This window comes from Apostichopus japonicus, chromosome 11 (genome assembly GCF_037975245.1).
Source record: "Apostichopus japonicus isolate 1M-3 chromosome 11, ASM3797524v1, whole genome shotgun sequence".
NCBI lineage: Eukaryota > Metazoa > Echinodermata > Holothuroidea > Aspidochirotida > Stichopodidae > Apostichopus > Apostichopus japonicus.
The window spans coordinates 14,304,046-14,376,134 of NC_092571.1; the positions used below are offsets into that span (position 1 = coordinate 14,304,046).

General features: G+C 39.2%; 2 long non-coding RNA genes and 1 pseudogene across 7 annotated transcripts; 1 reads left to right on the forward strand and 2 right to left on the reverse strand.

The window, feature by feature from the left end:
* Positions 1-4,927: 4,927 nt before the first annotated feature.
* On the reverse strand, positions 4,928-25,880 carry LOC139975708 (uncharacterized). Of its 2 annotated transcripts, XR_011795857.1 has the most exons (4): positions 25,344-25,880; positions 23,890-24,111; positions 9,622-9,660; positions 4,928-7,998 (listed from the first exon to the last, which is right to left on the reverse strand). It is a non-coding gene; the product is annotated as an uncharacterized lncRNA (long non-coding RNA). The 2 variants fall into 2 exon arrangements; XR_011795858.1 differs by lacking the exon at positions 4,928-7,998 and having other exon boundaries at positions 8,018-10,341; positions 25,344-25,877.
* Positions 25,881-36,639: 10,759 nt separating this feature from the next.
* LOC139976580 (U2 spliceosomal RNA) lies at positions 36,640-36,716 on the forward strand (annotated as a pseudogene).
* Positions 36,717-39,584: 2,868 nt separating this feature from the next.
* Positions 39,585-48,539, reverse strand: LOC139975706 (uncharacterized). 5 transcript variants are annotated; one of them, XR_011795849.1, is made up of 7 exons: positions 47,859-48,539; positions 47,352-47,458; positions 46,374-46,595; positions 42,860-45,119; positions 41,714-42,303; positions 40,612-40,827; positions 39,585-39,902 (listed from the first exon to the last, which is right to left on the reverse strand). It is a non-coding gene; the product is annotated as an uncharacterized lncRNA (long non-coding RNA). The 5 variants fall into 5 exon arrangements; XR_011795852.1 differs by having other exon boundaries at positions 42,860-42,974; positions 43,508-45,119; positions 47,352-48,537; XR_011795848.1 differs by having other exon boundaries at positions 47,352-48,539.
* Between the last annotated feature and the right edge of the window lie 23,550 nt (positions 48,540-72,089).

Sequence of the window (72,089 nt, forward strand, 5' to 3'; positions counted from 1 at the left end):
ATTTCAACAACTTTTTATCGTACCGATTATTACTCAATATAAGATAATTGTAAGTAATTAAAGTGAGACAACCCTCATAGACTTTAGCAAGCAATGTCCTATTTTTACAGTCGTTCATAGTAGGCAACGCAGGTAATTGAAGCCATCTATTGTAATATTTTAAAGAGAATTTTTCATATCTTTTTCTCTTTGTTTCCAAAGTTTCCACGATGGTTAAACAATATTAACGTGTATGTGAGACTTTTAAACCGACCATTTGGTTGCCTAGTTTTCTTCTACAATTCTCCGGCCGAATGATCCAACAACAATGTTGAGTGCATAACGTGCGCGAGCAAGGGCGGCGGAAGCACTTTTAATCTGGGGGGGGGGGGGCACCGACATCAAAGGGCACTTTGCAGAAATTCGATTGGACTGATGTAGCCTGATATTTAGTACCCTTTATAACTCTTAATGTATTATCTTATTTGCGTATACACATACTCCATCAACGCCCCCCCCCCCCCCCAAGGAAAATATGCATACTGGCACTGCAATATCCAATGTGCAAATTGGGAAACAAGGAACAAGTTTTCTATTGAGACAAATGAGGTGAAATCATGCTAGTTGCTAATGTATGAATTTTCCGAATGAGAGTTTATTTCTTGTTAATATCTTAACAAATTGTTTCCATTCGAAATAGCTTTGAGTTTCACCCACATAAATTCATTAAAACTCAGGGCGTAGCCAGGATTTGCAAAATTGGATGCACGACTATCTGAGCGGAGCGCCACCATCGGTTGGCGCGGAGCGTACAAGAAAAATTTTGGTTTTACAAACCCCTCAGATGGCCGGAAACGGCCCTTCCAGAGTGTTCATTCCGGTTCCCTGGCCTCTTGCTAACTTAAGACACCTCAATTTTTATGTAGAAAAAGGGCACATTTTTAACCCTGAGGAAAAGTGGGGGGCACGTGCCCCCTGTGCCCTCCCCCCGGTTCCGCCGCCCTTGTGCGCGAGAGAAGTGAAGTGCGCGAGCTCCACCTGCCCCATCCATGGGGGGGAGGGGGTGTCTCTCCCTACCCCGCCAACCCAGAACACTTATCAACGAATTTGATTATTATTAGTAATAATAGCCGTACAACCCTATGAATATCACGTGATTTGAAGTGGAGATATCGTTTCATGACGAATATCATACGATCATACGATTTCATGACAATAGTCCATTGTTAATCAATTACGATTTGTTAGGACATTTCATATGATAAAAGTTCTTGATTTGTGGTAAAAGAGTTTCATTTTGAAATCATATACAACGATTAATCCAGAGTATTATTATCAATTGTTAAATATTTTATAAAGGTTACATGTTCAGATTTGACTTACTAAATTATCTTTTTTCATTCAGGTGTGTAACAGGGGACCTGTGTATGACTCATTGTATACAATGTCCCTACCGCTTCTCATGGCTTTATCATGTAAAACTGGTAAAGGTGGGTACCCAATATTCAGTTAAAACTGAAGTGCTATATTTTCTTAGCATGTGTTAAATTTATAACTAGTTGCTAATGAGAAGGACTTACAAACAGAAAATACTAAACACACACAATCCTTTCCATATATAGATTGATTGGACTAACCACTCAGGTTTCGCCAATTAATTCGTCCTTTATATGAACGTGTGTTACGGTGTTATAACACACTTTAGTTTATACTGACGGCTGTCTCTTATTCAGAGTACAAACTGATGACGCCATGTATATTTGGGTGGATTTGCCCAAACCGACGCGTATTTAGTCCGCCTTAACGCTCAGAGAGCAACTGTTTCAATTCCACAAGTTTCTGTATATGGGTGTGACATACAATTACATGACTGTGCTACTGTCGTGTTAGGGGTCTTGGTCTTGATAAGAAAATGCAAAATATAACTATATACAATTAATGACAGACTTTATTGTTATCAGATAGTGAGAATCACTTAACGTAATCATTTCTGACCTTTAAGGTAACAACTTCAACCTAGGGTAGCTATCATTTCGCTCGATTACTTTCTTTCTCTTATGACAAGTGCCAAAAGCAACAATAATCCTTGTACATATGTTACTAAATAAGTTTTGTGTTTTTTCTTTATTCTCGTGTGTGTGTAGCTTGAAACGTAAAGAACATGATTAGTGCGACGGCTGACTCGGCTGAGTCAACTGAGGCTAATTTACACCACGTTACAATTTCAAAGGGTAGCGTAGAATATTTATTAACCTGTGAGTAAAGAGGCTTGTCTACAAATGACGAAAAGTTGCGGCTTTCTTGGCTAAATTACTTCACGAATAGCTACGTTTTTAAGCTCTCAAATGAAGGACTGCGTTTTTTTTACGTGACCCGCCCTTCGTGATCCAAAACGTTACGGCCAAACGGCACTACTCAACCATCCTATCCTGTCAAACAAAACTCAAAAGTCAAGCGAGCCAAAAAAGTAAATACGCCCACCGACCGAGTCAAACCCCCAACCACCCACTCAAACATTCAAACATTCAAAAAAAAACACAAAGGACGTTGCTTTATATGGGTGTAATTCAAGTTTTCATAAATAACAGTATCATTCTACCAAATCGTCTGACTGTTGCCATGGTCAGTCGAGGGCGCTGTAACAAATCTCTGTTGAAGTTAAACACCTTCCCACTCTCGGCCTGTATTGACATGGTGTATGCTATCGATCGTTGAGGATCCAATATTAAATAAGGCGCGGATGTCCCTAGCCTCTATGGGCTTATGAGTGGGGTGTTGGGCTACAAGCTTCGTTTGGTTCGTCTTCATCCTGTGGCACGGTCATCCTTCTGGCACCTTCTTCTGACACCCTCAGGCGGGTTGTGCCACTAAGGGCTTCTTCGTCTGCTGGTCCTGACGCTGGGATTGCAAAACTCGACAGATTCCCCTTGGAAAAACTTTTATAGCCGATGTTTGGAGGCATATGAGCGCCCGGAATACATTCCACGAAGTCATCATTGCATACTGTTATTACTCGTAGTATTCAACATATTAGATTTATGAGTAATATATTTTTTTTAATTTATTGTTGACTCATAGCACTTTTTGGTCTCTTTTATCCAAGATTGTGTCGTATATATTTGATTAATTCCGACCAAGTCATTCGTATAGAGTTAGTTAATTTATTATGTGAAAGGAAAAGGTAACATTTATTACATTATGATTTTTCCCCTCTTTGAATAAAAAATTATAATAATAAAAAACCATCTTGAAATAGTTTAGCGGTGATATTTAAGGTGTATTATCCAAAACGTTCTGCAGGTTGTCCAAGTTTATTGAATCGATATGATCGAGGTATATGGAACAAAAATTTGACCATGTTGGTTGCCTAGTGCAATTTTCTAATAATTCAATAACAAAGTGGAATGATCCAACAACTCCATGAAGTACATGCCGCGCTAAACAATGGGGGCAAGAAACAAACTCCTGCCTCTTCACAATCTCTCCCTCCCATGCACACATCCCCTCTTTAATATATTTTCCACTCTAAACGCCTGTAATGGCAATGTGATCCGAAACAGTTCTGTATATATTTTAAATGGCATGGTTTCATAAGTGAAAAATAATTCATTACGAAGCAGTAATGAATTAAATGCATGGCTGTGACAGGACACCATATGATGACTGCCAAAAAGCATCAAGAGAACGTCAAAGTTTATACCGTAATCCTATTAAATTGCAATAGCTGTCATTTATTCTTTGTAATTTTTTTTCTTCTAAATGAGAAACAACTCCATACCGTTGTCAAAGTATGATATGTCAGATCGAACGAAGTTTGTTTATATATGCTAATCAATAAAATACAATTAATTAATTAAAAATAAAACTAGTCTAGTAACCATGTTCATGGGCATTTAGTTTCAGATGAGGCTGTACCACTATATAACAGAGGAAGTCATAGAATTCTAACCGCATATTTCTTTAGGTGATAAGAGTAGATAGAGTATGTGTTATTAAATGTTCTTGTTCCTTTCAAGTAGGAGATCGATTGTTATGAGCATATATTACAGAGGACAATATCTCAGGTGGAATGTCTTTATCTGTCTCTCTTATATACATCATTCAGCAATTGGTATTAGAATGAACTTGAACACCTGAACACCTTTCATTGACAGTTATCTGTCGCAATATCCTGTAATTGCAAATCAAATAATAATGAAAACCAATACTATAGTTACGGTGGTCCTGATGGAAAAGACGAGTTGCAGACTTACTGCGTTAGTATAACCCGACAACTAGTGAAAAAAATATTTTGCGTGTTGTCCAGCCACGTGCAGCACAACAACTGATCACGTTGGGATTCTTCGTCAAAATGCTAATGCATAGAACCGTTTCTCGGCCTTTTGGCTAAGATCATGTGAAGTATCTTTTTCCTTCGAGGAGAATGGTGATACACACCCGACGATGATCACACAGTGACAATATCGATGCAAGGGGACTGGGGTTGAGAGCGGATCAGTCGTTCGGTAGTTTGGTTTTCGTGCCCAGGTTCTTTCCTGGGTGACTGTTCTTAAAAAGTAGGCATATAATAGCTTGTCAACTAGGCAAACATATAATAATTTATCGAGGTGTGTACAATTCGCCTGTATCGAGAAGAATATGGTTTGGTATCGATGATTGTTCAATTTAACAACCCATTGTAAGATTGTTTGGTGGTGAATGAGATGGCGTAGCCTGCAGTAAAATAACAACCAGCTATAATCAGTTTGTCGGCTTGTCGAAACCTGTTTCCAAGGGCCGTTGTTATTCTGGTGTGGGGTAATAGAGGGCCTACGGACGGTCCGACCGTTTTTACCTTTGTAGATGATTCGTGTTCAGTTCGGTGAGTGTGTGCAAAGGGGGGTTCAGTTGGATATGTGTGGTAATTCTTTATTGCTGATGGTTTAGTTAAAGTACGGGTAGGGTTTGGTGTTGAAAGCATTTAAGCCGTGACGTTTTGAATTCCTCCGGTCGGATCACGGTAACAGCACAGTAAAGTTACGACCAATAACAATCGGTTCCGAACCACTGGGAGTACCATATTACGTAAATACCCCCTAAATGAGAATATCAGGATATAGGCCGGGAGACCTGGCCTCATATGAGTTGAAATAATTCTGACAAGTCGTTCATGATGATTACATTTTGGATATCTTACGATGTTTCTAATATCTGAAAGCTATTAGTCTGGTCCCCTTATTATGTACATAAGATAGTATACTATAGTAGTTAATTTTTTTCTGGCTCGCTGTAGCGTGGTTTGCACTGCCGTGGGTGATATAGGTAGGGTGGACGGGCGAGGTCATTTTTGCATTCAAAGAATACTTTATTTCTTCTTCATTTTTTTATTCTCCTCTACATTTTTCCTTTAATCTTTCTCAGCAGCCCTAGTCACCTCAATCAATTACCATATAATTTGATGTACCCTGCATAATTTTATTAATTTATTTTTATCTATATTCATGTTCTCTCTTTTGAGTAAGCTTATGTCTTCGTTTTTATTGATTAAGTGATTGAAATTAAATTGAATTAGATTAAAAACTTGAATTGTACTGAGTTTTAACGGTCAATACCGCAGTACAAATTGACCAAAACTAGCGACTATCTTTTGTTTGTGTAACTGAAGTGATACCGGGTTGATTATCTGAATTAATCAGGTTGTTATTTTAAGTTACCGTCGATTCGTCTCATCCACTCCTTTCTACACAGTTCCGACGGTGGCAAGGGGAAGGTTAACGCTGCATATCCAATGCACTAATCCCCTAATGGTATTTCCATACTGTGTGTATGGAAATGACTTTCAGCAAACATGGATTACTTTAGTGAACAACCCCCAGCATCAAAAGGTTTAAGGAAATAATTGTTCTATTTAGGAGACATATGGGTTGAATTCAGTGTCGGAGGCTGCCATTTTGATGAGATATAGGAGTATAAGAGATGACAGTCATTACGGTTCATTCTTAGGGGCAAATATTCGCCGTCCAAATTTGTTTACTCTTTTTACCACCTTTACTTTTCTATTCATTTTACGCAACTAAGAACCTTGGCGGTTGAGGGACTAGTGTATTAATCCACCGCCCCAGACGGTATGTCTGAGACTCGAAAAACACATTCCATACTTGTCGTACGTTTTCGGGAGATTATCCCAGCACCAAGATGTTACCAGGCGATGGAAGCATTGCCAAAGACATTTATATTCGATTCTTATAGATAAAAATCATTGCAAGGGCTCTAGCTTTTTTTATTGTAAACTTTTTTAAATAAGGTCTATGAAACTGAAATGTCGCCCTCACATTCAAGAGAAAGTTATCTCTTGTTTCTAAATGACAATCTGTCTTTGAGCTCCTAAATGTGAAATGATGCTTGTATTTTGACATTAAAGTAAGGTCCGTTGTGCTATTCTTACAAAGTTAATTAAAGATAGTTTTCACGTACCCAAAACAAGTACCTAATATTTGTGAACGATAAGTAACATGCTCTCCTTACCATTGGCCAATCTTATTATAATATGTGTATTTAAAGACATTGATTATACACGTTGTTGATTTCTATTAGTATTTTAACATGTCTTTTTAATACCTCACAGTTACTTATAGGAAGATGTAATGAACAAATTCGACGGCATGTTTCACAGTATCTTTTAAATATCTTTGAATAAAAGGATCTATATTATTTCTTGCTTCATCGAGTTAAACGACTTATTGTATGTTGTGTGAAAAATGGAATGTTACCCCCTCCTATATTTCCTACTTTAACCAACCTTCTATCTTCCATTTCGTTTAATTGATCGTTTTATACCATCTTAAAAGAATATTAATAATGTTTTAACGTCGCTAACTTTAAGCAATATTGTTATTTTACAACAGTCACGTCTTCACAAATTCCTGCTTTTTTACAACGTTCTTATTTTCAAAGTTGGTCAGCCAGTTGAGTTGGCCCTCTCATGTATTATAATATCACTTTCTACCCCAACATAATCTCTCAAGAAAAGCTGCTGCCTCACAAAGATGGTTTCATTTCATGTTCCCGCGTGCCTCGTAAGCGATATCAAACTATTAATTGGGGCGAATCCATGTTTTTTTTTTAAAGGAAATGGATTGCCCTTCGGTCGATGCCTCCCATGTAGGCGGTGGGTATGTTGGCAGCATCCTTATGGAAAATTGTGCAATCTGAGGAATTTGTAAACTATAAATTAGGTTTAATATTAAGTCTAAGCGCAACTGTGCTACTTTTATATGTTGATGTTAGGTTAAAATGAGAGAACACTGAAAACTTAAATTGGTCCACCGACTAACATAACGTTAGTCCATCTGGTACCTCTACCGACTAACATAGCCTTAGTCAGTTGCTATACTGACTAATTTATTCCTTAGTCGGTTGGATTTCTTAGTCGGTCATCTTAGTCCGTCAGCTTAGTCGATCAACAATATCTTAGTCGGTAAATTTATATTAGTCAGTTACATTAGTTGGTGACATTAGTCGGTCTTTACCGACTAATTTATATGGGCCACCGACTAGTTTATAGCAGGTTTTACATTAGTAAGGATGGTGCCTCTCTCGACTAACCTTTCTTAGTCGGTATCGACTGACTAGTTGCACTGACTAGAATCACTGAAAGAATTAAACCCGACTAGTTTCACTGACTAGAATCACTGAAAGAAAAGAGAGCAGAAGAAACACAAATAATGTGTACCTTGGCAATATTTATTTCTGATAAAACTTCTGATGTCTACAAAAGCTGACTTTCGACAGATGAAGAAAAAATCACTGTAAACAAAAATTTGAAAATATCATTTTATTCCAACAAAGTTAAGACAAGTTAATGGATCAAACAGTGCTGCACAATAATGCAAAGTTGAATCTTGGGCAAGAGTTCCTCACGTCTTTCGTTTTAAAATGGTACCCCAAATCGACACCAGTTAAGTCTTCGCGAAAAAGAGTTTTCTCTTAACTAGAAATGGCTTCCCACTTGTCTTCAGAAAAATCTGCACCATTATTGACCTGTGAACAGAAAATATGATATACGTGTAAGCACAGATACAGATATAGCACATGATAACTCACATTATCATAAACATACATTTACATTAAAATGTTATAACATATTGGTAGGTATACATTTAAATCTAGGTTGTGTGAAACATGGAATGTTAACCCCCCTCCTACATTTACTACTTTAACCAACCTTCTATCTTCCATTTCGTTTATTTGATCGTTTTATACCATCTTAAAAGAATATTAATTATGTCTTAACGTCACTAACTTTTAAACATTATTGTTATTTAACAAAAGTCACGTCTTCCAACATTCCTACTCTTTTACAACAATCATATTCTCAAAGTTGGTGAGCCAGTTGAGTTGGCCCTCTCATTTATGAAAATGTCACTTTTTACCCCAACATCATCTCTCGAGAATAGCTGCTACCTCACAAAGATGGTTTCGTTTCATACGTTCCCGTGTTCCTCGTAAGCGATATCAAACTATTAACTTTTGCGAATCCGTGTTTTTTGTTAAGGAAATGGATTGCCCTTCGGTCGGTGCTTCCTATGTTGTTTGGTATGGGTATGTTAGGAGCATGGGCGGCGATCCGTACTTCCGAGTGGGGGGGGGGGGGGGGGATATGACCTTGTTTACTATCTAAGCGTAGCGCGACCAACCCTCTAGATGGCCGGAAACGGCACTTCCCGAGGTTTCCAAGCGGCATATACCCAACTTAAAAATAGGGATATCATGTCCGAAATATCTCATAATCAGGATCCAAAATACTTTTTTTTTTATTTCGGGTGTTATTTTGGGAAAATTGCCCCTGTCAATCTTGTTTCAGGCGCTACGTTAGAATGTTCGAGAGCTCTTTTACATTGTTCGATGAAGAAAATGGCCTCATGCAGGCTATTATAGGCCTATACACATGCAATACACAATTACACATAGTGACATTCCTAGGTACCGATTGCTAGGGCATCCAGGTGAGACGTGTATTAAGCATTACCCTGGTAACATGAGATTCTCAGCTGTTCGAGGGAACATGTACGTGTGTAGGCCTACTATAGGGCCTATATGAATACTATGAGGGTGCATATACTATATCAATACCGTGGGCGCAATAATACATTTTGTTGTTATAGGGCCAATGAAGCCTACAGTCAACTATTCTTGCTTTATGAAGACGGTTTATTTGAAAAGATCGCACTGCGTTTATGGTAGGCGAGAAATGAAGCTAAAAAAGAGCCGTACATTCACGATGATGCATAAATGTAGGCATGAATTTTTTTTTATCCCTGGCATTTGGTGGAGGGGGGGATATGGTGTATTACATCCCCTCCACCCATTTTCATGGGGGGATATATCCCCCTTCCCCCCCCCCCCCAGGATTGCCGCCCATGGTTAGGATCATCCTTATGGAAAATTGTACAATCTGAGGAATTTGTAAACTATAAATTAGGTTTAATATTAAGTCTAAGCGCAACTGTGCTTCTTTTAAATGTTGATGTTAGGTTAAAATGAGGAAAGTGGTGAACACCCCACTCGTGAATCAGCTGCTGTGATAGCAATATCCACTGAGATCGACATAAAACTTAAACTAGAGCAAGTCTTCTAAACTTCTTGACTCGTAAGTAAGCTCACCCCTGTCATATCGCCGATCCCGAAGTAAGATGATGAATGCTTCAACGAGAAAAAAGAAAGAAAGAAATATCACTAATAGTTCGATGAGCAGTAACGTGATTAAGTTAGATCGCTTATCTATCAGTACCAAGTACTTGTTCATCTCACCCGTTACATATCTTTGAATACAAAGTATGTGACACTGTAACGCCAACATGAATACATAAAAGCCTGTTCATTACGCATGTTCATGGGGTGTTTGCGTGTGAGTTGCCCTCGCTCTCTGCTTTGAAGAAAATGATATTTATTTAAATGATTAGATTATTTATTATTACGTATATTGTTTTGATATGGTGTAAATGTGTGAGACAAAATACAGTTAGTAGAACCTACGCCAGCATTGTCATGTATTCATTTCCAATGAATAACGTGTAATTCTCCCAATCCGCTGAATGTAAGTGTCATTAGACTTGGGAAAAGGGCAAACCACAAATCGTTTGAAGGTACAAAAGAAGCGCCCCATTATATTGAGCATTGCAGTTAGCATTTACCTGCAGAGACATAGAAAATAGATAAAGATGACGTAACGGAGACTGGCGCTTGAAGCATATAATATCAGCGTAGCCAGGGGATGGCGTTTGGGACGGAGGGGTTGGTGAACCTGTAGGCGAACCGGCCTTTGTTTTAGAAAATTAGTTGATTGGATAGTGTATGTGAACGTGGGAATGTATGTCGTCGTGGCTGTGCGTGTCATGTAAACAAAAGAACATATAATTCTCTAATTTGTATAACAACTGCTTCTCTTCATACACCCTCATATATATAGTATTACAGTCATTATATTTATAACTCTCTTCTACTATAGTTCAATGGACGAAATAAAGTTCGTAGAATTGTGAAGACACGGTCGTACTTTTTCTTTTCGCGATGACTTCACCAAAATTGCTGTGTATTTCAGTTCAATGAAATCATAAGTAACAAAACAAAAGCAAGCAGGATGCTTGATATTTGTGCTTTAAATCTGTCACGGTTTTGTAGTCTGACTTTTTTCTGAAGATCCTCTAACTGAATTTTGAAGTTTATCTTATCTGTCAACCACCATAAGTTAACTTCTATTTAAAGTAGATTCTTAAAACCGTAGCTATTCCAGGTAAAATGAGGCGTAAAACGAGGCGTTTTGGTTAGCACAGAGCGAAATGCTACGGTGGATAAGTGCTATACGGCAGATATTAGAGGACACTTACAGCGAGTAACCTGTACACCTTGCCAAGGAGAAGATTTTCTTTATTATAAATTCAATAAAATGAGTGTTGAAGGTACAACGAGGTTAGTTCATGAGAGGTCCGTGAAGGGCCCGATTAGATAAGAACCTAGAGTCAAGGGAACCGGTGATACGGAGAGTACCAAATTGAAACCGCAATAAGTACCATGTGAGCGCCAAATTGATATAAGATGAGTTCTACCGCTGGTAGTTGGGTCATGCTTTTGAAAGTTGATCCTGCTTTCTATAGCATATCTGTAAATAATGCGCCAACCGCATACTGATCAACTGTAAATGACAAACTAAATAGTAGTCCGTGACTGGAAAAATAATTAGACTTTTACACATCAAGATTGGTGCAAAAATGGTGGAAAGATGAAGTTTTCAAATTAATTTAACTAATTTAAACACCATTATGAAACAATGCATATAAATTGACAAATAATTGACAAACTGATTAAAACAAAACCCAAATAACTAATTATGAACGCAACAGCGCTAAAACATAAAACAGTGAAATTTACTTGGAAACAGCGTAAACTAGTCCTCTAAAACACGACATCACATTATCCCAAACACCAATAGGAAAAGATCCAAAACCTCTTGGACACCTACAATATATCTTGAATCAATAAAAAAAAACTAATATTACAAAATCAGACAGCACTCAAAAGGATATGTACAAAACCGAGGGAAGAACAAACGGCCCATCTGGAATCGTAAAGAATACTCATTCTGTCCTACGGAATAATCAATTATTTGAAATCTCTTTGACCTTAATGGCCAGACGATACCAAGAACGGTCTCTTAAAGAAAAATATGACCAGAAATGATGATAAAAGAAAACATTGAACACCAAACGATTGTCTATAGAGTCTAGCACAAACACTAAAGATATATTATATAATAAATGCTATCATTTTCTCTTCTCTGATTATCTTTTCAAATGATACACTTAATTTTGAAATGGTGGTTGCCATTCATTTTCATTTAACAATTTAAATATTTGTTCAGCATAGTTATAGTTTTGTCTTTTATACTCGATTCAATGAGTAAAACGTCAGGTAAATATTCATTGTTTCTTTTTCGAATATTGTTTGATCTTGTGTAGAATAAATGAAGGAAGTGATTTCATTTCTCGATCGAAACAGTTTGGGGTAACTTGTTTTCGTAGGAAAGGTAATATAGACACCTATTCTGCTTCCTGGTTTTACTTTCATAATTCAGAGCAAACTCATTTTAAATATATTGAAAGTCTTTTTTCTCATAACTGGCATTGGAAATGTTCACAATTTAAGTTGTGTTTATTACACAAGCAAATCGAAAGTCCATTAAACATGGCACTATTTCTTGTGAACTTCTGTTAGATCAGAGAGGTGTCTACAATACACCCTTTGTTCAATTAAATCAGTAAAACAATATTTTGAAACTTCTTGACGCCTGTTTCTCACTTTCAGCTAACGCAGCTGTTTGGGCTAACCAAAGGTAATAACAAGATCCAAACATACACGTATTATTTGATACCACTTTACAGATTTTAAATCGGCATGTAAAGAATATTCGGTTTGATTGGTTAGAATAACGCCTGTTTCTCACTTTCAGCTAACGCAGCTGTTTGGGCTAACCAAAGGTAATAACAAGATCCAAACATACACGTATTATTTGATACCACTTTACAGATTTTAAATCGGCATGTAAAGAATATTCGGTTTGATTGGTTTGATTGACGCCTGTTTCTCACTCTGAGCTTACGCAGCAGTTTGGGCTGATCAAAGGCGCTACATACCTGTGGCGTAGCTAGGGGGAGGGGTCAAGGGGGCACTGAAATGGGAGAATGAGAGTAAAAAAATAAGCACTTTTTAGAAAAACATGACGAAATTGATGTTTGTCGTCAGGCATGAATTTTCCAGTTATAAAATCTGAACTGTAAATGTAAATGTAAAGGTTTTTATTAGCAAATTTATAGATAGGTGGAAATATCATAGGCGTAGGAGCACAATTTTATTTGGGGGGGGGGGGGCTGTAACGACTTGCTCGAAATAAATAACCAACATTGTTTTCGCGCGCTTTGCGCGGATTTTATTTATCTTTCAGTAGTGAAGGGGCACAATTTCTGCTCTTGCACTCGGACGCCAAAACCTCTAGCTACGCCAATGCTATATACACGTTTCATTTTATACGGGTTCACTGTTGATACGTACAATCTACCTTGTAATGTTTCATCTGGTATAACAGTCTACGAGGACCTTAAATATGGAAATGCTGTAAGTCAAGATACGCTTAACTTTATAACACTTTACAATGTAATTTTTGAAAATCCTATTACCAACGTTCACAAGGTGATAGTCACATCCAAGCCCCTTATTTGAAATACTTGTATATTAGATTGGCGTATTGATGACAGTTCCATGTGTACTCAATATTATAATATTCAATTGATATGATTGTATATTGGTTGACCCCAATTAGATCACGATGTCAGAGTGGGCTGGTTTTGGATCCCACAGGTCACGTAAAAAGCACATTTAGTTTCCTCAGAGGTTACATCCGTTGAGCTCCGCGATGGCTACGAGAGATGTTTATCCGGTACTAAAACTAATTGCGTAATTTTCTTATTTCGCTGTATTCCTGTGCTAGGCTTAGGCAGTCAATGAGGTGGGTGTGTGTGAGCCGACTCCATTGGTCGCAGCGCACTGTTGCTCTGTACAGGTAATCTCTGATTGGTCGAAGCCGTATTTTACAGTTTATTCAGGGACGTGTGTTTACGGGGATTTCTGGGGTAATTAAGGTTATTTCGTTTTCGGTCGGGTGCAAGACGAGAAGCTTCGCCTTACTAGACCAATGTATATATTTAACGTATTCGATGTAGAATTAGAACGAGATGAGTTAATCTGTACCCGTCCCCCATCTACCGCCCTTTCCCTACGGTTGGTTTCGAGACAGATTTCCATTGGTGGCAGCGGCGGGATTCTATTTCTGGTGATTCTGGTGATTTCTGGTTGATTCTTTGCAAGCTCTCGGTGGTCGTAATACGTACGATCTACGTTTTACCAGTGACGTGGCCCGTCAGAAGGGTGTCACGTTGCTGAGTAACGTCGAGGGGATGACAGTTACCCAGCTACTCCATTACGAGCGATCTGTGTAGGTAAATCTCATCCATGTAGGACTAGAGGTGCGGCAGGAACTTGTCTCAACTGTTTTAGGTCGGTTTGGGGCTGTCAAGGCTGCCAAAATGTGCTCCTATGCACAGGCCCCTGGGTATTGAACGGGCACCGACAGCTTAGGATCGACCTGAAACAGGACATTCCCTCCTTCCTAATTATTGCAGGGCATAAAGCACACGTGCGATATCCATGTCAGCCCCGTACCTGCTTCGGGTGTGAGGAGACCGGGCACGAAGCTAAGGGTTGGCCGAACAAGAAATGTGGGCGCTGTCTTCGTCTTGGGCATGATAGCACCGCATGCCAAAACGAGGTTGTGTGCTCAAACTGTGGGAAGGATGGACATGTCTTCGCGCTTGTCCCTCCTCTTATGTTTCTATGAGTAATAGTGGAATAAGTCTAGGCGTCAAGTTCCGACGCACCTACTGCCTCGGATGGGAGCTTCACGAGAGGAGGGGGAATTTGATGGGGTTTTACCCTCCCCTGCACCTGGTTCACCCTCTTACGTCGTTGCAGACCCCAACTCTGATCCCACACCACCTCCACCACACCGCGAAGCGGACACATGGTCTCTACCGGCTTCCCCCATCAACTCGTCCAGTTCCGTCCCCATTCCGGCGCCGGTGTCGCCAGATCCGGAAGCTCTGTCTGACGGCGACTCCGGAGGCTCGGTGGTCATCAAGTCTCTGGAGGCTCGGTGATCACCGAGCCGAAACGTGCCACTGGGAGGAGCTGGTACGACAAGATGGGGGAATCCTCTATAAAAAGGTCGGCTTCAAGTGACGAATCGGACAATGATATGTCGTCTATGGCGCTTGAAGCTTACGGAATCGTCGTCGGCGTAGTTTTGCCTCATTGCACTCTCATGGCCCATACACTTTCAGTTGCCACTTTGAACGTGAATGGCATGAGGGATCATCGCAAGCGCAGTCGCATTTTCCAGTAATGTCAGTCAATGGAGGTCAACTGCGTTTGCCTGCAAGAAACACATTTGACACGCTGCCTTCCTTTTTTCCTTGTAGTGCATCATGTGTCATGGTCGGAGACTTTAACTGTGTCCCAGACTCGGGTCTTGACAGAATCGGGGCTTCTGTGTCTGCTGGTCCTGACGCTGGGATCACAGAACTGGACAGATTCACTTCGACACACCCTTTAGCCGATGTATGAAGGCATATGCACCCGTGTAGTACAGTGTATACGTGGGTGAGGCCCAACAGAGAAGATGCCTCCAGGATAGATCGAGTGTATACGCCCGTAAGTTGTAGATTTTCGGGTTGCGTGACACTGAGCTGTCCGCTCTCTGACCATTACACTGTTGTAGCAAGTTTTGTTTTGCCTTCCATTTTCCCCATTGGGCGGGGCCTATGGAAGCTTAACGGTCAGAATATTGGCGAGGCAGAGTTCCGCCAAGGTTTCGAAACCAGGTACAAAGGATGGCAAAGATTGAAGCCGGCCTTTGCCTCTACATCCCAATGGTGGGATGGTTTCAAGTTGCGCATCAAACGCTACGCAATTCAGTATTGCGTGACCCGCGCACGGCGTCGAAGAGAAAAATTCTCGAAGCTGTGCGCGGAGGTGAAGTTTGGCGACCCTTTGGCTGTCATCGCTTTGCAGACTTATCTCGATGAAAAGTACCACGGTGCCCGCGTCAGGGCCTGTGTCGAAGCGGTGGAGGCTGAGGAGCGCAATTCACTGAGGTTTTACCATTCCGTTAGCTCATCGGCGGGTGACAGACGTGTCCCATCAGTGTGCGCTACTAATGGGACCGTGGTTGGCGACCCTCACGGCATTGTCTGCGTGTACAAAGATTATTATTCGAGTCTGTTTGCGCGTGGCAATATCGACTTGTCGGCACAGGCCGAATTATTGAGCAGAATCTCAAAAACTGTTTCCCACGAAGTTAATGATATTTTGGGGCGGAATAACCACTGTTGAGCTTTGAGAGGCGCTTTCGAAGATGAAGAATGGCAAGTCCCCGGGCTCCGACGGGCTTCCGGGAAGGTTCTACCGAACCTTCTTGGCTATAATCGGACCCGACATCAGAGTCGTCTTCGAAGACGCCTTCCAAAACGAACTGTTAAAATAAAGTCAACGTCTGGGCATGATTACTTTGCTGCCCAAGTATGGGGACCCCTTGGATCCTCATAACAAGCGCCAGATCACTTTGTTAAATGTGGACTACAAGTTGCTGGCTAAGGCTTTGTGCAACCGCCTTGCACTGGCTATGCCGCACCTTGTGGGTGATCTCCAGACGTGTGCAGTGAAGGGTCATTGCATCCAGCAGAACTTGGGGTTGATGCGCGACTTGACCAACTTTGTTATTGAGCGTGATCTGCCATGTGCATTGGTCTCTCTTGACCGGCAGAAGGCCTTTGACATGGTGGATCGCGGTTTTTTAATGAATGTATTAGAGATGTTTCAGTTGCACCCAAATTTTTGTAAATGGATTTCTGTTTTGTATCAGGAAAGTTTCACTTCCGTGATCGTTAATGGGTTTTGTTCAGAGGTTTTTAACGTGGAGAGGGAGCTTTTTACGTGACCCGTCATACGGGATACAAAACGTCACGGCCAAACGGCACTACCAAATCCTCCCATTCTTACAAACGAACCTCAGGTCAAGCGAGCCAAAAAAAGTACATATGCTCACCGACCTGCAGAGACAAAACGCCCAACCCCCCACTGAAATATTAAAAAACTACAAAAGGACGACCAGCACGCAGCGAAACAAAACACCCTTCCCCAGCACACCACCGTCCAAAAAAGGCAGCCCTAGATAAACGGCGAAAATCGCCTTCGATCTGAAAGCGAATGTCAGACTTCACCGCCTCCAGGACTTCCTGCCAACTGGCAAATTTCCCCCTAAAAATAACATCACATCTATTCCTCCAAATAAGTTTTTTTACAACAGAACAAACATAAATAATACGCTGCGACACAGCAACGGAACAAACTGGAGGATCTAATCCATATAAAACAAAACCCTGTCCTACCGACCAGGAACGGTCTCCCGTTAAACGGTCGGTCCAGGACTGAAACCACTCCCACAAGTTCAAAACAAAGGGGCAATGCCAAAAAACATGGGCAGTACTCTCTAAGCTGTCACAGCCGGTCCTCGGGCACAGTCCATCACCCAATCGCCAGTGATACCTTTTCAGATTGGTCACCAAGGCACCGTGTGCAATTCTCCATGCAAGATCACGGAGCCTGCAACCATTCAGTCTTGAATGCACCGAACGCCATACTTCGACAGGATGACGTCCCTGTACAAAAATTGCATTCAAGGCCCTATCCCGCAAGGAACTGAGAACGAGGGCCGGCCGTGACAGGTCAACAGGGGGTAACTCAATAAGAGCGGAGCAAATGACACGCACCACTCTGCTTGGTGTGCTACTATGCGGTTCTCTGTTGCTAAACAGCGCCGGAACCCATCGACGCAAGTGCAACCCGCCCCAAAAACGTACAAAATATGAACAAGGCAACCCTGGGTCAGTTACCGCTACAAACAATTGCTTAAATAACAAACAAGTTAACTTACTTCCCAGATGAACCACCCCTAGTCCCCCCTTCTCCAGTTTTTGGTACAATATCGCCCTCTTGATTAGCTCTGTACCACCAGACCATATGAATGAAAAAATCGCTCTCTCCAACCGCACCAGGACGCGACGCGGAATTGGGTACACCGCGCCCGGGTACCACAAGATGGGCGAAACGAAACGATTAATAACGGTGACTTTCCCCAAGATCGAAAGCCAGCGGGTGCCAAAGGTTTCGAGTCTGCTCTCAAATACCTCAGCCCTCTCGCTCCAGGTGACATCACAAGGTGCATCGTAGCCGAACCATATACCATTAATTTTGATATTCTGATCCGACCACGACGCACCGAATGGTAAATCTCTGTATCTCCAGCTACCAAGACGAAGGCCCTTTGTCTTTTCTGGATTCAACTTCGCCCCGGTAGCTCTCTCAAAAATAGATAAATCCTGCGAGAGTGCGCGAAAGGAGCCCAGACTCGAAACAACACATGTCACGTCATCTGCATATTGAGCGCATTTCACTTTGGCACCCCCTGGCACAACGAATGGAACAAGTCTGGAGTCCCTTTCCAAAAGACGAGAGAGGGACTCGCTAAACAAAACATAAAGTAATGGAGACAGAGGGCACCCCTGGCGCACCCCCCTCTCTACGTTAAAACCCTCCGAACAAAACCCATTTACGATAACAGAACTGAAACTTTCCTGATACAAAACAGAAATCCATTTACGAAAAACCGGGTGCAACTGAAACGTCTCCAATACATTCATTAAAAAACCGCGATCCACCATGTCAAAGGCCTTCTGCTGGTCCAGAGACACCAATGCACATGGCAGATCACGCTCAATAACAAAGTCGGTCAAGTCGCGCATCAACCACAAGTTCTGCTGGATGCAATGACCCTTCACTGCACAAGTTTGGAGATCACCCATAAGATGCGGCATAGCCAGTGCAAGGCGGTTGCACAAAGCCTTAGCCAGCAACTTGTAGTCCACATTTAACAAAGTGATCGGACGCTTGTTACGGGGATCCAAGGGGTCCCCAGACTTGGACAGCAAAGTAATCATGCCCAGACGTTGACTTTGGTTTAACAGTCCGTTTTGGAAGGCGTCCTCGAAGACGGCTCTGATGTCGGGTCCTATTATTGCCCAGAAGGTTCGGTAGAACTCCCTCGGAAGCCCGTCCGAACCCGGGGACTTGCCATTCTTCATCTTCGAAAGCGCCTTCCAAAGCTCAACAGTGGTTATTTCGCCCAACAAAATATCATTGCCATCGTGGGGAACGGTTTTTGAGATTCCCCTCAATAAATCAGCCTGTGCCGACAAGTCGACATTGCCACGCGTAAACAAACTCGAATAGTACTCTTTATATACGCGGACAATGCCGTGAGGATCACTAACCACGGTCCCATCAGTAGCGCGTACAGACGGGACGCGTCTGTCACCTGCCGATGAGCTAACGGACTGGTAAAACCTCAGTGAAGGGCGCTCCTCGGCTTCCACCGCTTCGACACGGGCCCTGACGCGGGCACCGTGGTACTTTTCATCGAGATAAGTCTGCAAAGCGATGACAGCCAAAGGGTCGCCAAACTTCACCTCCGCGCACAGCTTCGAGAATTTTTCTCTTCGACGCCGTGCGCGGGTCACGCAATACTGAATTGCGTAGCGTTTGATGCGCAACTTGACCTCATCCCACCATTGGGATGTAGAAGCAAAGGCCGGCTTCAATGTTTGCCATCCTTTGTACCTGGTCTCGAAACCCTGGCGGAACTCTGCCTCGCCAAGAATCCGACAGTTAAGCTTCCATAGGCCCGCCCGATGGGGAAAATGGAAGGCAAAACAAAACGTGCTACTACAGTGTCATGGTCAGAGAGCTGACAGCTGAGCGTCTCGCAACCCGAAAATGTAAAACTTACGGGCGCATACACTCGATCTATCCTGGAGGCATCTTCTCCGTTAGGCCTCACCCACGTATACACCGTACTACACGGGTGCATATGCCTCCAGACATCAGCTAAAAGGTGTGCCGAAGTGAATCTGTCCAATTCTGTGATCCCAGCGTCGGGACTTGCAGACACAGAAGTTCCGAGTCTGTCAAGACCCGAGTCTGGGACACAGTTAAAGTCTCCGACCATGACACACGGCGCACTACCAGGAACAAAGGAAGGCAGCGTGTTAAAAAAATCTCGTCTAGCAGAAGGCCGATTGGGAGCATACACATTGCAAATGGCGATGTTACCCTGTGGATACTTGAATAGAATGCAAACCAATCGGCCCTCGTGATCCGTCTCCACCTTAGTGGCACAACCCGCCTGACGAGCTGACAGAAGGATGACAGTGCCACAGGATGAAGACGAACCAAACGAAGCATGCAGCTCACCACCCCACTCATAAGCCCATAGAGGGACATCTTCTTCCAAAATATGTGTTTCTTGCAGGCAAACGCAGTCGACCTCCATTGACTTACAATACTGGAAAATGCGACTGCGCTTGCGATGATCCCTCATGCCATTCACGTTCAAAGTGGCAACTGAAAGTGTATGGGCCATGAGAGGGCAATGGGGCAAAACTACGAAGACGACGATTCCGTAAGCTTCAAGCGCGCCCTAGACGACATATCGTCGTCCGAGTCGTCACTTGAAGCCGACCTTTTAAGAGAGGGTTCCCCCATTTCGTCGTACCAGCTCGTCCCAGTGGCACGTTTCGGCTCGCTGATCACCGATTCACCGGAGTCGCTGTCAGACAGAACCTCCGGAGAATCGATGACAACCGATTCTCCGTCAGACAAAGCCTCCGGATCTGGCGATACCGGCGGCGGACTGGGGACGGAACTGGACGAGTTGATGGGGGAAGCTGGTGGAGACTTTCTCGGTGCGGGCACGGGGTTGGGGTCTGCAACGACGGAGGAGGGTGAACCAGGTGCAGGGGAGGGTAAAATCCCACCAGATTCCCCCTCCTCTCGTGAAGTAGTAGGTGCGTCGGAACTTGACTTACCCCCACTCTTAGTCCTAGAGACATAAGAGGAGGGACAAGCTCGAAAGACATGTCCCTCCTTCCCACATAGTGAGCACCCAACCTCGTTTGGGCAAGCGGTGCTATCATGCCCAAGACGAAGGCAGCGCCCACATTTCTTGTTTGGGCAGCCCTTGGCTTCGTGCCCGGTCTCCCCACACCTGAAGCAGGTACGGGGCTGACCGGGATACCGCACGTGGGCTTTATGCCCTGCTATAAACAGGAAGGAGGGAATGTCCTGTTTCAGGTCGATCCGAACCTGTCGGTGCCCGTTCAACACCCCAGGGGCTTGTGCATAGGAGCACATTTTGGCAGCCTTGACAGCCCCGAACCGACCCAAAACCGTTAGGACAAGTTCCTGCCGCACCTCTAGTCCTACGTGGATGACAGTTACCCATACGGATCGCTCGTATGGAGTAACTGTCATCCCCTCGACGTTACTCAGCAACGTGACACCTTTCTGACGGGCCACGTCACTGGTAAAACGTAAATCGTACGTATTACGACCCTGGAGAGCTTGCAAAGCATCAACCTCTCCAGGCACAACAACACCCTTGCTCTTCAAAATACTAAAAATTTGCACCGGTGGAACAGCTTGTTCACCGGTGAACGACAACTTAACTATCCGAGAATCACGGCGCGATGCCATGATACCGAAGGTGGCTAGGCCACAGGGGAGTAACACAAAACAAACAAAAGACAGGATAGTGAAACAACAAACGATATACGAACTGAGGAAAACACACGAACACAAGCTATCACACCCGCCTGGCGGGAAGTATATAGCACAGCACAGTACAATAACAGCTGTAACAGATGAAGAGCGAGAGCGAAAACACGTCCGCACTCCACGAAAGCCAACTGCCAACTGGAGAGGAAGTGCGCCAGGGGTGCTATCTGTCTCCATTACTTTATAATTTGTATAGCGAGTCCCTCTCCCGTCTTTTGGAAAGGGACTCGAGCCTTGTTCGATTCGTTGTGCTAGGGGTGCCAAAGTGAAATGTGTTCAATATGCAGATTACGTCACGTGTGTTGTTTCGAGTCTGGGCTCCTTTCGTGCCCTCTCGTAGGATTTATCTATCTCTGAGAGAGCTACCGGGCGAAGTTGAATCCAGACAAGACAAAGGGTCTTCGCCTTGGTAGCTGGAGATACAGAGACTTACCATTCAGTGCATCGTGGTCGGATCAGAATATCAAAATTAATGGTATATGGTTCGGATACGATGCACCTTGTGATGTCACCTGGAACGAGAGGGCTGAGGTATTTGAGAGCAGACTCGAAACCTTTGGCACCCGCTGGTTTTCGATCTTGGGGAAAGTCACCTTTATTAATTGTTTTGTTGTGCCCATCTTGTGGTACCCGGGCGCGGTGTACCCAATTTCGCGTCGCGTCTTGGTGCGGTTGGAGAGAGCGATATTTCCGTTCATTTGGTCGGGTGGTACAGAGCTTGTCAAGACTTGTTTGGAGGAATAGATGTGAGATGGTTTTTAGGTGGAAATTTGCCAGTTGGCAAGCAGTCCTGGAGGCGGTGAAGTGTGACATTCGCCTTCAGGTTGAAGGCGATTTTCGCCGTTTATCTGGGGCTGCCTTTTTTGGACGCTGTTGTGCTGCGGAGGGGTGTTTCGTTTCGCTGCGTGCCCTTCGTCCTTTTGTGGGTTTTTGAGTGTTTGAGTTGGTGGTTGGGGGTTTGTCTCTGCAGGTCTGTAGGCTTATCTACTTTTTTGGCTCGCTTGACTTAAGTTTTGTTTGTCAGAATGGGATGGTTGGGTAGTGCCGTTTAGCCGTGGCGTTTTGGATCCCGCAGGGCGGGTCACGTAAAAAGCATTTTGCCCCAGTAGCTCTCTCAAAAATAGATAAATCCTCAGACTCGAAACCACACACGTGACCACATCTGCATATTGGACGCATTTCACTTTGGCCGCACATGGCACAACGAATGGAAAAATTCTCAAGTCCCTTTCTAAAAGCCTAGAGTGAGACTCGCTAAACAAAACATGATGGAGACAGGGGACACCCCTGGCGTAACCCTCTCTCTACGATATAAACTTCAGAATAAAATCCATTAATCATATGGAAAAACAAATACAATGAATAATCTCCGCCTGTGTACTCTTTTTGGAATAAATGATGCTAATATGAACGTTTCAAAGAATGAAATAAAACTTTCTGCTCAGTCAGACTGTTGCATTCTAAAAGCAACATCCATAGACGGACGATGGATAATGTAACTTCACAAAAAAAGGGGGACGTTTTGTCCTACATAAACAAACTTTAAATTATAATTTTACTTATCCAACCTTATCAACCACATTGTTAATAGAATTTAAATAAATAATGGCATTGAAAAAAAATTAACTTAAACAGATGCTTTAAGCACAAGTATAAATGTTATCGCACTTTTTTAATGGTTCAAAAATAGTAATACTATCAAATAAATCACTATTTGTTAAATGTGATGTAATAACAGCAACGTTGTTCTTATTTTGAAGTAGTTGATGACATATCAAGAGAAGTTATATTTGGCACAAATTAATCAAATTAGGAATTGGATGAAGCATGTCTTCATATATTTTGTTCATTGAAAAACACAATACTTTCTTCCTCCGCATAAGGGTTAAAGTTTTTAAATGCATTTAACAGCCACTGCAAAACTCGCAATGGCATGAACTTACTTATTTTATTGTTACTCATTTCGTAACTACCGAGCTGTCTGGAATATGTTGAAAAGAATCCCTACAAAGAAAAATCTCTGTTTATCCGAGACAGTCGTTAATCACTAAACTTATTAATGAGAGTATCATAAAAATACAGTGTGCTTTGTTTCGTTATTGAACATTGTTTGAAAACAGATTAGATTAAAAACAAATCAATTAAGGAAGTAATTTTTCACGAATCAAAGCAACTATTCAAATCGTTAGCCTGTATGTAGGAAAAACAGAAGAGAAATTACACTTCTATGTTTTACTTTCACAATTGAAAGCATGGTAAGTTGAAAAAAAAGTGGCAATTACATTTTCTCACGAATGACCTTTATAACCATTCTTTGCAATAATCTTTTATAGTTTATATCAACTTTATTAACTTTGAATTCAAAGGTGTTTATTATGTGATGATTGTATACATTGATCGTTATAACATTAAACTTATATTCGTGACACAAAATACCAGTTATAATGTTAGTGTTAATATTACACTAATGATTGTTACAGCAATAAACTATGCTAATACTGAACTAGAAATTTTCATAAAGAATGTCGCTGTCTTGTTTTCTTTAAGATACATTTTCCCGTTCAAATAACGTAATGACTTAAAGTAATGACTTACCTTGATCGGTTCTGGAGAATGTTAAATTCACATCTGTCAGCACACTGTGATGTAGAAAGGGACTTCAACTGTTCCTGGGTACAGATGCATCCAATGGTTGAGTTCTGATCACAATAAGTAACGTAGACTAAAAGCTCTTTAGTCCGTTATTAGCTGTGTAATGTTTCCGATAATCACAGCCCTCGCATTGGATTACTTACAGATTTATCGGTGGAAACCCGTCTGTTATTGAACAAGATAGGGCGACGTGTTATAGGATGGAGATGAGGAGAGGCCTTGCCATATAAGAGGTGTAGAAGGCTGGTATAATGTAAAGAGTTGTTAGATGTGATGATAGTAATGTGTATACGCGAGTTATCATCAGTCTATGATATATGATAAATAGAAACACCTGAGAGCGTTTTACTGTACTTTAATAATTATCTTGTTAGGAATTCATTGTTTATGCGTACATCGATAGTAAACGTATTTGATACTTGAGTCTGTAAGGGATAAAAAACACTGAAATACGAAAATGTTGTGAGGCAAGACAACCTTGAACTCAGAATACTTTTCATATATTTAATGAGACGGAATTGATCTTGTGCGTGATAGTAAGTTGTGGACTGCATGAAAAACGAACAACAACATTACAAGACACCCATGTCTCTTTTGTAAGCCGACGAGGAGTGTGCATAAGTTTAAAACTTAAAGTAGCCTTCAAGTTTATGCGGTACTATTACCAGCCCTATCGACGGAGAAATTATTCTAACCAGGATGCCAAAAGTATCACTCTCCCACGAAATATAATTTAAAGAGTGCTAAGCAATTTATGACTGCAACCCATTTTACTGGGCCAATAGTTTCGGTATTATCCCCAGCCCACTCCTGCTAGTTTATATAAAAGCACGTGTTTTGCCACTAAAAACATGAACGAGGTATGAATAATACATTTGAAAGCACCGGTGATCTAGAAACGCTTGAAGCAGATAACAGTTTGTCTTACCTGGATATGTCTTTGGCACTTCACAAGCACAACTATTAGAGCAACTGGTGTTGGACATGAAGTCCAAGTGTCCCCGAGTAGCAACAAAGCAGACATTAAATGTTACCTTTAAGTGAATAATAGTGTTTCTCAAATTTCCCTCTTTTCAATAACAAGCAACTCTACAACTGGATATATTTGTCTGGTCTTGAACATGTCAGTTCAAAGTAAAAACTATTATTCTGAAGTAAAGTAAGAGTTTTCATGTCACAAAGGGGAGGTGAAGGAGGATGAAAAACTGTAAACAGACGGTAAGTATGCTGCAGGAGAGTAGCATGTATAATATTATGATCATAATCGACCAATGGCACTTGGTAAGTTCCAGCATTTTCTGGTTGGAGGTTTAGAACTGTAAAACCAAAATCATAAAAATGCGATGAATAATTTCAAGTGAGTAATTAAAATAAATATTGATTTACTATATGCTCACCATTTGACCATAACAGATCAGTTTCAGCAAAAGTACGGGCAGATGTCACTCCGATGTGGGCCATCTCAGTGAAGTTCAACTGAAATCGAAGTATATATATATATATAATTCATATTTATATGAAAAGGAAATATCTCGGAAGGCAAAGTCACATCCTACAACAGAATAAAAACCTGTCAATCTGATAGCTGGTCCATCTTGACAATTAAAATTACAATCGATACACTCAGACAATGACATTTACTGGGACATTACGACGAATAAAATAAAAAATTGTAAAATCTCCATTTGTAAAGATATCTGATCTTTAACAATGATAATCCTGTACGTTACGAACACCGCTGTCTAACTCTGCAGTGTCGTCTTTAACAATGTTTACGCTGTGCTTTATAACGACCGCCGACTAACTTTGCAGTGCAGTCTTCTTTCGATAGAAACCAATAGTAGACAGAAGGTATTCTAGAAGAGGTTAAGGATCGTGCGCATGCACGGAAGTGTTAACACAGGAAAATAAAATACTTTGGTCACAGTATTCAGTGAAATAATATAAGTATTTCTCAATTCCTGTTAATCTGCCTTCGGAGTGTTGATTGTAGAAGGCAAAGAACCAATGTTTATTTTTCTCGGTTATCCTTTCAATGCTCAGCTTACCATTTGTTACTCTCAGAAATTGGATGATGATAACAAATGTACGAGTTATCTCTTTCATAGTTTCCATTTGCAAACCATAGGACTATATGACAGTAATGTGTGTATATACAATCAAATCAATCAATAGTCATAAGCCAAATTGGCCCGTTGACCTCCCCGAAGATTATAAACATTCTTAGGTTTGTAACCTTTTATAATGTTAATCCGGTGCCTGCCATCTTCGAGTAGCTGGGCTGCAGAACGGCCGTTTGTAACCGCAGGGTAGCCCACAGAGTACAGCACATGTAAGGCCTCCACAACGTACAGCATGTCCGAACCATTTTGCGTTATGTTGAAGAACAGTTTCAGACGAGAATAGCCATCGGCCCGCAATCTTAGTGTTCAGTTCCTCATTCGACACATGGTCCTTCCATGTGAGACCAAGCAAACGTCGCCAAATTTCTCTACCTAAAGCGTCAAGGCGATTCATGTCAGCCGCTTTTATGGTCCAGGTGCTACAACCGTATGTAAGACGAGATGCAACCAGAGCTCTGGTCAGGTGGAGTTTAACATCCATAGAGATACGATTCGACTTCAAATATGCACAGTTGTTGAGGGTTGCCTTTGTCATGGCTACACGAGCACGGATCTCACGACTATCGTTGAGATTGTAGGTGATGTAGGTGCCAAGGTATTTAAACTCAGGTGTACGCTTCAGAGGGTTGCCTCTATAATAGATGGTATCAACACTCATAGAAGTTTGAATAATCATGTATTCTGTCTTGTCCGGATGAATCACCAAGCCATAGTCATCAGCAATGTCTCCTAAGATATTCAACATTGCTTCAGCATCAGCAGCAGAGAGTGCCATCAAGACTAAATCATCTGCATAGCGTTGTTCCTATGAGGCAAGACCGTCAACATTTGGGGCAGGCAGATGATTGGTGCGTTCGTCCCATTCACGCATTATGTACTCTGTGTATATGTTGAAAAGAGATGGCGAAATTGGGCATCCCTGTCGTACACCGGCTGGCGTTGGAAACGGAGCAGAAGTATGACCCTTCCAGGAGATGGTACCGTGTGCGTCACTGTAGAGATTCTCAATGATCCGGACTAAATCCTCTGCCATACCAAGCCTGCGAAGTATCTCAAATAGCTTGGTGTGAATAACACTGTCAAATGCTTTGCGAAAGTCAACAAAAATAAGATGTAAGGGTTGTTTGACTGCAAGGTAAGCTTGTGCCAGGCCTTTAACGCGGAAAATTGCATCAACAGTAGATTTACCAGGGACAAATCCACACTGTGCATCTGAAACTTCTATTGCAACAAAAGGGATCAATCGTTGCTGGATTATGTTGAGGATAATCTTGCTCATGTGGCTAATGAGAGCCAGTGTCCTGTAATTACTACAGTTGCCACGGTCGTTCTTTTTATGGAGAACTATGTATGAAGAGTTAGTTAGAGAGTAAGGCCAGGTTCCTATCAACCACATATCTTGTACCGCATTATCCAACGCAAGGCGAATATGAGCATCTTCAGCTACTGATTTGATGAATTCGCTAAGGACTAGGTCAGAACCAGGTGCTTTGTTGTTTTTCAGGCTCTTGATCGCAGTGTTGATCTCTTCTGATGTTGGTGGGTGGGGAGTGCATGGATAACGGATGACTGCTGGTCTTTGGTTATCAGAGTGAGACAGTTCGCGAGCATATTCTTCCCAGCGTTGAACTTCATCATCAACAGTCAGTAGAACACAGCCGTAAATACAGGTATATACAGGTAAATATAAACTAAACGCTGGTTATGCGAAATAATCCTCTGACGCTGTACAAAGCTTTTGCGCCCGGTGCTTGGCTAAGTAACTTTTAAATGTTAAAGAATCGATATCTCATTGATATTTCAATGAAATACTGCGTGAAATCTTAAAAAATGAAACGAAAATCGCCTTCAACCTGAAAAGTGAATGTCACAATGACAAGGTTGTGCAGAGATGTCGGTGGTTCTCTTAAAAACAAACGGATGTGAACTGATTATGAAAGAATGTTTCACATAGTGAACGTAGGGCAAGCAATGTCGCTTATTCCACTATTTAAATCTACCATGAGCCCACACTACATCTTCACCCATTCGACACACACCAAAACGGAAACAACAGTCCACTTTTAATTACAAAAATATGCTGCCTCAACTAGGTCACCACACAAAGGTTATAAATATTTCCTAATATTTGTCCTAATATTAAGCCTTTGAAGAAGATCCTGCTAGAATCTCCCACACAGGCACTCTAGTGGATAAGCAGTTTGCTAACAGTTTTATTTTATTCTAATATTTTCTTCATACTACTTTAGGCTCTAAGGTCAAAATCTTATGTGCCGTCTTCCATGGTTATAATTATCACATGTTCTAATGTAGCTATATTCACCACTGCGTGCAGGTCTCCGTTTCTTAAAATTGAAGACTATTAAACAACACAACAAGGCTTCTTTGTATCACTGTACTTATCAATAAATATCACTTGAAGAAAGTTCACGTGTGTTTGTACGTTAGCGTTGAACGTTTACAAAGATGAACCTGGCAATGACAGGACAGGAATACCAGGAGGCGCATGTAAAATGGAGCTTGGGATCAAAAACAATTAGAAGTCCCTTAACCATACCCACCAGCCCACCGACTTCGGAGCAACGCGTGCAAGGAAACACTGAGCTTAAAGTCATTTTAGATTAAAATTGGATACTTCAACATTAACGGGGAGTAAGCAGTTATAAAAGTAAAAGCTTCTGTTGGTGCGATTTAGTATTCAGAAATTGGTCTTGGATAGTTTGTTAAATTTGAACGTTTCTTTTCTTCTTGGGGTGGGGATATATTTATATGTTAAGCGATGGCTATACAAATAATGAATAGACACTTTTCTCTTTCATAGCATTTGCGTACACGGTTGATAATAAAAATGACAAGAAACTCACCTGGATTACTTTTAGAGATGTTAAACTCACATCGGCCAGAATACTGCGGTGTAGAAAAGAACTCCAGCTGTTCCTGAGTAGCGATGCATCCAACGGTTGAGTTCTGATCACAAGACATGACGTTAATAGAAAGCTCTTGAATACCGTTATCATCTGTGTAATGTTTCTGAAAATCACAGCCCTCGGGCTCGATCATTTCCAGATTTATCGGTGGAAACCCGTTTGTTATTGAACAAGATATAGTTATGTGGTAAGAGCCAGATGGGGATGAGGAGGGGCCTTGACAAACAAGGGGTGTAGAAGGCTGGTAGACTGTAGAGAGATGATATGTGTGATGAGAGTAAAGAGTATACGGAGATTCAACATCAGTCAATGACAGATGATAAGTACCAGCATCCTCTCGTTGAAGGTTTAAGATGGACAAAGAAAAATCAACTTTAGTAACTTCAGACCAGGGGTAAGACCGATCTTCCTCGATATAGTCTACTTTTACTTGAAATAAATATCGATTGACTGTCTGATTCTGTCTGAATTGAATACCGTTGTAGGAGTAAATTGGTTTAGAGGGAACGTATCCATTAGTACGTCCGGTAAAGTTCATCGCTACTCGTAAACCATCTATATATATAAATATGTTACCTATATATAATTCAATATGATCTTTGTTAACAGCAATATCCGGGAACGAGAAGTCACAGCCTAGCATAGCATAGCATTCCTTTGAATTTACTGTCTGTCCTTCTGTGCAGTGATAGTTACAACCAATTACGTTACAAGTATACAATACCAAGAAGATGGCAAGATGAAAGAACTTTGAAACAATGAAACCATCCATGTTTTAATAACTAACGACTTTTAAAGTTGTCCAACGTCGCAGACGTGCGTTTGTGCCTATATTTATTTTGAAAACTCTTATGAGAGATAGAAAATGATCTTTGTTACAATGCGCATGCGTTAATTTGCTTTCAACTGAGCATGACTGGAGAATATATTTCCGACATGAAAACATGCATGCACGAGAGGTTTCGAATTTTGAACGTCGTTATGTTTTGTTTTTATTTGAGCAGTTATATAATCTAAGAAGTAGGCTAATGGTTTTTATATAACATTGTTATTTAATGACAAACATATTTGTTGAAGGGTGAGTGTGTGTGTGTATGAATCGTTTGTTGTCCTTTTGTGTTCTCGCTATTAATTGAATGCTTTTACGTGGCTTTAGAAACAGTACCCTACAGTAACATCAAATCAAGTTTTAGTATGTAACCAATGTCATTAATATACTTCCTACTGAGTTAGACCGAGAAAAACAGAATGAGAATGCAACGTGGCGCTTGAAATGAAGCACTGATAGCGCATAAGCATATATACATAATCTTCATCATTTTAAAGTGATACATTCATCATTAACGGAATGACTGTACCTGAAAGTGATGACGCTCTCACGTGAAAAATTTAACAAAACTGAATTCGTGAGCATTCTACTTTCATCTGCTCTGGTGACCTGACGAGTGAATTCAAAATTTGATGGCACAATGTAGATTAGAACTTATCACCAATTGAAGGTTAAAGTATCATCTTCCAAATGAGGTATAAACAAATAATCCGGAGTTACATTCTGTTTTTTTTTTGGGGGGGGGGGGCTTTATATTTCAAATCCAGGTGAATTATTACATTTATAGTTCTCGATCATCCGCATCAAATTAATTTTAGTGTTTCTTTATCACAGTTTAAATACAACAGGCTCGTGCACTCATATGGTAGGAAGATTAGTGAAACGCATTTACAAATGGTGAAACCTTTATTACCCTACCATTGCTTTTTTGGTAGAATCCTTAACCCTTACTTATTGAATAATTTATGGAATATAATTAACGGCATTTTTCATTGTGCAATTATCAGGTAATTTATATTGACTATGCACACCTCGATAACGAAGGTCCAAGCCGACTTTGAACTCAATTCGTTTCCAAAGAATATGGCAAAACTTTGTCAGAGAACTGAACATCAGTCTCCATTTTGATGGTCCTCTAACCCGCCTTACCTAATAACCATCCGTTTATAATGGTAGTTCTATAATGTGGAAATATATTCAAATTCACTTCAGAAAACGAAAAGACACATGATGTCATCCTTGTTAAGAAATAGTTGAAGTGGTTTCTTATGAAACTGTTTGTACTTTTCGCAAACATCTAATTATTTGGATATTTCTGTCCGCCTTTTTTTCTTCAATCAGAGTAACTTCTTACATCAATGCATGTAAGGAAGTTTCAAATTTACAGTCACGCTTTGCCAAATGTTTCAATGATTATGATTACTCTGAACATATGTCTCTAACACTCGTCGGCTTTTAGTCATATATAACTGGATATGAGTAGATTCATGTTAGGTAGAGCTTACCAAAAAGACGGTATGTGTGTTGCAATACAGTCGGGCCGCCAGTCCAGTCTCTGTTTGTAGACTTTATTTCAACTTGATAAGTTCCAGCATCGTCTAGCTGGATATTTAGGATTGAGAAATTAAAGCAAAAAAAGCGATCCCCTTGGTCATAATAAAGGTATTCAACTTGGAATAGATAACGATCATAAGTATGATCATCATAGTACCAGAACATTCCAGAGTAAAGAAAGGTAGCTCGAAGAACATTATCATCGGTAGCTAGCTCGGTGAAATTCAAATCTAATCTAAATATATATGTATATATATATGAAAATGAAATATTTGGAAACGATAAGTTACAGCCTACAACCACATAACAGTCTGTTGAATTTACTGTAGGTCCATCTTGACAGTGATAATCACAATAAATATCTTCGGAAAATGAAAAAGTGATAAGAAAAAATAAAAAGCAATGTAAAACAGGTACAAATCCCATATCGATAGATCGCGGTATTGTGACAATAATACACAGTAAATATGATGAATTTATTGCAACACTTCGCGCATCCGTCTGTAAAGCGAGGAGCGTTGTTTATGAATCAAAACAAGGAGTCGTTCTTAAGTAAAACCCGTGCATGCGCACTTGTGTGTGTTTCATTTGAATAATATATGTGCTGATTCAAAATGAAAATGAACAGGCTGACAATGATTTTTTTTTATGGCTACGTGACAATCAAAATTAATTTAACTTTTAGTTTCGAGAGAAGGAAGTCTGCTGATGTCTGTAGTATTTTCATAACCTTTTAACTTGTAATGGATTCAAAGCAGTTGAAATCGCTCGGATGATTTTATTTTATACATGCAAGTCAAACTGAGGTTTTAAATTCCATGTGTCTGCATTTTCTGTAAGAAATTATAATGCGTTAAGCTTTTAAAGTATGCAATGGATTGTCGAGTTTCGTGAAATTTACATAGTTACTATCTAACTTAACCAGATTCACCACTGAATGAGTTGTTATACGTATCTATTAAAGACAGAAAACATATCTTTAAGGCTAAAATGAGGATTTCTTTGACGATAGTTTTTATATTTCAACAACTTTTTATCGTACCGATTATTACTCAATATAAGATAATTGTAAGTAATTAAGGTGAGACAACCCTCATAGACTTTAGCAAGCAATGTCCTATTTTTACAGTCGTTCATAGTAGGCAACGCAGGTAATTGAAGCCATCTATTGTAATATTTTAAAGAGAATATTTCATATCTTTTTCTCTTTGTTTCCAAAGTTTCCACGATGGTTAAACAATATTAACGTGTATGTGAGACTTTTAAACCGACCATTTGGTTGCCTAGTTTTCTTCTACAATTCTCCGGCCGAATGATCCAACAACAATGTTGAGTGCATAACGTGCGCGAGCAAGGGCGGCGGAAGCACTTTTAATCTGGGGGGGCACCGACATCAAAGGGCACTTTGCAGAAATTCGATTGGACTGATGTAGCCTGATATTTAGTACCCTTTATAACTCTTAATGTATTATCTTATTTGCGTATACACATCACCCCATCAACGCCCCCCCCCCCCCCTCAAGGAAAATATGCATACTGGCACTGCAATATCCAATGTGCAAATTAGGAAACAAGGAACAAGTTTTCTATTGAGACAAATGAGAAATCATGCTAGTTGCTAATGTATGAATTTTCCGAATGAGAGTTTATTTCTTGTTAATATCTTAACAAATTGTTTCCATTCGAAATAGCTTTGAGTTTCGCCCACATAAATTCATTAAAACTCAAGGGCGTAGCCAGGATTTGCAAAGTTGGATGCACGACTATCTGAGCGGAGCGCCACCATCGGTTGGCGCGGAGCGTACAAGAAAAATTTTGGTTTTACAAACCCCTCAGATGGCCGGAAACGGCCCTTCCAGAGTGTTCATTCCGGTTCCCTGGCCTCTTGCTAACTTAAGACACCTCAATTTTTATGTAGAAAAAGGGCACATTTTTAACCCTGAGGAAAAGTGGGGGGCACGTGCCCCCTGTGCCCTCCCCCCCGGTTCCGCCGCCCTTGTGCGCGAGAGAAGTGAAGTGCGCGAGCTCCACCTGCCCCATCCATGGGGGGGAGGGGGTGTCTCTCCCTACCCCGCCAACCCAGAACACTTATCAACGAATTTGATTATTATTAGTAATAATAGCCGTACAACCCTATGAATATGACGTGATTTGAAGTGGAGATTTCGTTTCATGACGAATATCATACGATCATACGATTTCATGACAATAGTCCATTGTTAATCAATTACGATTTGTTACGACATTTCAGATGATAAAAGTTGAAAACAGTAAGCTTCTATATTATTTATCTCTTGATTTGTGGTAAAAGAGTTTCATTTTGAAATCATATACAACGATTAATCCAGAGTATTATTATCAATTGTTAAATATTTTATAAAGGTTACATGTCCAGATTTGACTTACTAAATTATCTTTTTTCATTCAGGTGTGTAACAGGGGACCTGTGTATGACTCATTGTATACAATGTCCCTACCGCTTCTCATGGCTTTATCATGTAAAACTGGTAAAGGTGGGTACCCAATATTCAGTTAAAACTGAAGTGCTATAGTTTCTTAGCATGTGTTAAATTTATAACTAGTTGCTAATGAGAAGGACTTACAAACAGAAAATACTAAACACACAATCCTATGCATATATAGATTGATTGGACTAACCACTCAGGTTTCGCCAATTAATTCGTCCTTATATGAACGTGTGTTACGGTGTTATAACACACTTCAGTTTATACTGACGGCTGTCTCTTATTCAGAGTACAAACTGATGACGCCATGTATATTTGGGTGGATTTGCCAAAAACGACGCGTATTTAGTCCGCCTTAACGCTCCGAGAGCAACTGTTTCAATTCCACAAGTTTCTGTATATGGGTGTGACATACAATTACATGACTGTGCTACTGTCGTGTTAGGGGTCTTGGTCTTGATAAGAAAAATGCAAAATATAACTATATACAATTAATGACAGACTTTATTGTTATCAGATAGTGAGAATCACTTAACGTAATCATTTCTGACCTTTAAGGTAACAACTTCAACTTAGGGTAGCTATCATTTCGCTCGATTACTTTCTTTCTCTTATGACAAGTGCCAAAAGCAACAACAATCCTTGTACATATGTTACTAAATAAGTTTTGTGTTTTTCTTTATTCTCGTGTGTGTGTGTAGCTTGCAACGTAAAGAACATGATTAGTGCGACGGCTGACTCGGCTGAGTCAACTGAGGCTAATTTACACCACGTTACAATTTCAAAGGGTAGCGTAGAATATTTATTAACCTGTGAGTAAAGAGGCTTGTCTACAAATGACGAAAAGTTGCGGCTTTCTTGGCTAAATTACTTCACGAATAGCTACGTTTTTAAGCTCTCAAATGAAGGACTGCGTTTTTTTTTAAGTGACCCGCCCTTCGTGATCCAAAACGTTACGGCCAAACGGCACTACTCAACCATCCCATCCTGTCAAACAAAACTCAAAAGTCAAGCGAGCCAAAAAAGTAAATACGCCCACCGACCGAGGCAAACCCCCAACCACCCACTCAAACATTCAAAAAAACACAAAGGACGTTGCTTTATATGGGTGTAATTCAAGTTTTCATAAATAGCAGTATCATTCTACCAAATCGTCTGACTGTTGCCATGGTCAGTCGAGGGCGCTGTAACAAATCTCTGTTGAAGTTAAACACCTTCCCACTCTCGGCCTGTATTGGCATGGTGTGTGCTATCGATCGTTGAGGATCCAATATTAAATAAGGCCCGGATGTCCCTAGCCTCTATGGGCTTATGAGTGGGGTGTTGGGCTACAAGCTTCGTTTGGTTCGTCTTCATCCTGTGGCACGGTCATCCTTCTGGCACCTTCTTCTGACACCCTCAGGCGGGTTGTGCCACTAGGGGCTTCTTTGTCTGCTGGTCCTGACGTTGGGATTGCAAAACTCGACAGATTCCCCTCGGAAAAACTTTTAGCCGATGTTTGGAGGCATATGAGCGGCCGGAATACATTCCACGAAGTCATCATTGCATACCGTTATTACTCGTTGTATTCGACATATTAGATTTATGAGTAATATATTTTTTAAATTTATTGTTGACTCATAGCACTTTTTGGTCTCTTTTATCTAAGATTGTGTCGTATATATTTGATTAATTCTGACCAAGTCATTCGTATAGAGTTAGTTAATTTATTATGTGAAAGCAAAAGGTAACATTTCTTACATTATGATTTTTTCCCTCTTTGAATAAAAAATTATAATAATAAAAAACCATCTTGAAATAGTTTAGTGGTGATATTTAAGGTGTATTATCCAAAACGTTCTGCAGGTTGTCCAAGTTTATTGAATCGATATGATCGAGGTATATGGAACAAAAATTTGACCATGTTGGTTGCCTAATGCAATTTTCTAATAATTCAATAACAAAGTGGAATGATCCATCAACTCCATGAAGTACATGCCGCGCTAAACAATGGGGGCAAGAAACAAACTCCTGCCTCTTCACAATCTCTCCCTCCCATGCACACATCACCTCTTTAATATATTTGCCACTTTAAACGCCTGTTATGGCAATGTGATCCGAAACAGTTCTGTATATATTTTAAATGGCATGAAGTCGAGGTTTCATAAGTGAAAAATAATTCATTACGAAGCAGTAATGAATTAAATGCATGGCTGTGACAGGACACCATATGATGACTGCCAAAAAGCATCAAGAGAACGTCAAAGTTTATACCGTAATCCCATTAAATTGCAATAGCTGTCATTTATTCTTTGTAATTTTTTTTCTTCTAAATGAGAAACAACTCCATACCGTTGTCAAAGTATGATATGTCAGATCGAACGAAGTTTGTTTATATATGCTAATCAATAAAATACAATTAATTAATTAAAAATAAAACTAGTCTAGTAACCATGCTCATAAGCATTTAGTTTCAGATGGCGCTGTACCACTATATAACAAGAGGAAGTCATAGAATTCTAACTGCATATTTCTTTAGGTGATAAGAGTAGATAGAGTATGTGTTATTCAAGTAGGAGATTGTTATGAGCATATATTACAGAGGACAATATCTCAGGTGGAATGTCTTTATCTGTCTCTCTTATATACATCATCCAGCTATTGGCATTGGAATGACCTTGAACAGACGAGTTGCAGACTTACTGCGTAAGTATAACCCGACAACTAGTGAAAAATACATTTGGCGTGTTGCCCAGTTACCTGCAGCACTACAACTGATCACGTTGGGATTCTTCGTCAAAATGCCAATGCATAGATTCGCTTCTCGGCCTTTTGGCTAAGATCATGTGTAGTACCTGTTCCCTTTCGAGGGGAATGGTGATACACACCCGACGATGATCACACAGTCAGTCTCGATGCAAGGGGACTGGGGTTGAGAGCTGATCAGTCGTTCGGTAGTTTGGTAGTTTGGTTTTCGTGCCCAGGTTCTCTCCTGGGTGACTTTTCTTACAAAGTATGCATAGAATAGCTTGTCAACTAGGCAGACATATACTAATTTGTCGAGGTGTGTACAATTCGCCTGTATCGAGAAGAATATGGTTCGGTATCGATGATTGTTCAATTTAACAAAACTAATTGCAAGATTGCTTGGCGGTGAATGAGATGGCGTAGCCTGCAGTAAAATAACAACCAGTTATAATCAGTTTGTCGGCTTGTCGAGACCTGTTTCCAAGGGCCGTTGTTATTCTGTTTTGGGTAATAGAGGCCTACGGACGGTCCGACCGTTTTTACTTTTGTAGATGATTCGTGTTCAGTTCGGTGTGACCAAGGGGGGGGTGGGGGGTTCAGTTGGATGTATGTGGTAATTGTTTGTTGCTGATAGTTTAGTTAAAGTACGGGTAGGGTTTGGTGTTGAAAGCATTTAAGCCGTGACGTTTTCAATTCCTCTGGGCGGATCACGTAAGCAGCACAGTAAAGTTACAACCAATAACAATCGGTTCCGAACCACTGGGAGTACCATATTACGTAAATACTCCCTAAGTGAGGATATCAGCATATAGGCCGGGAAGCTTGGCCTCGTATGAGTTGCGATAGTTCTGACCAAAGTCGTTCATGATGAACACATTTTGGATATCTTACGATGTTTCTTAGTTCCTAATATCTGAAAGCTATTAGTCTGGTCCCCTTATTATGTACATAAGATAGTATACTATAGTAGTTAATTTTTTTCTGGCTCGCTGTAGCGTGGTTTGCACTGCCGTAGGTGATGTAGGTAGGATGGACGGGGCGAGGTCATTTTTGCATTCAAAGAATACTTTATTTCTTCTTCATTTTTTTATTCTCCTCTACATTTTTCCTTTAATCTTTCTCAGCAGCCCTAGTCACCTCAATCAATTACCATATAATTTGATGTACCCTGCATAATTTTATTAATTTATTTTTATCTATATTCATGTTCTCTCTTTTGAGTAAGCTTATGTCTTCGTTTTTATTGATTAAGTGATTGAAATTAAATTGAATTAGATTAAAAACTTGAATTGTACTGAGTTTTAACGGTCAATACCGCAGTACAAATTGACCAAAACTAGCGACTATCTTTTGTTTGTGTAACTGAAGGGATACCGGGTTGATTATCTGAATTAATCAGGTTGTTATTTTAAGTTACCGTCGATTCGTCTCATCCACTCCTTTCTACACAGTTCCGACGGTGGCGAGGGGAAGGTTAACGCTGCATATCCAATGCACTAATCCCCTAATGGTATTTCCATACTGTGTGTATGGAAATGACTTTCAGCAAACATGGATTACTTTAGTGAACAATTGTTCTATTTAGGAGACATATGGGTTGAATTCAGTGTCGGGGGCTGCCATTTTGATGAGATATAGGAGTATAAGAGATGACAGTCATTACGGTTCATTCTTATGGGCAAATATTCGCCGTCCAAATTTGTTTACTCTTTTCACCACCTTTACTTTTCTATTCATTTTACGCAACTAAAAACCTTGGCGGTTGAGGGACTAGTGTATTAATCCACCGCCCCAGACGGTATGTCTGAGACTCGAAAAACACATTCCATACTTGTCGTACGTTTTCGGGAGATTATCCCAGCACCAAGATGTTACCAGGCGATGGAAGCATTGCCAAAGACATTTATATTCGATTCTTATAGATAAAAATCATTGCAAGGGCTCTAGCTTTTTTAAATAAGGTCTATGAAACTGAAATGTCGCCCTCACATTCAAGAGAAAGTTATCTCTTGTTTCTAAATGACAATCTGTCTTTGAGCTCCTAAATGTGAAATGATGCTTGTATTTTGACATTAAAGTAAGGTCCGTTGTGCTATTCTTACAAAGTTAATTAAAGATAGTTTTCACGTACCCAAAACAAGTACCTAATATTTGTGAACGATAAGTAACATGCTCTCCTTACCATTGGCCAATCTTATTATAATATGCGTATTTAAAGACATTGATTATACACGTTGTTGATTTCTATTAGTATTTTAACATTTCTTTTTAATACCTCACAGTTACTTATAGGAAGATGTAATGAACAAATTCGACGGCATGTTTCACAGTATCTTTTAAATATCTTTGAATAAAAGGATCTATATTATTTCTTGCTTCATCGAGTTAAACGACTTATTGTATGTTGTGTGAAAAATGGAATGTTACCCCCTCCTATATTTCCTACTGTAACCAACCTTCTATCTTCCATTTCGTTTGATTGATCGTTTTATACCATCTTAAAAGAATATTAATAATGTTTTAACGTCGCTAACTTTAAGCAATATTGTTATTTTACAACAGTCACGTCTTCACAAATTCCTGCTCTTTTACAACGTTCTTATTTTCAAAGTTGGTCAGCCAGTTGAGTTGGCCCTCTCATGTATTATAATATCACTTTCTACCCCAACATAATCTCTCAAGAAAAGCTGCTGCCTCACAAAGATGGTTTCATTTCATGTTCCCGTGTGCCTCGTAAGCGATATCAAACTATTAATTGAGGCGAATCCATGTTTTTTTCTAAAGGAAATGGATTGCCCTTCGGTCGATGCCTCCCATGTAGGCGGTGGGTATGTTGGCAGCATCCTTATGGAAAATTGTGCAATCTGAGGAATTGATGGTGCCTCTCCCGACTAACCTTTCTTAGTCGGTATCGACTGACCAGTTGCACTGACTAGAATCACTGAAAGAATTAAACCCGACTAGTTTCACTGACTAGAATCACTGAAAGAAAAGAGAGCAGAAGAAACACAAATAATGTGTACGTTGGCAATATTTATTTCTGATAAAACTTCTGATGTCTACAAAAGCTGACTTTCGACAGATGAAGAAAAAATCACTGTAAACAAAAATCTGAAAATATCATTTTATTCCAACAAAGTTAAGACAAGTTAATGGATCAAACAGTGCTGCACAATAATGCAAAGTTGAATCTTGGGCAAGAGTTCCTTACGACTTTCGTTTTAAAATGGTACCCCAAATCGACACCAGTTAAGTCTTCGCGAAAAAGAGTTTTCTCTTAACTAGAAATGGCCTCCCACTTGTCTTCAGAAAAATCTGCACCATTATTGACCTGTGAACAGAAAATATGATATACGTGTAAGCACAGATACAGATATAGCACATGATAACTCACATTATCATAAACATACATTTACATTAAAATGTTATAACAAATTGGTAGGTATACATTTAAATCTAGGTCCCTCAAATTATAAGCCAGGAATAGCAGCTTTACCAAATAATTATTAGCTTTGCACAGCATAACACCAAGTTATTTTTCAAAGCTTAATAATCATGTTAATCATGTTAATAATGATCCCAATAGACCGGGAGCCCAGAGGGTTTGGTTAGCTGGGAAGGTAACCAATTGCCTTGTACATCACAATGTTCACAGTGCATTCCTGTATATGAAACCAGACGACTGGCAAACCGGCTGTGGTGGGTGTGGCTGGGAGAGCAATTTTAAAGTAGGTTTCGAGTGGTTACCTCATGAGCTGACCTAGGTCAGCCGTGAGGGGTCAATTATTGATCACTGGCAGGGGTACCCCACTACCAATAATTACTGGCGATGGCCATTTGTTGCTCTTGGGGCCATTCCTGACACAGTGTACTTACTTTGATGTGGTTACCATGAAAGCTGATATAGGTTAGCTATTAGGTGACTTTAAAATTGCTATTGCTAAATTGCTAAATGATATACAAGACTGTTTTTTTTTAAAACAGGTTATGAAAAGTATCTTTAATATCATTAAACAGTTGGGTACAATAGTTAAACTCACTCTTCCATCTTCTTTTCTCTATGGTACTTGTTCCTTTGCTTTTTGGACTATCGGATAAACTCTTTAGTTCTGCGAAGGGTACCAATATATCATCTTAAAACAAGTGTTTAAGCCATATATAACACAGTTCTCCTCTTCTGTTGTTGCCTCCACACTAGTGTCGTACTTCACAGGAAACCTCACCCTTGACTTGGATATTTGGCTTTTCAATTCTTCCTGGAAAAAAGAAACAGCAAAGTATTCATCATTTGAAAAAAAAAAATTAAAGAAAGTTGTCACTACAAAGTTATGTGAGATTTGCTTCCACTATAGTCTCAAAAAACAATCCCAAAGTTTGAAGCAGACTGTATAAAGCTGAACATTTGAACCAGAGTGTCATCACCATTGCAACCAGAATCAAATGCCCAGAATACAGAGATAATAAAACATGGGCTAAATCTTTGTTTGTTTTATGATCTATAACAATATAAAATTTTAGAAACACAAATGCACTGAGCCAATTTATTTATAGGCTTAATCGTTTTTAGTTGTTATTTTGCTTGCTCACATAAGAAGCCTGTTTAGACCTAGGCTAGAGAAGAATCAGTACTTTGTTACACTAAGTTTGTCTTTCGGTCGTTTTGATTTAGTTTTACTAGTAGTACTGTAGTATATAATACCGGTGACTAGCCAACATAATTTGTTCAGCCTACTGTGACTGTAAGTTTGAAGGTCTAGCCTTGCTTATTCAATATCACATAGCCTACCGATTTAGATTCACATGGGAAATTACAGGAAATCTTTACCAAATGAGTATAGACTTCAAATAAACTATTGAGACTTATAGTCCCAGCATTTGTTTGGGAATAAATTAGAAGATTATGTGCCACTGCTCAATCTAGCCCAATACATACATAACACATTGTTAATTAGTGTTTTGAATGCACACTTTAGTGTTGAGAATGCACTACAGTACCCAGTAGAAGCCTATAGGCTACTCACTGTCATTGCACTTGTGTATTGCGAAACGCCAGCGTAACAACGGTTACACGTACTGCGTAGCGTAACACTAACCATAATACAGTACTAGTGCCAGTGGCCTAACAATTAACTTTAATTTTACCTTCAATAAAAGTAATAACAGGTAGGCCGATGATGGCAGTTAATACCTCCATTCTTCTAAAGACCTTCTTGGGTGATTTACGGTTGAAAGTTGCTAAGAGTGATCGTATGAAACTATGCCAAGCCCAGCAAGCTGCCGTTGCCTCTCGGTTTCGAAAGTGAATTGAATCGAATTGGGTTAAAATACATTAGTCCGTCGACACCGACTAAGCTACGACTATGGCGTAAATCGGGTGTCCGTGTCGTTCTTAGTCCATGGGTTAAAATACCTTAGTCCGTCGCCACCGACTAAGCTGCGATTATATTTTCCTTAGTCAGTGTAAAATGACTAAGAAGCAGTGATGAAACGAAGATTTTTGCTAGTCCGTGTGCATTGACTAACGTTACAAACTAATTTAACGTTAGTCCGTGGCAATATTGACTAGTTTACTTTTTCAGTGAAGTGGTGAACACTTATGAATCAGCTGCTGTGATAACAATATCCACTGAGATCGATATAGAACTTAAATTAGAGCAAGTCTTCTACAGTTCTTGACTCTTAAGTAAGCTCACCGATGTCATATTGCCGATCCCGAAGAAAGATGATGAATGCTTCAACGAGGAAAAAGAAAGAAAGAAAGAAATATAATTAATAGTTCGACAAGCAGTAACATGATTAAGGTTCTTCGAGATGAAACACAGTTAGATCGCTTATCAATCAGTACGAAGTGCTTGTTCATCTCACCCGTTACATATCTTTGAACACAAAATATGTGACACTGTAACACCAACATGAAAACATTTAAAGCCTGTTCAATACGCATTTATTGAGCATGCCTTGATCATGTTCATGAGGTGTTTGCGTGTGAGTTGCCCTCGCTCTCTACTTTGAATAAATGATATTTATTTAAATGATTACACTTTATATTATTACCTATATTGTTCTAATATGGTGTAAATTTGTGATACAAAAGACAGTTCGTAGAACCTAAGCCAACCATTTCAAGTGAATTAGATCCGCTGAATGCTGAATGTATAAGCGTCATTAGGCTGGGAAATAGACAAACCACACATCGCAGAGACTTCTGTGTGATTTTAATAGAGACATACAAAATATTAAAGACCAGAAAAGTAAGATAAAGATGAGTAGGACGTAATGGAGACCCACGTTTGAAGCATTTAATATCAGCGTAGCCAGGGGATGGCGTTTGGGCCGGAGGAGTTGGTGAACCAGTAGGCGGATCGTATAGTGTGTGTCAACGTGGGGATGTATGTCGTCGTGGCTGTGCGTGTCATGTGGAAAAAGAGAACATAATATTATACATATTCTTCTGAATACACAAGTGTTGGTTGACTGTAGACTACCTAGATGTACACCCTCATATAGTATTACAGTCATTATATTTATTACTCTCTTTTTACTCTACTTCAATGGAAGAAAAAAAGTGCGTAGAATTGTGAAGAAACGTTCGTTCTTTTCTTTTCGCGATAAATTCACCAAAATTGCTGTGTATTTCAGTTCAATGAAATCATAAGTAACAAAACAAAAGCAAGTGGGATGCTTGATATTTGTGCTTTAATCTGTCACGGTTTTGTAGTCTGACTTTTTTCCTGAAGATCCTCTTACTAAGATTTGAAGTTTATCTTATCTGTCAACCACCGTAAGTTAACTTTTATTTAAAGTAGATTCTTAAAACCGTAGCTATTCCAGGTAAAACGAGGCGTTTTGGTTAGCACAGAGTGAAATGCTAGGGTGGATAAGTGCTATACGGCGGATATCAGAGGACACTTACGGCGAGTAACCTGTACACCTTACCAATGAGAAGATTGTCTTTGTTATAACTTCAATAAAATGAGTGTTGAAGGTACCACGAGGTTACTTCATGAGAGGTCCGCGAAGTGCCCGATGAAATATGAACCTACAGTCAAGGGAATCGGTGATCATTACGGAGAATTGATATAAGATGAGTTCTACCGCTGGTAGTTGGGTCATGCTTTTGAAAGTTGATCCTGCTTTCTATAGCATATCTGTAAATAATGCGCCTACCGCATACTGATCATCTGTAAAATTAATTTAACTAATTTAAACACCATTATGAAACAATGCATATAGATTGACAAATACTAAGCAATCTATCCAGACCGCAATACGCTACATGAATTTGAATCACAAATACAAACGATACATCCAGAATCTTTGAAAACAATATGATAAAAGCAAAACCCAAATAACTAATTATGAACGCAAACAGCGCTAAAACATAAAATAATGAACTTTGCTTGGTTACAGCGTAAACTCGTTCTTTAAAACACGACATCACATTGTCCCAAACACCAGTAGGAAGAGATCCACAACCTTTTAAACACCTACACTATATCTTGAATCAATAAAAAAAAAACTAATATCACAAAATCAGAAAGCACTCAAAAGGATATGTACAGGACCGAGGGAAGAAGTAACGGCATGAATCGTGAAGAATACTCATTCTGTCCTACGGAATAATCAATAATTTGAAATCTCTTTGACCTTAATGGCTAGCCAGACGATACCAAGAAAAGTCTCTTAAAGCAAAATATGATCAGAAATGATGAAAAAAGAAAAACATTTCAACACCAAACGATTGTCTATATTGTCTAGCACAATTACTAAAAATGATATTTCCAGAACCACCGAGACGTTTACAAACCCTTAACTATAATATACATAACGACGGAAAATACTTGTAATTGTCAAATGTCAGTATTCAACCATAAGGATCGGTTTTTAAAGATATATTATATGATAAATGCTATCATTTAGTCTTCTCTGATTATCTTGTCGTATGATACACTTAATTTTGAAATGGTGGTTGCCATTCATTTTCATTTAACAATTTAAATATTAGTTCAGCATAGTTATAGTTTTGTCTTTTATATTCGATTCAATGATAAAAAAGTCAGGTGAATATTCATTGTTTCTTTTTCGAATATTGTTTGATCTTGTGTAGAATAAATGAAGGAAGTGATTTCATTTCTTGGTCGAAACAGTTTTGGGTAACTTGTTTTCGTAGGAAAGGTAAAATAGACACCTAATCTGCTTCCTGGTTTTACTTTCATAATTCAGAGCATACTCATTTTAAATATATTGAAAGTCTTTTTTTCTCATAACTGGCATTGGAAATGTTCACAATTTAAGTTGTGTTTATTACACAAGCAAATCGAAAGTCCATTAAACATGACACTATTTCTTGTGAACCTCTGTTACATCAGAGAGGTGTCTACAATACACCCATAGTTCAATTAAATCAGTAAAACAATATTTTGAAACTTCTTGACGCCTGTTTCTCACTTTCAGCTTACGCAGCCGTTTGGGCTGATCAAAGGCACGACATGCCAGTGGCGTATCTGGGGGGGACAAGGGAGGATACGTGCCCCGGGTTTAGAGGGCGCTGTAATGGGAGAATGAGAGTAAAAAAAGAAGCGCTTTTTAGAAAAATATGATGAACTGTTGTTTGTCGTCAGGCATGAATATTTTCCAGTTACAGAATCTGAACGGAGTGTAGTTGTTTTTATTAACAAATTTATAGATTGTGATTTCTCCAGTCCATTTCGACCGTTTTCTCTTTTTTTAAATTCTGTTCTGTATTCTGTAATGACTACATGTCACGGTACACAAACAAACTTTAAATTATAATTATAATTTTACTTATCCAACCTAATCAACCACATTGTTAATAGAATTTAAATAAATAATGGCATTGAAAAAAAAATATATAACTTAAATAGATGTCTTAAGCACAAGTATATATGCTATAGCACTTATTTAATGGTTTCAAAAATAGTATTACTATCAAATAAATCATTATTTTTTAAATGTGATGTAATAACAGCAACGTTGATCTTATTTTGAAGTAGTTGATGACCTATCAAGAGAAGAAGTTATATTTGGCACAAATTAAAAAACACAATACTTTCTTCCTCCGCATAAGGGTTTAAGTTTTTAAATGCATTTAACAGCCACTGCGAAACTCGCAATGGCATAAACATACTTATTTTATTGTTATTCCTTTCGTAACTACCGAGCTGTCTGGAATGTGTTGAAAAGAATCCCTACAACAACAAAAATCTCTGTTTATCCGAGACAGTCGTTAATCACTAAACTTATTAATGAGAGTATCATAAAAATAGTGTGTGCTTTGTTTCGTTATTGAACATTGTTTGACATTGAAAGATTAAAAACAAAGCAATTAAGGAAGTGATTTTTTTCACGAATCAAAGCAACTATTCAAATCGTTAGCCTGTATGTAGGAAAAACAGAAGAGAAATTACACTTCTATGTTTTACTTTCACAATTGAAAGCATGGTAAGTTTAAAAAAAAGTGGCAAGTACATTTTCTCACGAATGACCTTTATAACCATTCTTTGCAATAATCTTTTACAGTTTATATCAACTTTATTAACTTTGAATTCAAAGGTGTTTATTATGTGATGATTGTATTCATTGATCGTTATAACATTAAACTTATATTCGTGACACAAAATACCAGTTATAATGTTAGTGTTAATATTACACTAATGAATGTTACAGCAATAAAATATGCAAATACTGAACTAGAAATTTTCATAAAGAATGTCGCTGTCTTGTTTTCTTTAAGATACATTTTCCCGTTCAAATAACGTAATGACTTAAAGTAATGACTTACCTTGATCGGTTCTGGAGAATGTTAAATTCACATCTGTCAGCACACTGTGATGTAGAAAGGGACTTCAACTGTTCCTGGGTACAGATGCATCCAATGGTTGAGTTCTGATCACAATAAGTAACGTAGACTAAAAGCTCTTTAGTCCGTTATTAGCTGTGTAATGTTTCTGATAATCACAGCCCTCGCATTGGATTATTTCCAGATTTATCGGTGGAAACCCGTCTGTTATTGAACAAGATAGAGCGACGTGTTATAGGATGGAGATGAGGAGAGGCCTTGACAAATAAGGTGTAGAAGGCTGGTATAATGTTAAGAGTTGTTAGATGTGATGAGAGTAAAGTGTATACGCGAGTTATCATCAGTCTATGATATATGATAAGTAGAAACACCTGAGAGCGTTTTACTGTACTTTAATAATTATCTTGTTAGGAATTCACTGTTTATGCGTACATCGATAGTAAACGTATTTGATACTTGAGTCTGTGGGGGATAAAAACACTGAAATACGAAAATGTTGTGAGGCAAGGCAACCTTGACCTTAGAATACTTTTCATATATTTAATGAGACGGAATTGATTTTGTGCGTGATACTAAGTTGTGGACTGCATGAAAAACGAACAACAACATTACAAGACACCGTCTCTTTTGTAAGCCGACGAGGAGTGTGCATAAATTTAAAACTTAAAGTAGCCTTCAAGTTTATGAGGTACTATTACCAGCCCTATCGACGGAGAAAGTATTCCAACCAGGATGCCAAAAGTATCACTCTCCCACGAAATATAATTTAAAGAGTGTTAAGCAATTTATGACTGCAACCCATTTTACTGAGCCAATAGTTTTGGTATTATCCCCAGCCCACTCCTGCCTGTTTATATAAAAGCACGTGTTTTGCCACTAAAAACATGAACGAGGTATGAATAATACATTGAAAGCACCGGTGACCTAGAAACGCTTGAAGCAGATAACAGTTTGTCTTACCTGGATATGTCTTTGGAACTTCCCAAGCACAACTATTAGAGTAACTGGTGATGGACATGAAGTCCAAGTGTCCCCGAGTAGCAACAAAGCCAACTGTTGAATTACCACTACACGAAGTAATATAAATTTTAAACACATTAAATGTTACCTTTAAGTGAATAATAGTGTTTCTCAAATTTCCCTCTTTTCAATAACAAGCAACTCTACAACTGGATATATTTGTCTGGTCTTGAACATGTCAGTTCAAAGTAAAAATTATTATTCTGAAGTAAGAGTTTTCATGTCACAAAGGTGAGGTGAAGGAGGATGATAAACTGTAAACAGACGGTAAGTATGCTGCAGGAGAGTAGCATGTATAATATTATGATCATAATCGACCCATGGCACATGGTAAGTTCCAGCATCTTCTGGTTGGAGGTTTAGAACTGTAAAACCCAAATCATAAAAATGCGATGAATAATTTTCAAGTGAGTAATTAAAATAAATATTGATTTACTATATGCTCACCATTTGACCATAACAGCTCAGTTTCAGCAAAAGTACGGGCAGATGTCACTCCGATGTGGGCCATCTCAGTGAAGTTCAACTGAAATCGTAGTATATATATATAATTCATATTTATATGAAAAGGAAATATCTCAGAAGGCAAAGTCACATCCTACAACAGAATAAAAACCTGTCAATCTGATAGCTGGTCCATCTTGACAATTAAAATTACAATCGATACACTCAGACAATGACATTTACTGGGACATTACGACAAATAAAATAAAAAATTGTAAAATCTCCATTTGTTAACAATGATTATCATGTACGTTACGAACACCGCTGTCTAACTCTGCAGTGTCGTCTTTAACAATGTTTACGCTGTGCTTTATAACGACCGCCGACTAACTTTGCAGTGAAGTCTTCTTTCGATAGAAACCAATAGTAGACAGAAGGTATTCTAGAAGAGGTTAAGGATCGTGCGCATGCACGGAAGTGTTAACACAGGAAAATAAAATACTTTGGTCACAGTATTCAGTGAAATAATATAAGTATTTCTCAATTCCTGTTAATCTGCCTTCGGAGTGTGGATTGTAGAAGGTAAAGAACCAATGTTTATTTTTCTCGCTTATCCTTTCAATGTTCAGCTTACCATTTGTTACTCTCAGAGAATGGATGATGATAACAAATGTACGAGTTATCTCTTCATAGTTTCCATTTGCAAACTATATGACTATATGACAGTAATGTGTGTGTGTATATACAGGTAAATATAAACCAAACGATGGTTATGCGAAATAATTCTCTGACGCTGTACGTAACTTTTAAATGTTAATGAAACGAAATCTCATTTATATTTCAATGAAATACTGCGTGAAATCTTAAAAAAATGAAACGAAAATCGCCTTCAACCTGAAAAGTGAATGTCACAATGACAAGGTTGTGCAGAGATGTCGTTGGTTCTCTTAAAAAAAAAACGGATGTGAACTGAATATGACAGAATGTTTCACATAGTGAACGTAGGGCAAGCAATGTCGCTTATTCCACTATTTAAATCTACCATCAGCCCACACTACATCTTCACCCATTCGACATACACCAAAACGGAAACAACAGTCCACTTTTAATTACAAAAATATGCTGCCTCAACTAGGTCACCACACAAAGGTTATAAGTATTTCCTTATATTTGTCCTAATATTTGTCCGAATACTTGTCATTAGGCCTTTGAAGAAGATCCTGCTAGAATCGAACGTCAGGCCAACTTACTTTTACACATGCTCCCACACAGGCTCTCTAGTGGATAAGCTGTTTGCTAACAGTTTTATTTTATTCTAATATTTTCTTCAAACTACTTGAGGCTCTAAGGTCAAAACCTTATGTGAATCATGCAATGGTGCCGTCTTCCATGGTTATAACTATCACATGTTCTAATGTAGCTATATCCACAACTGCGTGCAGGTCTCCTTTTCTTAAAATTGAAGACTATTAAACAACATAACAAGGCTTCTTTGTATCACTGTACTTATCAATAAATATCACTTGAAGAAAGTTCACGTGTTTTTGTACGTTAGCGTTGAACGTTTGCAAAAATGAACCTGGCAATGACAGGACAGGAATATCAGGAGGCGCCTGTAAAATGGAGCTTGGGATCAAAAACAAGAAGTCCCTTAACCATACCCACCAGCCCACCGACTTCGGAGCAACGCGTGCAAGGAAACGCTGAGCTTAAAGTCATTTTGGATTAAAATTGGATACTTCAACATTAACGGGGAATAAGCAGTTATAAAAGTAAAAGCTTCTGTTGGTGCGGTTTAGTATTCAGAAATTGGGCTTGGATAGTTTGTTAAATTTGAACAATTCTTTTCTTCTTGGGGTGGGGTATATTTATATGTTAACCGATGGCTATACAAATGATGAATAGACACTTTTCTCTTTCATAGCATTTGCGTACACGGTTGATAATAAAAATGACAAAAAACTCACCTGGATTACTTTTAGAGATGTTAAACTCACATCGGCCAGAATACTGCGGTGTAGAAAAGAACTCCAGCTGTTCCTGAGTAGCGATGCATCCAACGGTTGAGTTCTGATCACAAGACATGACGTTAATAGAAAGCTCTTGAATACCGTTATCATCTGTGTAATGTTTCTGAAAATCACAGCCGTCGGGCTCAATCATTTCCAGATTTATCGGTGGAAACCCGTTTGTTATTGAACAAGATATAGTTACGTGGTAGGAACCAGAAGGGGATGAGGAGGGGCCTTGACAAACAAGAGGTGTAGAAGGCTGGTAGACTGTAAAGAGATGATAGGTGTGATGAGAGTAAAGAGTATACGGAGGGCCATCATCAGTCAATTGCAGATGATAAGTACCAGCATCCTCTCGTTGAAGGTTTAAGATGGAGAACGAAAAATCAGCCTTAGTAACATTAGTGCCGTAGTACGACAGATATTCTAGCATAACTTGAAATAAATATCGATTTACTGTCTGATTCAGTCGTCGCTGTATTCCGTTGTATGAGAAGATTCCTTTAGAAAAAACTTCTCCGGTAGTACGACTGGTAAAGTTCATTGCCACTCGTAAACCGTATACATGTATATAAAGTTTATACATATATAATATAATGTAGTCTTCATTAATATGAATATCCGGGAACGAGAAGTCACATCCTACAAAAGCGTAACATTCTTTTGGAAGTACTGCTTCTCTATCTATGCAGTGAGAATTACAATCAGTGACGTCACAATAACATGATCCCAGAGAGATGCCAAGAACAAAGAACGAAGAAACAAAAAATCCTTCCATCTTAACAACTTTTAAAGTTCCCTCGCGTCGGAGACTTGCGCCCGTAACTGTATGTTTGTAATACTCTACATGTATAATTATCCTTGAAAGCATACTTTTAACGCATGCGTATCTTTAACTTCAATTGCGCATGGCTGAAAATAGCATACCAATAGCATAGCATTGAGAGCCTTGTATATCCTTTTAAATGAATATATTTCTATATTTTAATAATTACTCGTCAAATTCACTTTCTCTCTCTCGCTTTCTCTCTCCTGAGACATTCCTTCATGACAATTGTCTTTTATTCTTGACAAGTTGTAGATATATTACCTCATTTATGTTAGGCCTAAGTAAAATCAAATATAGTCTTTATTGACCTTTTATGACTCAACAAGGAGGATAAAAGTTCATGGATAATAAAAATTAATTAATTAACAAAATACATGGTACATAGCTTGTTCTAAAGACGACATGAAAGTATATATTACATATTTTGCAGAGCTAAATGTAAGTTTTTCATATCGGGCTTCTCTGTGAACCGACTTGAGGAATATATGAGGTTTACAGAGAAGCAGTGATATGAATTTAAAGGACCACTAATTTAACGGCTTACTCAGTAAGCCTCATCTTACAATATATTAATTCAATATGAGCTATGCATTATTCTTTCTTTCCAGTGCAACTCTCTTCCCCCCAATATGTACCCCATGGAAATTCACATGCGTATTTAAACAGAACGATTTCGCTAACTCTAAATTAATTTCATTCTTCACGGATAGCATTCAAATACTACGATAACATAATTCATCGAGATTGAATCAAAGGGAAGATAAAATTGTCCATGTCATTGCCATTTGTCTTTCCTACTTTCATCCAATAGTCTAGCTCCGGAAAATCTATGATATCCATGGGGCAGCTTACCAAACAGACGGTATGTGTGTTGTAAGAGGATTGGACTGTCAGTCCCGTCATAGTAAATCTCTGTTAGGTTAATATGATATGTTCCAGCATCTCCCGGTTGAATGTCTCGGATTCGGAACGAAAAATCGTCACACTCCCCCAATGGATGCCAGAGCAGGTATTCAACTTGGAAAAGATAGCGATCATAAGTATGGTGTTCATTCCACCGGAACGTACCAGAATAAAGAAAGGGAGCTCGAGGAACAGCATCATCGGTAGCCAGTTCGGTAAAATTCAAATGTAATCTAAGTATATATATATATACATATGAAAATGAAATACTTGGAAATGAAAAGTCACAGCCTTCAACCGCATAACAGTCTGTTGAATTTACTATAGGTCCATTTTTACAGTGATAATCACATCCAATGTCCTCAGAAAAAGACAACGTGATAAGAAAAATAAAAGAATAATATAAAGTAGACAAAAAATCCATATCGATATATTGCGGTAGAGTTACAATTATAAACAGTAATTATGATTTATGTAGTAACCGCAGTCAATGCAAAACTGTTCGCAAATGTCTGCAAAGCGATGAGCGCTGTTTATCAATCAAAACAGAGAGTCGTTCTCAAGTACTGCCTGCACATTCGCACACGTGTGGGTGATTTCAATTGAATACAAAATGAAACTGATCAGGATGCTAATGAAAGGATATCCCTATAGTTACGTCACAGTGAATTCATTTGAAACTTTAGTTTTAATAATGTTTAAGCCATTTTTGCTGATGTAGTCTGCTGATGTCTGTGGTGATATACCGAAATTGACAAATTTTAGAATTTTATTTTAACATGCAGTTCAAACATGTTTTGTATCTTAAGCTTATAAAAGATATGCAACATGGTCAAGTGGTGATATTTAAATAAATTATATTTCACTCAACTCGGTTCAACACTGAAGGAGTAGTACTTACCACACATATTTGAGACCGATCATTACTCAAAATAAGACTGCAATTTTCAAACTGAGACTCCATAGATTTTCCCAATATCCATTTGTGGACCACATTACCCGTCAGGCGTTTTAAGCATGCAATTTTAGCCATCTTGAAATATTTTAGTCATGAAATTCCATGTGTATTATCCAATAAGATCGGTAGTTTCTCCAAATTTAGTACATCATTATGTTGGTTGCCTAGTGTTATTTTCTAATAAATCAATAACACAGTGGTATGATCCAACAACGCTGTGGATTACATGCCGTGCTAAGGAAAATTAGCTTCCTCGTTACGTCAGCATCAATAATGGCCATCGCTTCTATGTTCGAAGACATACACTGAGTTTTACACTGACACTTAATTAAATCTAGTTACGGGGTTTTCCTTCAAACGCCCTTACATTACTTTTAATGTTTGAATGACATGTTGACCTTACTTATGATACATACATACTTGTGTTTGTGCTATTTTGAAGGGAAAAAATAATTTGGAGAGATAGATGCGATAAAGTGTTTAATAAGGGAAAATTTGCCAGTTGGCAGGCACTCCTGGAGGCGGTGAAGTGTGACATTCACTATCAGGTTGAAGACGATTTTCATTGAATGGGTGGTTGGGGGTCTGCCTCTGCAGGTCGGTGGGCGTATTTACTTTTTTGGCTCGCTTGACTTGAGTTTTTGTTTGTTAGAATGGGATGGTTGGGTAGTGCCGTTTGGCCGTGACGTTTTGGATTCCGCAGGGCGGGTCACATAAAAAGCACTAATGATACATACTCTACATTCTATTGGGTTCGTGTTTATGTTATCCAAAATTCGTGAGCCGTTCTATTGAATTCGGAATTCGTTTCGTGGAATGGGTAAGCCTACACTTAAATCAACCTCACGACGCGAGTTCACGAGTCTTGAATGAATATACGCAAAAAAAAAGTATAATGCACAGTATGATATATTACCGTCACTGAACTGTGTGCACAGTTATTATACAAATGGGCCTACAGCACATGTGTGATGCACCCTGTACGAAACTATCACTGTGCGATGTTATCGATTAATTCCTTCGCGAAAAAACTTCAATCAAAGTAGATCATACAATATTAGTGTGCTAAATATTTTTAAACCAATTCGAAACATATCTACATATATTTATGTAAATCTTCGGGTAATTTTGGACTTGTATATCTTCGTTGCGTGAGCGGTAAGAGGGGGTGGGTATCACTGCATCATCCGTATCGTAAAGTCACATGTGATATCTTTGTAACTATTTAGTTTTATCGAACAAAGATATTTATGCTAATCCATACGTTACTACTAATTAAAACTGAAACTAGTTACCGGTACTCATTAGTATTTAGTCTCAGATGGCGCTGTACCACTACAAAACAAATGAATTATTAAATTCTTATACTTATATGTTCTCGTGGAGTGCGGACGTGTTTTCGGCTGCTCTCCACCTTTCGTTGACCAAACCTTTGTGTTTTTACGTTGGCCTTCATTAGTTTGCAGTTTGTTTTAGTGTAGTTTGTGTGTTTTGGGTTTGTTTCGTTTTGGTTTTGTATAAGTGCGTGGCTTTGCCACACCCCTAGCTGTCATGGCGGCTCGCCGTGACAGCAAAATCGTATTGTTGAGTTTTTCGAGGGAGGCTAAGGTCGTCCCCGGACAAGTTTTTTACAGTTTTGCGTTCTGTTGGTTTAAAGGTCCCTGGAGAGGTTGACGCGCTTCAGCGTAAACCTCTCCGGGGTAGGAATTGTTTTGATGTACGGTTTACCTCGGAGGCTGCCCGCGTCCGAGGCGTCCATGTGTTGGAGGGAGTTGAGGGACTGAAGGTCACACCGTATGACAGTTCGGTGTGGGTGACAGTCCTTCATCTCCCTCTGGACATGTCTGAACAGACTGTTGTGCGGACACTGGGGCGTTTTGGGAAAGTAACCGGCTACGAGGAGCCGGAATTCCTTGAATGTAAGGTGTAAAGACCGGGGCCAGACGAGTTAGAGTACAACTCAAGTCCGATATCCCCTCTACCGTGTAGGCTAATGGGCACAGGGCCCACATTGCATACCCGGGCCAGCCTCGCACTTGTTGGAGGTGTGAGCTGGAAGGGCATGAGGCCAGGTTGTGCCCGAACAAGCGATGCAGTCGCTGTTTACAGGTTGGGCATACCCTGGCCGAGTGTAAAGGGGATATCGTAGGTAACTCGTGTGGGAAAACGGGCCATGTCGCTCGTTTATGCCCAGACCGCTCATACGCCGCGAGAGTGGCTACGAGCTTGGTTGAAGAGGTCCCCGTCCCGGCCTTTCACACCGTAACACCTGATGCACCTCTTATCGCCCCAGTGTCCGACACTAGCGCCCGGTGGAGGCTTCGTTGCTCCTTTCGTGTCCCACCTCGTCCTTGATCGAACTTGCCGAGACCGTCAGCCTGCCCACTGAGGCAGAGCAGGACAAAACGGCAGAGATGGTACTAGCGGAGCAGGATGCCGCTTGTACTGGTTTACCTGTAGCTACGCCCGCTATCGGTGATATTAGTCGGGCCCCGAGTCAACCGGCCCAAGAGACATTAAGTGGCCCAGATTCTGACTCGCCAATGGAGGACTCCAGTACAGCATTATTAGTTGTGGCTAAGGAGTCCTCCGATTGGTTTGATGAGACGAAACAGGCCACTGATCTCATTGACTCGAGCGGCCCTTCCACCCTACCCGCAACCGCTTCCGCTATACCGGACACGATGGTCGCTAGTGGACCTCCTGTTCCTGACAGGGAGGTCCGCTTGATCAAGGTTGACGAGGAGTTAAGAACTCTGCTCCCTCGTAAGAAAAGGGGGAATACTGTTAGGGGCTTGAAAAGACCCATATTGGGAAAACTTCGCAGGTAATGCGCAGGCCTGTTGTCTACCATCGGGACGGCGTACCCCGGATGAAGTTTCGGAGTGGGTTAGTTGTCAGGTGTGTGTGTGGGGGGTGGGGGGGTGGGGTTGTGTGGTCGTTACATAATATGGGTTGGGGGGTTCTGTTTGTGGTTTGGAGTTGGCTTTTTGGGGCTGGTTTGTAGAGCTTTATTGTTTTGGTTCTGTTGGCCTTTGGGTCCGTGTCCTTTTCATGTCACGTTGAACGCTACATTGTATACATTTGTGGGTGAGTGAGAGATTTCTGTTTGTGGGTTTTCAGTTGGGTTTATGGTGGTTGTTTAACAGACTGGGATTGTTTTGGTTTTGTTGACCTTTGGTCCGTGTCCGTTTTTCTTTGCACGTAAAAAGCACCATTATTAAATTCTTACCCCCTATTTCATAAGGTGATAAAGAGTTTATTGACAATGCGTTCTTAAATGTTCTTGTATAGTAGGGGTTCGTCTCCTATACACTTATTAAAATAACTAGTGTTTAACTGTTCATGTAGTAATCAATATTCTTATTCGGCCATTGATAATATTTCTGTGTATACAGTTCTACATTTCAAATCAAGTATTCTATTGTTATCATATCATATATTACAGATGACAATTTTTTTTCCAGTGGATCTTCATCTCTCGCTCTTGTATATTTCTTGGCATTTGAATGACCTTAAACACCTGACCAACTTTCATTGACAGATATCTGTCGCAAATTATATAAAAATGCAAACAAATAATATAGTTACGGTGGTCCTGATGGAACAGACGAGTTGCAAACTAACTGTGTTAGTATAACCCGACAAATAGTGAAAATACAACATTTCTCGTGTTGTCCAGTTACGTGCAACACAACAACTGATCACGTTGGTATTCGTCGTCAAAATGCCAACTTATGAATAGAATCGCTTCTCGGTCTTTTGGCTAAGATCTCCATTACTGGATATCAAACATCGTGTCGTTATTTCATTGTATCGAGAAGAATATTTTTCAGTATCGATGATTGGTCATTGCAAGATTGCTTGGTGATGAATGAGATGGCGTAGCCCACAGTAAAATTACAAACAATTGTGGTTTGGAGTTAGCTTTTTGGGGCCGGTTTGTAGAGCTTTGTTGTTTTGGTTTTGTTGGCCTTTTGGTCCGTGTCCTTTTCACGTTACGTTGAACGCTGCATTGTATACGTTTGTGGGTTGGTGAGAGGTTTCTGTTTGTGGGATTTCGGTTGGGTTTTGGTGGTTGTTTAACACCAGGTTACTCAACCTGGGGTCCGCGGACCCCTAGGGGGTCCGTGAAATTTATTTGGGGGTCCGTGAGGTCAAAGGGGTCCGCAGGGGGTCCGTGAAAAAATAGGGGTCCGTGAAAAAAATAAGGGTCCGCGAAAGCCGAAGAAGTTCGTGAAAAATGGAATGAGAGATATAGTCGAAGGAAGAAGTATGTATGCCTCTAGAAATCTAGGATAGGCTAGCCGTCAATACGTCGGACCCTGATGATCAGACCGTATCGTCAGTAGTCGATAAATGTTGAATCGTGCGTTCCCCCGATGAAAACAAGTAATATAGTTTCTCATTGGTATTCATTCGGTGAGGTATGGATAACATGCCACCCGAGTGTTGTGTACAACTTAACTGCACACTATACATCCTAATATGCAGAGCAATAACTATGATGCGTTGCTCACTGTTGACACAGCGAAGCGCGGTAGTTATAAGGCTTTGGTGGAGGAAAAGTTATAACTAACTTGGATTTGACACAAAAAACGGTGCCATTTGCAGCTATCTCTGACAAAGAAAACCCATAATTCTCCTGACCTCATGCAGAATCAACCAGTTTGTATCTGACAACTCATCGCTTCCAAATTAAAATTAAATTGGGAAATATATAATTTAAAAGTTAGAATTTCCAAGTAGGCCTATGCCTAGCAATACTTGCAGGTCTAGGAAAACTGCATTCCAGGCCCAGAAAAATGCATTTCTAAACATAAATTCTTGAACATAAATTTACTTCAAAAGTCACAAAATAATGCACCATTTCGCATCTAACCCTCAAATATTGAAAAAAATTCAAAAGAGGGACACCCCTCCCCTTATACCCCTCCCCCAGGCCGGTGGTCACTGTCCGGGGGTCCTCCAAATATTTCAGTTTATCTCAAGGGGTCCCTGGATAGAAAAAGGTTGAGAACCTAGGGTTTAACAGACTGGGATTGTTTTTGGTTTTGTTGACCTTTGGTCCGTGTCCGTTTTCTTTGCACGTAAAAAGCATAAACAATTACGATCGGTTTGTCGGCTCTTCCAGACCTGTTTGCTCGGATTCGGGCTTAGTGGGAATGGAGGGTCTGTGGTAGGAGGGGAAGGGGGGAGGGGTGCCGAACGCTTTTACTTTTGTATTCAATTCAGTGTTTTGGTTGGTGTGGAGTAATTGTTTGTTGATGATAGTTTTAGTTACTGCACTGATAAGGTGTGGTTTTTAGTGAGTTTTAGGACGTGATGTGACGTTTTGGATTACGTAACAGCACAGTAAAGTTAAACCCACAACAATCGGTTTCGAACCGATGGATGCACCGTTTAACGTACATACCCCACTAAGTTAGAATTATTAGCATACAGCCTCGTATGTGTTGTATTAATTCTGTCAAAAGTCAGACTATTAGAGTGGTCCTCTCAATTATGTACAAACTATATCTAACTTTAGAATTTGTTACCAACCTCTGCCGTTATCTAACTATTAAACGTTTCCTTTTCTGTTTTACTTGTCTTTTTTTCTGGCTTACAGACCTGGGCGAGGTCATATTTGCATTCAAAGAATTGTTATTTCTTCCTTTTATTCAATTATGACTCCTTTGATTCTCTTCTATTACATGCTCGCTGGGGACATCTTTTCTACATGTTCTCCTTTTAAACTTTTGTAGCAGCCCTTTGTCACCTCAATCAATTAACATACTGTTTGATCTACCCAATATATTTTTTTTTTAATTTAGTAATTAGTGATGAACGGTTGTGGGACATGACCAGTAATTGCCGTACCAACCATTCAGTGCGAGTTTTTAAATACGCGATTCGAAAAGGAAATCGCGTCCAGTCTTTTTTTTGTTATAAGTAGGCCTATTGGTATACCCGAAGATGGCCTTTCTTCGTTCTCGAATTCGCGTTATGTAAAGAGAGGTATGAACAAGCGGTACCGTACCTCCGTTACTTCAAACACATAGCTAGTACAGTAACTACTGGGGACACCTGTACTATATATGAGTATCGGCTGGTTGACTTTAGTGTCAGGGGGAAGCTATTTGATGAGAGTGCCAGTATAGGACATTTGAGATTTCTTTGAGAAAAAAATAGCATGGGTTATGTATGTATGTATTTTAGATCCTCCTGCAAGCAGGAACTCGCGAAGAAGCCTTCTCGACTTAGCAATGCCGCAAGCTCACTGAAGTCAGTCTCTAACATTCATATTTAACATCCATGATTATGAATTGTCAATTGTCGAAAACTCTGTAAATGGACGACATACATTAATCTTGGAGTGACTCGAACTTCCGCGAATATTCACGGTTGATTTTTTTTTGTAGTACATTCACCACCTATATTTTTCTATTCCAGCTACAAACCTTCACTTTATTTCCTTTCACTTTCACTGTATTCACTTACTTTCTCAAATGGGTACCTCTGAGGCAAATTACAAGTCTCACTCTTCAAGTTTTCGGGAGATTATCCCAGCACTTGAGGATGTCTAAATAAGATGACAGATGTCAGAAGATGGAAGCATTGATCAAAACCGGTTCTTTCGACTATGATTAGATACTGTTCAAGTCATAGATTAATATTACATATTATAGATATATCACTTTTCATTTACAAGCGACATCACAGAATACATTTTGTAAGTGACTGTTATTCTTTCATGTCACTAAAATACTTCGAAAAAACGTAATATTTGCGACATCAACGGCTGTATTTGAAAATCACATAATTATTAACCAGGCAGTCAAACTTTTCTTTGATTAGATGATTCATTGCCACTGTCTTAAAATTGAAGCCCTTTATTTCTTTGCCATTTCTCCGACATGTCACTGCATATAACCGTACTTGTTCTTCAGATATTAGACATTTTGTTATCTTTTAGTCCACCTGTAAACATTATTGATCGAAATCAATTTAAATTTGTTAACAAACAAGATCTCTCTAAAAATGATTGAAAGTTTCATTTTAATATTGTTATGCTGAAGTAGTACTGCTAAACATCGAGGGCGAAAACAAAAAATGGCATAGAAATAATTAGAATAATTAGATAGAGCTCCCCCATATAACTCATCTCCCTGTCAACTTGATATAAACCATTATCCTTAGCTGTAGCCAATAACAGTTTTCATAACCCTTTGACCCTTCATACAATTTTTGGTATGCAAAAAGGTACATGGGAGAAGCAGTGTAGAAATTGTTAGTAAAAGTATTGCATTATAAAGTTGGGCGTCAACAAAGTATATTGGAAGGCGTAGAAAGAACGAAAGAATAAATTGCTGTTTAAAGGCAAAACGCTTGTATTAAGTATTATTTGGATGGGTTACTAAGATCCAATTGTATATCTTTAACTTTTATATATATTTTTTTAATATTGGTGTGATTGCAGATGCTTACACGCACTACGATACCTCGTGAATGGTTGTTTTAGAATTCCCATTTCTGCTGTAAATATTTGCGTGTGCCCTCGAAAGGGCTCTATGGTCTATGAAAGGAGACATTCAAAAACGGGTGCAGTTATATCCTCTAAAAGCCCACAGGGACGTCAAAAACAGGTATTAGAAAGCTCAGAGAACCTTTTTTAATATTATTAGAGATTGAAACAGCTGCGGCGCGTCAATACATTAAGGTTCTATAAGAAACATTTCACCTGATCAATACCCTGAATCGTTTCCCTATTCTACTGATGTCTGCAAAATATTCAGTTCCACGAGGAACATCATATCAATCAGAAAACTTTCTATTTGTATTATTTCAAATATGTCACAGCATGGCATGGCAAGTGCCGTCAATTATTTCATTCCGAACAAATAAAGTGTAGTTAAACTTAAACATCGCCCTCATTTTCAAGAGGAAATAACATGTTCATTTCTCCCTACTAATCCTATAATACTACCCAAGCTTCTATCACCCATTTTTTTCAGACTTTCATTTTCAATCTTAAAAAAAAAAAAATTAATAATGTCTCAGCGTTACTTAGTTTGACAATACATTATTATTTTAATGAGTCAAGCCTTCCAGAGCTACTACTTTTTTACAACATTCTTACATTCAAAGTCGTAGAGCTAGTTGAATTAGCCATCTCATTTCTTACAATATCACTTTCTACCCCAACATCAACTCTCAAGAAGAGCTGCTTCCTCACAATGACGGTCACATTTGATATGTTCCCGTGTGAAGCGCAAGGAATATCCAACTATTTATTGGGGCGGCTCCAGAAAGGTAAGAGATGATTAAGGCCCATTTGTAGTTGAAAGCATTCTAAGGCATTTTTAAACTATGAACTATGTCTAAGCGCAATAATGCTAATAACTAGTTTTATATGTTGATGTAAGGTTAAAAGTGAGAGAAGAGGTGACTGTTTACCTCCACCTATGAATCAGAATACTTTACTTCTGTAATAACGATATCCTTATACGGTTGACATCGAGATTAAACTTGAGCAAGTTCTTGATTCGCTTGTGGTGGTTGTTTTACAGATTGGGATTGTTTTTGGTTCTGCTGACCTTTGGTCCGTGTCCGTTTCCTTTGCACGTAAAAAGAACAGTTCGTGATTCGCAAGTAAGCTCATCGAGGTCATATCTCTTATCCCAAGATCATGAATGCTTTAATGAGAAAATAAAACAAAAGACATACCATTAATAGGTCGATATGCAGTAACATAATTAAAGTTCTTCAAATGAAACACAACTAGATCGCTGTATGTATCAGTCCGAAGTGCCTCACCCGTTGTACCCTGCTGTATTTGTGACGCAGTAACCGAAGGGTTTGGTGAACCTGTAGGCTGACCGGCCTTCTGTTTTAGAAAAAATAATTGAATGGATGGCTTATGTGAATATGGAGATGTATGTGGTCGTGACTGTGCGTATCATGAATAACACTTTATTACAACAACTTGAGAACTAGCAACTGTTTCTCTTCTTCTGATTACACATGTGTTGGTCGACTGTTGGCTACCTAGATGTATACCCTCATATAGTATTACAGTCATTTTATATATAGGTCTCTTTTACTATCTTTCACTGGACGAAACACAGTGAGTAAAGGTTTAAAACCGTGCCCACTTGAAATTGTTGCATTCCTGTATTTGTGTAATAATCTATCACGGTGTTGTAGTCTGGTTTTTTTCCGGAAGATCCTCGCACGGAATTTTGAAATTTAGAATGCCAAGCACCATAAGTTTACCTTACTTAATACCGTAACTATTCCAGTAAAAACTATAGATGTTTTGGTTAAGCAAAAAGTGAAGTGCTACTGTGGATACCAGCTTTTTCCGAGTGATCTTAGATGTTTCATATTAAGTGCTATATGGCGGATATCAGATGAGACTTGCGGCGAGTAACCTGTACATCTTACCAATTAAATGCTCTTGTTAATTATAAATTCCATAAAATGAGCAGTGTTTAAAGTACCATACGAGTGTCTCGAGGGTAGTTCATGCGGGTTCTAAAAAGTGCTCGATGAGATAAGAACCTAGAGGCAAGGGTACGGTTGATATGAAAAGACCAAATTGGAACCTCAGTAAGTACCAGGTGAGCTTGACTACTGATAAAAGATGTGTATAACTGAAGGAACTCTGGTCATACTTTGGGAAGTTTATATTAGGTGATCCTGCTTTATACAGAATATTTGTAAACAACGTGCCAGCCGCATACTGATCATCTACAAAAAAAATAGTTGTCCGTGACAGGAAAAATTATTTAGACTTTTGCACAATGCGGTACATCAAAATTTGTGCAAAAATGGTTCGGTAGTGCCGTTTGGCCGTGACGTTTTGTATCCCGCATGGCGGGTCACAAAAAAAGCACAAAATGGTGTAAAGATGAAGTTTTCAAATAAGTTTAACTAATTTAAACACCACTATGATACAATTATTCTAAATTGACAAATACCAAGCAATATATCTAGACCGCCAATACGCTACATAAATTAGAATTTAAAAGACAAATACCGCAACGTTACATCCAGAACCGTTGAAAGCAATGTGATGATATCAAAACCCAAATAACTTATGATGACTAACTAAAGCTACAAAAACAATATTGTTAAGACTTCCTTGAGAAAACTGTTACCGTATACGTGCTTTATGCGGACCAACGGTCAACAGAACTAAAAACAATCCCAGTCTGTAAAACAACAACTGAAACCCACAAACACAAATCTCTCACTAACGCAGCGTTCAACGTGACGCGAAAAGGACACGGACCCAAAGGCCAACAGAAGCAAAACAAATAAAACACTACAAACCGGCCCCAAAAAGCCAACCCCAAACCAGAAACAGAAAAAATAAAAACCAACCTATATTATGTAACGACCACACAACCCCCACACCTACCAACTTTTACTCACTTCAAATTTCATCCTGTGAACGCCGTCCCGATGGTAGACGACAGGCTTGCGCCAGCGTCTACGTAAGGCAGAGTCGGGAAGCCGTGCATGGTCCGCCTCCATGCGCAACCTGTCACTTTGCACGAGGGGGACAACATCCTCTGCCCTTCAGACGTCCCCATCGAAAACAAAGGACACTCCAGCAAAAGGTGTTGCATAGTCTCGATTGCTTTACAGCCCACACGGAGACAAATCCCATCACCTAATCGCCCCTGACTAGGCGAAAATGGTTAGTGATGAGGACCCCATGTGCAATCCTCCACGCCAAGTCCCGGAGACGGCTATCTAGTGACTTACAACACACAGACCGCCACACATCTGGAGAGATGGCGGTTTGGCAATCCGACGGGCACACAGGGGCGAGCATTGAACGAAACAATGGTGGGTATAACACAGAGGGGGCCTTGTTCAGCAGAACATGTGGCCCACCCTCGTCTTTGATTCAACGAAGTGAGTCACCAGTCTGAGTATAGACCCCAGAAGGGCGTGTCGCCTTTGGCCGGTCATTGGAAAAGGATCCGGGCCAGTGACGGCGAAAAAGAAACCCACCACAGAACCTAACAAAAAAGGCAAAAACACCTTTCGAGAGGAGAAAGCGCAGTTAGCGAATACGAAGTACCTCTAAAACAAGACTTCACAGTATCTCAAACACCAACAGGAAAAGATCCACAACCTCTACCTCTTAAACACCTTCAATATATCTAGAACCAATAATCGGCCTTTGGCTACGATCATGTGTAGTACCTGTACCCTTTTTAGAGTCTCGATGAAAGAGAACTGGGGTTGAGAACGCATCAGTCGTTCGGTAGTTTGGTTTTCGTGCTTTTTACGTGACCCGCTTTGCGGGATACAAAACGTCACGGCCAAACGGCACTACCGAACCATCCCATTCTGACAAACGAAACTTAGGTCAAGCGAGCCAATAAAACATACGTCCGCCGACCTGCAGAGACAAAACGCCCAACCCCCCACTCAAACATTAATAAACCCACAAAAGGACGACCCGTACGCAGCGAAACGAAAACCCCTCCCCAGCACACCACCGTCCGAAAAAGGCAGCCCCAGATAAACGGCGAAAATCGCCTTCAATTTGAAGGCGAATGTCAGAATTCACCACCTCCAGGACTGCCTGCCAACTGACAAATTTCCCCCTAAAAACCACATTACATCTATTCCGCCAAACATGTTTTTTCACAATACATCAAACAAAAATAATGCGGTGCAACACAGCAACCGAACAAACTGGAGGGTCTACCCCATATAAAATAAAGCCCTGTCCTACCGACCATGAACGGTCTCCCGTAACACGGTCGGTCCAGGTCTGGAACCACTCCCATAAGTTTACTACAAAGCAACAATGCCAAAAAACATGAGCGGTACTCTCTCAGCTGTCACAGCCGGTCCTTGGGCACAGTCCATCACCCAATCGCCAATGATTTTCGTGCCTATGTACTTTCTTGGGTGACTTTTCTTAAAAAGTACCAATAAATAAAGAAACTTAATATCAAAAAATCAGAGAGCGCTCAAAAGGATATGTACAGAACCGAGAGAAGAAGTATTAGCACATTTGGAATCGTTAAGAATACACAGACTACAGTCTATCCTTCGAAAAGATTAATAATTTGATATATCTTACAAGTTATTGTCTAGCCAGACGAAACCAACAAACGTCTCTTAAAGCAAAATATGATCACAAACGCTGAAATGATTATATATAATAAAAATATTGAAACTCCAACAATTTTCTATAGAGCCTACTCGAATACTCAAAATGATATTTCAAGAACCATGGAAACATTTACAAACTCTTAACTATAATATAGGAAAATAAGGCCACAATTAATAAAAACAAAAACATTCGTAATCGTCAAGTGTAAGTATTCTACCATTTGGATCTGTTTTTAATGGAATATTTATATTAAATGATATAATTTGCCTTGTGTAATTATCTTGCCATGTGATATACTTAATTTCGAAATGTTGGTTTCCATTAATAATCATTAAACAGTTGAATAATGTCGTTCAGCACAGTTGCATTTTATATTATTTACATTCGATTAAATAAATATAACTTCAGGTGACTATTGGTTTTTACTTTGTCTCTTGTAATTAATGTGACCTTATAGAGTTGTCCAGAATGTAATCGATTATCGTTATGTATCAAACGTAGTTTTATGACCTGGTTTATTCAGACTTACTATAGAAAGAAATTCAAGAATGGTTAGACGATAAACTCCACCTTTTTCATTGAAATACCGGGTAGGACAAATTTCTTTTCATTTCTGTCAAAGATTACAAAACTCAAAATCGTTTACAGCATACTTGAAGGCCGATATGAAAGTATAATTATAGAGTTAAAGTGTTTGGCCTACAATATGTATGACTATCTGAACCGTTCGCCTGGTGTATATTTTAAACATGCATGGTCTTCACTTGACATTCTGTAGTTTGGTGCTTAATATTCATTTCCTTGTTTTTTGTGACAGCATAGCAATTGACATTTCAGTAAGGTATTATTAAGAAACTTCTCGGAAAAATTAAGCGTTGTATTACAATTGCCATATTACAATTATTAATTTGTAAAAGAATAGAAATACCCACACAATGCCAGTTGCGTAAGAATAGAAACATTGTTCAAATCAGCATTATGAAATCTCATGAAGAGGTGTTTTCGATAAACGAATATGACACAGAATGACTTTAAACTTTCACTTACCTAGGTAACAATAGACTATTGTAACTGAGTAGATTTTTACTTTCCCCTCTGTTAATAAATGATCGACATTGTTTTTTTTCTCTCTATCTCTCATATTAAAGTTAATAGTACACTCACATGTCAATGACTGGGTGGAATACATGACATTGACGTTCGTTAACATGTGTGTACTTAGTCTAAAGTGCTTCTTCTCTTCAAGCAGATCTCAAGTCCTATAAAATGACATCAGAGAGAAGTCTTCAATACACCCAAGATTCAATCAAAATAAGTATGTGAACAATATTCAGAGGCTTTATTAACGCATGTTTCTCACTGATCAAAGATACTAACAAAATTCAAACATACACGTATCATTTGATACGGGTTCACTTTTTATACGTAAAATCTACCTTTGGTCAATGTTTCATCTGGTATAACAGTCTACGGGAATCTTACATATGAAATGCTATAAGGCAAGACACGATTCACTTTACAATGAATATGTTGAACATCCTATTGCCAACGTTCACAAGGTAATAGTCACATCCAATATACTTCGAGAGAGGCGTAGTGATGACTGCTGCTCAACGTAATATGTACTCAAACAGCTTAATATTATTATTATTATTCAATTTATATGATTGTATACTCGTGGACCCTAATACATCCGGCAACAATAAAGAAGATGTGCACTGTAGTGTTTTTCCTTAACGAGGATTGCCACTCAATTCACTTCAACATATATGCAACTGTTTTTAAGCGGTTCGTTAACTCTCCGCAGACATTCTGCAATGTCACTTTCCAGTTAAAAGTTTAGGATTGAAAAACCCAAATTCTATATGTACAAAGGACAATCTCCGTTTTTATTACTCTGCTTTGGTATTAGTAACTATTGAATCCATGATCCATCAGAAAATGGTACGAAAGATATGTCACCGTTAAGGTACATGCTCGGTGACGTTCAACTCTAATCGTAGTACTAAATAATATTTATATATAAGTCAAATATCCCACACTCCAAATATCTCACAACCAAAAACAATATTTCATCTGAAAGTCGGTTCATCTTGACAAAAAAAATCCATTCAGTGCCCTCAGGAAAATACATTATCAGGAACATTTCGACGAATTATACCAGATTACAAACATCTCCAACTGCATTTACACGGTATGTTAACTACCTCAGATTAATGTTGCAATGTCGCGTTCCTGTACAATGTTTAGGGCTGGAAAACCTCCGTGTGAGTATCTACTTGAAATAAATAGCGATTGAATCCATATCTGAAAAAGCATCCCATCGTACAAAAACGTACGGACAGATATGTCTCCGGTGTGACACAGCTCGGTAACATTCCACTCAAATCTAAGTACATCTATATGATCTTTATATGAAGAAGAAAACTTCGAATAAGAACAGGTTGACCTGATAATTGATCCATCTGCACTATAAAAATTACAATCAGTTCCCTTTGGAAAACGACACTAGCAGGAACATTACGAGGAATAATATAGAAAATGTAAAATCACTACATTGAACGATTTCGTCTTAATATATATTCAACTGTCTTTAAGCTGTGCGTTAACGATGTTTGCCGCTAGCTTTTTTTTACAATGACCCGTCCTGTTAAAAGATTAGGATTGAACTACCCAAATTCGATTAATTCTAATCTAAGTACTATATAATATTAAAATGGAAAGAAAAGCTCATCTCCTACAACCAAAGGACAAACTGTTGATTTGATAGTTGGTCCTCCTTGACAATACAATGTCGTTAGCAGGAAAAAAAAAATCTAAACCAGAAAATGGAAAATCTTTTCATTATGAAATCTTAGTTTAATTAGGATTGAAACAAATCATGAACTTACGATGGATAATCTGTATGTGATTATTCTACTTGGAATGTTTAACGCTTGAATCTATGATACATATCCACAACCAGCTGATTGTACGCAATATTACGGCCAAATTTGTCTCCGCTGTGAGTCGTCCCCATGAGTTTGAACACTTATCAAAGTACTATATAATATTTTTACGAAAAGGAAATATTTGTAAAGGCATCCTATAATACACAGAAAACACAGATACACAATCAGCATGCGGAAAGTTTCGCTAGCAGGAGCATTACGAAGAGGAAGACAGGAAAGGTAAACCATCCATATTGATAGATTTCAGTTCGATGAATCATCAAATGTGTTCATGTTGTGCGTTAGTAACAGAGAATGAAATATTTTGTCTCATTTCCTACATGAAAACAAATCATGAACGTTTGACTGATATTCTCAGTGTGAATATCTACTTGGAATAAATATCGATTGAAGTTATCATCCAGATCGAAAGGAACATTTCATTGTACACGAAAGAACAAACAGATATGTAACCGGTCTGTAATTATCTCGGTGATTTTCAAATATAATCAAAGTACTATATAATATTTATGGCAAATCTACATTAAGGCAAATTCTAGTTCAATCTATCTTTGACTCCTTTATACGATACAAATTATTGTTGCAGTGCTGCGTTCCTGTTTAAGGTTTTGGATTGGAAAAAAAATAATATCATGACATTACAGTTGTTGATATCCTTGTGAGTATATACTTGAACAAAATAGAGATTTTATCCAGTATCCATATAGAAAAGTGTATTCCATTGTATATGTATGTAAGGACGGTTCAATTCTTGTCTGACTTTTGTGAAGAAGAACATCAGAGAAGAGTAATGTCCTACAATCGAATAAGAAAAGGTTGAACTGAAAGCTGGTAAATCTTGCCAATAAAAATATAAATCAGGAAAAGCAGCAACATGACGGAGAATGAAACAGAAAAAAAGGTAATAGGTCACTACATTTGCAAGAATTTACTTCGAAATATATTATTTCACATTTAAGCTGCGAGTTACAGCCGTTCCTGCAGACGACTTACTTTGCAATGTCGCGTTCCAGTTAAAGGTTATGAATGAAAATACCAAATACAATGAATAATCTACTTTCGTGTCTCCGATTGTACGCAACACTAAGGTCAGATTTGTATCCGGAAGTAGTCATTCCCATGAGTTTCAACACTAATCCATTGCAAGTTCTATCAAATATTTTTTTATGAAAAGGAAATATTTGAAACGGCGGAGTGACATATACAACCAAACAACATATTGTTGATATAAAGTAAAGCCATTGACAACAAGTCAAATCAATTTGCGGAAAATGTCTCTAGCATGGAAGTTTGGTATATAATCTCCCCTCCAAATCGCATAAAGCATCGTCGGATTGTAGGATTGCAAATGTTCGATTGATAATCTCAGTGTAAGTATCTACTTGAATCTATGATCCATAGCGGAAAGAGCATCCTATTATAGACAGAAGGCGGGCAGATATGTTCTGGTCTGGGATATACCGGTGGAGTTCAACTCTGTTTTATATAATACTATATAATATTTATACGAAAAGGAAATATATAGAAAGACCAAGCTGTGCAACGGAAAGACAATCGAATAACAATATTTAGATCCGACAGTTGTTCCATCTTGACAATAGAAAATTACAATCATTATTCTTGGAAAAATAACGCATTTACACGACAATTTCGAGGAATAAAATAGAAAATTTTAATTCCGCGCTGTCAGTATATTGCTTTCTAGTTGAAATTTTGGGATTGAAAAAACGAACATTTATGGAAGAACGACGGATAATCTAATGAAGCCCCCCCCCCACCCACATCTCCCACCACTCCCCCAAACTGAGTAACGGATTGCCCAAGAACAAGAAAAATTACGAATTATTTAACCACTATTATTGGATACATACGTAACAACTTTTGGGTGAAGTAGTTTCCCAACTTTGAGACCAGGTCAAAATTTTCGATTTTAAAATTGAAATTAAATTTTACCAATCCAACCATATTGTTAATAGATGTTAACATTTGATGTCATCGTTGAGTTATTGATGTGTTAATTATATTCAATTCAGACAACTGCTTTAAGCACAGATATTTATTTTATCGCATTTTATTTATAAGATATTATATTTAAAAGATAGTAATGCTATATTTAATAGAATGTAATGAAATAGTTGATGGCCTATCAACCGAAAGGTTAAATTTAGCGAAAATGACCCAAATTAGGAATTGGAAGAAGTATGTTTTTATATATTTCGTTCATGGAAAAGTACGATACTTTCTTTCTCTGCATAGGTGTCTAAGTTTTCAAACACATTTGGTTCCAGTAGGAAACTCTGTCTACACATTTCATATTTATTCTGGATAATCAACGCCAAAATAAATAAAATAGCAATTTACCATTTATTCCTATTTTAAAGGTTAAAAACGATACGTAGACACAAGGCCTTCTATGAATGAAATTTTGTGTAGTTTCATTCACAGTTGAACTATATTTCTGTCGATCTATAACGTATTACTTTGCTTACCTGTAGAAATATACGATGCTTATCACAGACAGGACGAGTACTACAGCAATTACGATCATCACCAACCTCATTATGTTGTTCGTGTCTGTAGAGATGACATTAAAATATACAAATATGTTAATATCAGCAACCATATTACGTAAGTGGATTAAATTCACGGCAAATGGGTGAATGTTCTTCGACATGAAAAAATTGTTTCATAAATAATATTTGTTTGTGAAGTATATTTACTATCTTAATAAAATGTGATAAACTAGATTGCTTTGCTTAGCTCTCAATGCAGTCTCAATTCAAGGTTTCGTCAAACTGATTTTTTTTTTCATTTTGCAGTTAGTAGATATGTATCATCCAGTTTACTTAAATGTTGTGTAAACTCCGCTAACCTATTTACATGGAAAAGGGCTCACATGATGATATTGATTATTATAGGGTTATGCTTCTTACAAATCGTATATCTGCAGACAAAAATGCTCCATTTTCCGACCCCTGGCTCATTCATCATGGACGCCGACAACGTAATATGAACCATTGAATAATCAATTGATAAATTGTTACTCTCATAATCCGTTGAAATAAAACTCCACACGTTTCTAAAGAAACTTTACTTTACTCCCGCACACATTCACATATATTAAATGGCGAATTTCACACCACCTCACATCAGATGTTACCCTGTGTACCAATCGCCCCCCCCCCCCCTCCCACCCACCAAATAGAAATGTCGGAATTCATATTCCGTTTGCCCTTAAGTACGTCGTTCAATGTGTGATCTATGTGGTTATCGACTCTCTCCTGCAATTAGCATGATTGCTGAACTTTGGGGCGCCCCAGTTACTGTTAATTAAAAAAGCGATCTATCCCGAAACGCTAACTAAGTTTTTCTGAAGAATAAAAGAAGTAATTTGCCAATGCAGAATAACCACAAACCAAGTAAATGTTGAAATGTTGTTTACCCACAACGCTCTTCCTTGGACAAACGAATGCGATCGATTTTAGGCAAAGTACCAGATCGTCATTTATAACTAATTGATATGAAACTAAAATCACGTGACCAAGTTTTTGGGTTTTGGTTTTGTGTTTGTTTCAATAAGTTTTGAAATGCTTTAATTTGTGTTAGAATTGTTTAAGAATTTTTAAACCAACTCTTCTAAACTAGAAAGCAATATTCCGCGAAAAAATTACATTTCTTTATGGTTATGCTGTTTAGATCAGAGTGGAACTGGTCATGAGGCAGATGACTTCAGCAATAACAATGGGCGGTAGTTTGGGTAGGTAGTTTGCTTGCTGTATGGAAAGGAGGGTCATGTTTTTCGCGCCTGCCCCTTGTCATATATAGCATGGCGAAAACGCGAGGAGCAGCAAGCAATGGGACCTGCTCTGCTTCAATTTACAAAGGTGGAGGTTCAGGTGACCCCTGTATGTTTGGTGCCGATGGGTCCCGTGCTGTTACTCGCCCTTCCACAGCCCTTGTGGAAATTCCTGTTGTCACTTACCCCTCCCCGACAATTGCGGATCCCCATATGGAATGGATCGGTTTTATGAGTTTGGGAGCCTAACCTGAAGGTCGGCATCAAGTAGGGGAACGAACCCGCGTGAAACGGTTGGAGTCATCGTCATAGTCAAATGTGAGGGTGTTAGTATTTCAATATTGTAAGTATATTGATGTTGACTACGTTTGCTTTCAGGAAACTGCATACGGTACTTGAAGATAATGCCGATTATGTACCTATGGTTGGGTGGTGGCCTTCGTGCTTCCTTTAAATTTGCCTACGGCCTCATTCTGTGGTGCGATCGTTTTGATTCCTCCACGTCTGAGTGGCCGTATCATCAGGGTTGAGACCGATCACCGAGGTCGCTTAGTATGCGTACTGTTAAAATACCCATAAGGAAACATTACCTTACGTTCTTATCCGAAAGAGGACTTTTTGACACTATGCCATCTTTTACCTGGCAGTGTACCTT